Source organism: Lissotriton helveticus, chromosome 8, assembly GCF_964261635.1.
Source record: "Lissotriton helveticus chromosome 8, aLisHel1.1, whole genome shotgun sequence".
NCBI classification, from domain to species: Eukaryota; Metazoa; Chordata; class Amphibia; order Caudata; family Salamandridae; genus Lissotriton; species Lissotriton helveticus.
In genome coordinates, this window is record NC_136069.1 from 496,817,194 (window position 1) to 496,889,282 (window position 72,089).

Sequence of the window (72,089 nt, forward strand, 5' to 3'; positions counted from 1 at the left end):
TTTTGCATATAAATCCACTAACTTAGTCTGATTCTTATAATAAGTGCGTCGACAACACACACAAGTGAAATTAGGCCTCTCACTTGATTTCACCTCAAACGTCGCAATTTCCCTCTGGAAATTATCTGTACTGGAAACCTGTACACTATCTTCCACATGACCCTCTTCTTCTTGCTCAATTTCAACATTCTCCTCTTTACTTCCAAAGTAACAAAACTCAATTTCTTCACATATATTCTTCACATCTATTTCAGAACCATGCAAAAGAGCAGCGCATAATTGTTTAAGCATAATTGCTGGACTCTTAGCATATTACAACATTCTAACTAATTTCCTCACTTTGTTATGATGCACTGCTAGCATCCTGAAATGATGAAAAACACTCTGGCATACTCTCCTGGAAAGACAAGCCAGTGAATGTCCATGCAAACCTGTCACTTCTCTTACTCTGCAAGGATCTAATTCTTGCAACAACATCATTTTCTGCTTCAAACTTTTCTTATTAAATGACCGTACAAAATCACAAAGCAAATTGATGGAATCCTGTCGCACACTGCAAATACTACTACACTTCCAGGTGTACACAGGACCCTTAGCACGTCTTCCTAAAACCTCATTACCTAACACCTCTTCTGCCTCTGTTGTCACAAGTTTTTCTTTTTCAACTGGACAACCATCTTTCACTTCATAAGCACGACCACTGGTGTCAACTGCATGCACCAAATCATTATCCTGGAAATAACTCTCCTCATTAAAAAATGCCTCACAGCTTGAACTATGCATCCATTCTCCAGAAAAAACTTCACAAAAATTACTACGATTAACTATTCTCTTCCATCTACTATTTCTTTTGAAATCAAAAATTGCCTTGTTTAGCTTCCTAATTCTATTGATTATCAAAATAAATAACTTACGTTTAATTTCAAATGCCTGATCAATAACTTTCTCAACTTTTTTTTGTGTTATAAAAAACCAGTTTCTGTTGACCTTTCTTAATATTTTTTAACAAATTGCCAATTATCCTGTTCCGGAACATTCGTTTACGAATTTCCCTAAACTGTTGTTTCCTTCTACTATCATGCACAGAGTTATCTCTTGCTCTAGCAGTAACATTTTTCATTGGCCTTTCCTTTCCATTTGATTTCCTTCTCGTTTTATGGACTGAAACATTTTCTGTAGTAATATTTTTTTTACTACACATATTTCTTATAAATTGTTTTGTGCTCTTACCCGGTGCTTTCTTCGTGACTTGACAAATCTTTTTGTTAGAGGACTGCTGCGTATTTTTTTTCACCTGCTGTCTTTGACGTTTTGCAGCCTTTATCTGTCTTTCTATTGTAGGCATGGTGAAATCTTGAAATGATCTGCAGTTGAATCTGTGGAAAAATATAATAAATAATGTTATTAACCATTATTACCAAACAGTAAATCAGTAACAGTGATCAAAAACTTAACACACTACTTGACATTTTAATTAGAAGATTTTTTAGTCGTTGGCAAATTTACAATACAGAAATACCAGAAAAGAAATGACATTTATATTTATGTTACCTATGCTATTTTATATGTGAATCTGATCTAATTTTATGAGCATATTTTAATATTTTATTGAAGACACTACACATAACCTGCTTTTGAAGGTGTCTTTATTTTTAAATTAAACGGTTTACCTTTTTACTTTTTATTAATTATAAATTTTAAAAATAAATGTTTATATTTCCAAAGGCTCAAGCAGGTCAGCTTCCCATCCTATATCATATAATTCGGACAAATCTGCATCCTCATCACGCTCTTCTTCATCCTCAGGATTTAAATCATCCAAGGGATCAACATCCACTGATGTTTCAATTACAAGTTCAATGATGAGGTCAAAATCAACTGATTGCAGATTGTCGCTCATGTTGAGGTTGTCTTTATCTTTAAAGAAAGATAACAACAATGAGATGTTGCAGAGTAAGAGACAAATCTCACAGATTATAATAGTAAAATTGTTTAACAAGAGTAACATTTTGCAGCTATTATTTAGCCATGTCCAGCGATGCTGAGCAGGTGAAGCCTATGTCTAATTTTTCACTGAACAGGACTCATCTCTTCTTAACCTTGGATAAGCCTCACCGACTCTGTGTCCCCTGCACATACTTAAATGTAAAGGGGCAGATTTATGTTAAATGGCACATCCCCAGGCATGCACCAGTTAACGTGCACCACTGCTCTGCCACCCATGGTGTGCCGCATTTACAATCAGATAGGAGAAACCTGCGTCAAAACCCTGCGCCTGCTTGAAGCAGGCATAGGTCTTGACGCAACATTGTGGAGATGGTGCACCCCTGAGCCTTGCTGGAGCTGCATCGCACTTGCGATACAACTCCAGCAATGCGCCACCTTAACGGCACAGATGCGTCAAGCATCTGTGCCGTTTTTGCCCCATGCTGCGCCGCATTGTAAATGCAGCACACCATGGGTGGCGGAACAGCGGCGTAAGATGACTGGCACATCCCTGGTGATGCGCCAGTCATCATAAATCTATCCCTAAGCTTCTTATCTTGTTAGAGATGAACTGCCATATGTATCATCAAAATATTTTGCATTTCCTAAATAGCGAATTTTAAGGAATAAATAGCGATTCTTTACCATTCCTAATTTGCGATGAGCAAATTGCTAATTGCAAGTTACCCATTCATTTCCATGGGCTAGGAGGCTCATAGGAATGAAGGTTTAATTTGCGATTAGCAATTTGCTCATCACAAATTAGGAATTTTTCCAAGGGTGCAGGGGTGTCTCAAGAACACCCTGCTGCACCCCTGAAAAAGAAATTTGGGGGCATATGGCACACATACATGCCCTAAGGGCATGTGTTGGCGTCATATGGGACCTTTTGTTTTTTTTAAAAAAAGCTTTTTGAAAAGAATTCACAAATTACCACCAATTTACCACAATAGTTTCCAAATCCTTAATGTCATTTTTTACATATTTTTTGTTTGATACATTGCATTTAAGTAGTCACAAAATTTGCAAATCCTTCAGTGCAATTGCAAAATAAGGAATAGCAAATTTTGCTACTCCTTATTTTGCATCAAACTTGTTTGATACATACCATTTGTCTAATTAACATTCGCAAAGGCCAAAATTCGTAGAATTTTGATCTTTGCGAATGCTAATTAGCTTGATACATATGGCCCCAAGTGAGGCCTGTCTTACGACATGGTGCATCTTTTGCATCACTGCTGCATCGGTTTCATGTGGTACGTTTTTTTTACACCATGACATATCTGCCTAAATGCATCAATTTGTAATGTTGTCGCCTCATAGCAAATCTTTTGCACCACCGCTGCATCATAAAAGTGACGCACAGTGGCACAAAAGAAGCATACACCTATCATAAATCTGTCCCTAGCATTTTAAATGATTAATCCAGGATGACGATAAAGTGTGGCCTATCCAGAGGTTTGTTTAAGGTGAGGCCTACTCAGGATTGCAGATTAAAGTTACGCTTGATGAAGAATACAGAGGAGATAATACATGTAAAGGCCTACCAATGAAGTAAGTATTGTGCACTTTATTGCGCCAGTCATCATAAATGTATCCCTAAGCTTCTTATCTTGTTACAGATGAACCACCATATGTACCATCAAACTATTTTGCATTTCCTAAATAGCAAATTTTAAGGAATAAATAGCAATTCTTTACCATTCATAATTTGCAATGAGCAAATTGCTAATTGCAAATTAGCACCGCCGTTGCATCATAAAAGTGACGCACAGTGGCACAAAAGAGGCATACACCTATCATAAATCTGTCCCTACCATTTTAAATGATTAATCCAGGATGACAATAAGGTGTGGCCTATCCAAAGGTTTGTTTAAGTTGAGGCCTACTCAGGATTGCAGATTAAAGTTACGCTTGATGAAGAATACAGAGGAGATAATACATGTAAAGGCCTACCAATGAAGTAAGTAATGTCCACTTTATTGCGCCAGTCATCATAAATGTATCCCTAAGCTTCTTATCTTGTTACAGATGAACCACCATATGTACCATCAAACTATTTTGCATTTCCTAAATAGCAAATTTTAAGGAATAAATAGCAATTCTTTACTATTCCTAATTTGCAATGAGCAAATTGCTAATTGCAAATTACCCATTCATTTCCATGGGCTAGGAGGCTCATAGGAATGAAGGTTGCAATTTGCGATTAGCAATTAGCTCATCACAAAATAGGAATTTTTTCAAGCGTGCAGGGGTATCTCAAGAACACCCTGCTGCACCCCTGAAAAATAAATTTGGGGGCATATGGCACACCTACATGCCCTAAGGGCATGTATGGGCGTCATATGGGACCTTTTGTTTTTTGGAAAAAAATGCTTTTTGAAAAGAATTCGCAAATTACCACAAACTAGAAGTTGGTGGTAGTTTCCAAATCCTTAATATCATTTTTTACATATTTTTTGTTTGATACATTGCATTTAAGGAATCGCAAATTTTGAATTAAGGACATTTTAAGTCATTTCCACATGTGCAGTGTTTTCAAATTATGATTTGAAAATCGTTTTTGGGGAAAAGTAATGGTTTGCAAATTTATGACAAGGACATAATGGTGTATGCTTCTCTATAAGGCATTTCAGTGTCTCTGATGTCATTTTTCCCATATTACATTATAAGACCTTTCCCCATGGAGCACATTCCTTGTAAATATGCTCCCACCTGTGCATGGCGAATTTAGATTTTGACTGTTTGAGTCACATAGCCATGTTAAAAGTGACCCAAAAAAATTGCAAACGTTTTAAAAAAACACATTCATGTGTCTTAAGGACATTTTAAGTCATTTCCCCATGGACAATGTTTTCTAAGTAATTAACAACAAGGGGTGGTGATGGACAGAGTCTCTGAATTAAGCAGAAAACTCTCACCCAGTCAAGAGATCAGGGCTAGATCCAACACCGTTTTTTAGCTCACTGCATCATCCCAGTTTCAGAACCTGGCTGTATGCAAATTAGTCTGTTCCTGTCCCAGTGCATGATGGGAACAGGGCAAACCAAACTACAAAGCCAATTCTTACACTGGAAAGGAAACAAGCTACCGGGGACCGGTTTCTGGCATTTCAGCCTCTTCGGCCCGGCTTGCTTGAATCCTGATGGTGCAGTGAGCAAGGGACTCATGTCTGAGCATACCCTTCCACGCTTAGGGTGGACAAAATAATTAACAACAAGGGGTGGTGATGGACAGAGTCTCTGAATTAAGCAGAAAACTCTCACCCAGTCAAGAGATCAGGGCTAGATCCAACACCGTTTTTTAGCTCATTGCACCATCCCAGTTTCAGAACCTGGCTGTATGCAAATTAGTCTGTCCCTGGCCCAGTGCATCATGGGAACAGGGCAGACCAGACTACAAAAGCCAATTCTTACACTGGGAAGGAAACAAGCTTCCGGGGACCGGTTTCTGGCATTTCAGCCGTCTTCGGCCCGGCTTGCTTGAATGCTGATGGTGCAATGAGCAAGGGACTCACATCTGAGCATACCCTTCCACGCTTAGGGTGGACAAAATTATTTACAACAAGGGGTGGTGATGGACAGAGTCTCTGAATTAAGCAGAGTACTCTCACCCAGTCAAGAGATCAGGGCTAGATCCAACACCGTTTTTTAAGTGGCGCAAAAGAGGCATACACCTATCATAAATCTGTCCCTAGCATTTTAAATGATTAATTCAGGATAACAATAAGATGTGGCCTATCCAGAGGTTTGTTTAAAGTGAGGCCTACTCAGGATTGCAGATTAAAGTTACGCTTGATGAAGAATACAGAGGACATAATACATGTAAAGCTCTACCAATGAAGTAAGTGATTTCTACTTCATTGCGCCAGTCATCATAAATGTATCCCTAAGCTTCTTATCTTGTTAGACATCAACCGCCATATGTATCATATAACTATTTTGCATTTCCAAAAAAGCGAATTTTAAGGAATAAATAGCGATTCTTTACCATTCCAAATTTGCGATGAGAAAATTGCTAATTGCAAATTACCCATTCATTTCCATGGGCTAGGAGGCTCATATAAATGAAGGTGCAATTTGCGATTAACAATTTGCTCATCACAAATTAGGAATTTTTTCAAAGCTGCAGGGGTGTCTCAATAACACCCTGCTGCACCCCTGAAAAAGAAATTTGGGGGCATATGGCGCACATAAATTTTAACAACATTCCTTTACCTCAAAAACGATTTTCAAATCATAATTTCAAAACACTACACATGGGAAAATTACTTAAAATGTCCTTAAGACACATAAAAGCGTTTTTTGATTGCCTTTCCTGCATGGTTGGGTCACTTTTAACATGGCTATGTAACACAAACATTCAAAATCTAAATTTTCCATGCACATGTGGGAGCATATTTACAAGCAATTTGCGCCACATAATTCATAATTTTCTCCTTAAAGCACACTATTCTCTATTTAAATTAAAGAAATATTTTCTCACCTTAGCAAATACTTTGAGTTTGAAAACAGTCTCAGAAACACACCAATTTGTCTTCAGCAGAGCAAAAGGTATGCACTCCAGAGTCTGCAGCTATCAAAAGCACAGAAATGCTGTAATTCTTCACACATATCTCTCATGTCACCCAATCAAAACTCTTCCCTCACTTTTTTTCAAATGAAAACCCTTCCCCCCTCTGCCATTTCATGCCTTTTCTGCATGGCAACCACCTCTTGGAAGGCCTCTGTTGTTTGCAAGTTCACACAACAATGTTGCAATTGAACTCTGAACTCTCAGTGCACCTGCATATCCAGTGCATTCTTTCATTTAATGATTTTTTATTGACCACTCAAAATACATCTTTCAAAGAACACATCCGTGCACCCTAACTTTCTGTTTTCAGCAATCAAAATCCACCAATCACTGTTACTGCTTCATGAACACAGAAACTCCACAGTTTTTTTCATTTTAAACTCTCATTTTTTCAACTGCCATTTCATTGCCACACTTCATCTGACTGCAGGAGAACCTTCTCTCACCATGTTTTCTGTCTGGATTGTTGGACATAGTTATATTCACTGGGCTCAAAGGTACGTTGAAAACAGGAAATTACCTAACCTCAATTTACAAGATGTGGAAATTAAGTGGTTTGGCCACAGAGGATTAAAATGTCACCAATTGATACCATTGGTGAAAACCTTTATGCATTTGCCCAAACCTGACCTGTTAATTGTGCACTGTGGAGGTAATGACTTGGGCACTTTGACTGGTGTAGGTCTGGAAATCCTTTTAAAGGACACCTTTGAGCAATTAATGGCACTTTTTCCTCAGACTGCCTTGGTATATTCAAATATATGCCAAAGACAGAAATGGAGGTGGTCAAACCAATTTTGTCCACAAATTGAGAAGTCGAGGAAGCATGTAAACAAATCTGTTTCAGCTTACATGAGAGACCATGGAATGGGCTCCCTGTACAACAATAACTTGCGTTACTACATGCAAGATATCCACAGAGGAGATGGAGTTCACTTCTCAGATGAGGGCAACAGAATTTTCACTCTGAATTTAAAAATGTGCATTGGTACCTACTTATAAGTACCTAAATGTACCATAAACCCAAAAGCTCTTCTCAGAGCTACCCTACATCTAATCACTCACAATTATTATTTTACTCTAACATTTTTCACTAATTTTCAACAAAGTACGCTCCCTGGGGCGCTACCCGGTACGCGAACCGGGAGCTAACCTCGCGAAATTTAAAAAAAAAAATGTTTTTTTTTCGCACATATAAGCCTCCTCAGCCACCCTCACAAAACCTAGGGGGTCAAGATAACTCTACCGTGCCCCCTTCTACCCATTCTGAACATTATTTGCCCTCCATCTTGTATCTTAATTCGACCGAAACACAAAATGGTGGACTCCCGTAACGCTTAAGGTTCGCGAACCGGGGCGCTCAACAGTTCGCGTACCGGGTCGCTCCCTGGGAAGCGCACCATCAAAAAAGGTGGGAAAGTAGTTCACAGAAAATCTACTGGAGACAATTTCACCAAATATAGATTAGCTCATACTACATACCAATCCCTACCATTTTCACAAATTTGATTGGAATTCCATTTAACCATTTAACCTGTAGACCTCTCTAAATACCCTGAGGTAAATTACTTCTCAAAACACATCTGAAGTGTTGGAATTGACAACCAATGAAAATGTTACTTTCATTTTCTACTTTTTTTACCTGACATTTGATTGGTTATGTACCTGAATATATATAAAGAAAGAGAGAGAAACACAGCCATTTTGACTACTACTTCCTGAATTACATTGCAAGATCATTTTCACTCACAACTTAAACTTCTTTTTAGAAGGTGAGATATTATTTTATAAATTTGAAAACATTTTCAGATAGTTATATACTATCCCTCTGTAAGAGTTAGACATTGAGAAAGGCTTCTTTATTATAATTATGGATTGATTTAGGTTTCTGTGGTATAATTATGAATTTACTTAGGCTTCTTCACAGGCACTTTTTAATAGTACTACTTCACGCCTGAAACCATACAGTGCCCATAGATTACTTCTCTGTTATAAACTCACAAGTACCTGTCTGAACTTAAACCCAACAGTGCCCTATCTCTACTGATATATTTATTTTTTATGCAAATTACAGCAAGAAAATGGAAGGAGAGCAGAATATTTCCTTCGAAATTGTTCTGGAGAACAACACAGAAAAAGATATTGAGGACAATGATGACTCAGATTTCATGGATGAATCACGGGACCATGAATTAGTTCAATGTGTAGAATCTGTGGATCATTTACTTCATTATGATGACGGTCAAATGTGGGAAGTTATGTTCACTCAACAAGAGGACATATCTGACAGTCAAATGTTAGACATTCTATTAAATTTTGAAAAACAATCCGAAAAATAAAATTATATGTAATATTAAAAAATTATTTGAGTCTTTAATCATTTTTATATGTAATTCATAAACTAGTGAAATGTTAGAAATGTTATTAAATGTTGAAACACAATCACAATAATAAATAATTGCTTAAAAAATAAAAAAATTAAAAAATAATCAACAAAACCAACAATCAATTAACATACAGTATTTGAAAAGTCTATCATTCATTTTTCATTATAGTACGCTGCCTAGAACGCTTCCCGGTTCGCGGACCGGGCGCTAACCACGAAAAAAACCAAAAAAAAAATATTTATTTTTTTGCCCCGCGGGGCCCTTTTAAAGCCTCCACATTAAACCTAGGGGATCAGGGAGGATCTACTATGCCCCCTTATGGTTATTTCCACCTTTGTTTTGGCCTCCTCTTGTCTCTCAATCCTCCCGAGAGACAAGATGGCGGCCGCTCCGGACTGTTTAGAATGTTGACAGACACCGGAGAGCCAATCAGCTTCGCTACGCGAAGTTCCGTTACGCGAAAAGTACGCGAACTGGAGCGCTGCCCGGTCCGCTGTTACAGATATATATCTTTTTTTAAACGTTAATTTCTCAAAATCCACTGGAGCACATATATTGAGACCTACAAAAGGCACATCGGGCTACCAGTCCCTACAATTTTGCCAAGTTTCGTGCAAATCCATTCAGCCGTTCGGGCTAAAAGTGAGGCCAACCGCCCTATGGAAAACTCAATGTTAAAAACACGTTTTGGGACCCCCCTTTTTTCTCGGCCCCCCCTGGACGAACCCCCCCCAAATTTTCAGAGGCTGCTCAGAAACAAAATGTTCCATTTTCCAGAAAATTTCTGCCAATTCCGTCCACAAACGCCAAAGTTATTAGACATAGAATTTTCAAAAATCCCATAGGGAAAAAATCCTAACTATATATACCTACTGGCGACCGCCAGTAGGTAATATATATATATATATGTATATATATATATATATATATATATATATATTTCACTATATATATATTTTCTACTGGTAGATAGTTAAAGTTAGGACCTATTATTCATAGGAAAAACACAACATTCTATTGGCAATAACTTTGGTATCGATTGATGAATCTTCTTGAAATATTCCGAACTTTTGACCAACTCAGTTATGCTCTTTCCCGGAAAGTTTGAGGGTGATTGGTTAAGCGGGGGTCACAAAATGTGTTTTCCCCATGCAATTTACCACAGGACCTTTAGACACGGCTACAGACCGAAAGGCTGAACGGAATGACACCAAATTTGGCAGAGAGGTAGTCCTCAGTTCCAATTAGTGACTTTTGCTTATATGGTGTCAATCTGTTCAGTAGTTTTCGAGAAAATTGCGGTTAAATTCATTTATATATCTATGGGAGCGGTGGATCCGCGGATTGTGTGAGGATTGGCCTCATAACATAAGCACATCGTCCCAATCACGCACTCAATTCTAATTGGCTGTCAAGCAGTTGTAAACATTTGAAACCAGGAACTGTTGGTAGCCATTTTGTGCCTTGGTAGAAGGGAGGGTGAAGAAGTCTGTGAAATATGTTGGTAAAACGTGGACAGGGGCAGGGTAGACACACCCTAACCCCCTAGGCCTGCTCAGGGAATCCTATAAGGACCCGTAGGGCAAAAAAAATAAGATAGTATTTTTTTTTAAGTCACGGGATGCAAATCCGCGCATTTCGCCACCGAAAAAAAAGAAACATGGATTTTTGAGAGATACATCAAGCTTATGTGTTCAGATCTTGGGTGGCTCTAAAAAGACCCCTTGTGTTTATTGAGAGATTTTAGAACCTACATTAAAGTACGGATGCACAGTCTAAAGTTCACGAGGAAGACTCTGTTCCCTTCATCTGTAAAATGTACACCATCTGTCCTATATATGCCATGCATATTGAAACGCAGATTGTTGTGGTATATGGGCCCCATTCTATAGTCTCGGAGAAAAGCAGAAACAGATTTATTCACATGTTTCCTAGCTTTCTCAATCTGTGGACAAAATTGATTGGACCAGTTCCAATTTTGCCTTTTGCATATGTTAGAATAGAAAAAGGCAGTTTGGGAGAAAAGTTGTGACATCAGTTCTCCAAAGGTGTCCTTTATAAGCATTTCCAGACCTACCCCAGTCAAAGTACCTAGGTCATTGCCACCATAGTGCACCATTATGAGGTCAGGGTGTTGGAGATGCAAAAAGGATTTAACCAATGGCATCAATTGGTGCCACTTTAACCCTCTCTTTCCAATCCATTTAATGTCTACATTTGGTAAACCTAGGTCTTTCTGAATTCCTTTGTGATCTGCGTACCTTTGGCTCCAGAAAATAAAGGTGTGTCCCACGATCCACACTCTAAGCATGTTGAAGGGAGGTGTGGATGCACTCAGATGGTCTCTGTAAATGAAGTGGCAGTTTGAAAACTAAGATTTTCCTAAAAAGGTGGATAAGATGCAGTGTTGAAAAAAGAAAAGAAATGATTGGTTGTTTGACAACATTCTACTCTGAAAAGTAGGGTGCATGTTTCTGTTTTTTAAAAGCATGATTCCTATTAGTTATCAGAAAGTGATTGAAAATAACATTACGAACGATAAGCTTGTTTATTGGAAAGTCAAGCACACTTGCTGTTTTCATTAGCAACATGATGAACGTTTGACCTGTGTGCTCAGTTAACTGTTTTATGAAGTGTTTCTGTGGTAACAGGCAGAAGGCAGAATGGGGGTAGGGTTCAAATGTATGTCGTATGGAAAGGATTGTAATGTCTAACCAATAGAAATGTGTGTTTGGTTTTGAATTAATGTGGGAAGCAATGTGATTTGATTTGAAGGTGTACATGTGTTGAAAATGAGAGGGAAACTCTGCCATTCTATGGTTCTGGTGAGAGGTGTTGAAAACAGAGATTCTGAATAAGAAAATCCGCTATGTGACTGACATACTTATTCTACAAAACAATTGGAAAGGTGCGTTATTAATTTGTGAGGGAATGTATGTGGTGCATTTTGTTTTTAATCAGAGTAATGTGTTTGTCCTGGTTAAGTGTAGGAAATACTTTTTTTTCTCTAGAATTTTATTGTGAGTGTGTGTGCATTTAGGAAAACATGTTTTTGCGACAAATAAGTACTTGTAGTCTTGCAGTGACACTTCCACCAGTATGATTTCTTACACTACCCAAACACCACTGCACTACTGTAAACCCTAAATCTACCTCCAGCATGACTACTTACACTACCTATTCACCACTTTATTACCCTAAACCTTATTTCTACCCCAACAGAACATCCTACACTTCCCAATCACCAGATATTTCCTAGAACACTACCCTACCACGACCCCCTATACTACACAAACTCCACTGCACTACCTTAAAGCCTAAAACACTATCCCTAGCATGATCTCCTATGGTACATAAACACCACTGCACTATGCTAGAACACTACCCCAGTATGACTCCCTATACTACCTAATCATCATTTCACTACTGTAAAGCTTAAATCTATCACAGCAGGACCCCTTACACTACCCAAACACCACTATAGTATCTTACCACTGTATTTGTAAGAAATATTGTTATTTGTCTAGAATCACACAGTGAGTCTGTGCATTTAGGAATCACTCTGAGAGAAGAATTTTGGTAGTTCATGTGTTTCCCGACATGTACATGGTTAAAAACGTATTGTGTTCTCACATTTTGGTAGAATTAGAAAATAGTCATTGGTTATGTGTTTCCAAAATGAGTTTAGTATTAATACTAAAATGCAGTTCTGAAATATATGGCATGTATGGTTGATGTTTTTGCAGACAAATACGTACATGTAGTCTTGCAGTGACACTTTCACCAGTATGATTTCTTACACTACCCAAACACCATTGTACTACTGTAAACCCTTAATCTACCTCCAGTATGAGTACCCACATTACCTTTTCACCAGTTTACTACCCTAAACCTTAAATCTACCCCAGCAGAACCTCCTACACTACCCAAACACCAGTTTATTTCCTAGAACTCTACCCTACCACGACCCCTATACTACACAAACACCATTGCGCTACTGTAAACCCTTAATCTACCTCCACCATGACTACTTATACTACCTATTCATCGCTTTATTACCCTAAACTTTAAATCTACCCCAGCAGATAATTCCACACTTCCCAAACACCAGTTTATTTCCTAGAACACTACCCTACCACGAACCCCTATACTACACAAACACCACTGCACTACCTTAAAGCCTAAAACACTATCCCTAGCATGATCTCCTATGGTACAGAAACACCACTGCACTATGCTAGAACACTACCCCAGTATGACTCCTTATCCTACCTAATTACCATTTCACTACTCTAAAGCTTAAATCTATCACAGCAGGACCCCTTACACTACCCAAACACCACTATAGTATCTCACTACTGTATTTATAAGAAATATTGTTATTTGTCTAGAATCACACAGTGAGTCTGTGCATTTAGTAATCACTCTTAGAGAAGTATTTTGGTAGTTCATTTGTTTCCAACATGTAATTGGTTAAAAACGTATTGTGTTCTCACATTTTGGTAGAATTAGAAAATAGTCATTGGTTATGTGTTTCGAAAATGAGTTTAGTGTTAATAGTAAAATGCAGTTCTGAAATATATGGAATGCATGCTTGATGTTTTTGCAGACAAATAAGTGCATGTAGACTTGCAGTGACACTACACCCAGTATGATTTCCTACATTACGCAAACACTACTGCACTACTGTAAACCCTTAATCTACCTCCAGCATGACCATCTACAGTACCTAATCACCAATTTACTACCCTAAAACTTAAATCTACCCTAGCAGAAACTCCTATACTACCCAAGCACCATTTTATTTCCTTGTACACTATCCTATCATGACCCCCTACACTACACAAACATCACTGCACTACATTAAACCTTAAAACAATGGGGCATATTACCAACCAATAGAGATAATTTTTGTCTCTAACTTATTTAGAGACAAAAATTATCTCCGCAAATCGGCGATTTTTATCGCAGATAAACCTTGCTATTAGCAAGGTTTATCGCAAATGCGATAAAAAACGGCCGCAATGCATGAATATCGCTGAAAAGTCAGCGATATTCATGCATTATCGAGCAAATGCTCTTAGCCATGTTATCCACCTCCCATTGGATAACATGGCTAAGAACTGCTCCTGGGCAAGTGTTAGCTTTTGGAGATATTCGCGCTAAGTTGGTAATAGGAGATAGCGATGTTAGCGACTGTTTTCAGTCGCTAACATCTTGGCACGCCCACTTTGCATGTCATTAGTGATAAATATCACTGACATGCAAAGCGGGGCCCAAGATGGTCACTATCTCCTATTAGCTGTCGCTAACTGGTGTTAGCGACAGCTTGGTAATAGGGAGATAATTTTATCTCCGCTTTCTTGGCTTTTAAAGCCAAAAAAGCGGAGATAAAGCCCCTTGATAATATGCCCCAATATCCCTATCATGACCCTGTATACTACATTAACACTAACGCACTACCCTACAACACTACCCAAGTACGATCTCCTACACTACCCATTTACCAATGCTCTACCCTAAACTTTAAAACACTATAACAGCACGACCCACTGCAGTACCCAAACACCACTGCACTACCCTAAACCCTAAATCTACCCCCAGTAAAACCACGGACACTACCGAATCACCAGTGTAGTACCCGTAACTCTAAAACACTACCCTAGCACGACCCCCCACACTAATGAAACAGTGTTACACTACCCTAAACCTTAAGTTTACGTCAGCACAACATCCTACACTACTGAAATACCTTTGCACTACCCTATAACAGTACCTCAGCACGACTCCGTACACTAGAGAAACAACGCTGTACTACTGTAAATTCTAAATCTGTACTGTTGCAAAATCATAGTGATTGATTACTTACCATGTAGTAATCTCTTTACTACACAAGGTAATGTCAAATGTAACATTTCTACAAACCATGGCGTCTCCCATTTCTCCTTTGTAACAATGTAACACATCATGCTTAACCTGGAAAAAAACTTCAAAAAGAGAAGGGATGAGCAGAATGTGTCTCATTTTAAAAATAAACATATCAAAATTATTGTGAGGTTTGTAATTATGTAATTTTTTTTGAGAAGGCACTGGTTGTGCAGCCCTAATGCAGAAATCGTTTTTAGATAAAATAATTTGTTCATAAGCCTGGACATGTCTGTGGCACACAAGAACTGACGTCAAGGAGTGCTCAATTATATGTGATAGCTGCTAATACCCAGACGCTTTAACAGAAGCACAGATATCCATTTTGGCAATTACTTATATAATTATTCTGTATTAAATGACAGTCGTGTATAGGTAGGTAAAATGATGAAAACGAATATGATGTTATTTTTTTTAATTTTAAAATATTCCAGATAACATTAAATAACTCTTTTGAAAAATCCATCGGCTCTAGGATTGATTGAATTATTGTTTGCTCACACCCTGGTGGGAACCCTAGCTATCAAAAAACAAGTTTAGATGACAAGTTTACTGTTTGGGATTTTTATAGACTAAGGGGTATATTTATCAAGATTTTGCACCATGTTTGTAACACAAAAATAAAGCAAATATCTGCAAAGGCGTGTCCGTGGCGCACTGCAGCACATTCTGTACCCTTACTAGTGAGAGGGGTGGAGAGTTCCATATTTTTGTATATATGGTGCTTTCCTGCTCGCACCTTCTCATGCAGCCCAGCATTTGTGGCTGTTGCACTGTGCTGTGTGATGATTCCATAATTCTGGGCCAAATTGTTTTAGTAGCAGCTCACAATAGTTAATTTGTAATTGTATTTCTTTTCCTCAGATTGCAAAAAAATAACATTTTCCCAGAGCAGGTTTTCATACTCACTTTCTTCTAAATACTGCATCCAGTTGCTAACACAAACTTAATCACACAATAAGTGATGGAAGGATGCTAGCTAGAAGAATAACCACTAGCAATTGCTTGTGGTAGCATTAAAGCCCATAGTTCTTTTGCCCACCATGCCATCTCAGATCACACCCGCCATATCAATCAATTAATCAATCAATCAATCAAGGCGCTGAGGGGGGCGACTCTGTAGCATGCTGGGGTCATCCGAAGAGCAAGGTCTTGAGGTCCTTTCTCAACTGGGGCAGTGTGGGGTTTTCAGGAGGCAGAGTGGGTTGGCTGTGAGGTAGGAAAAGGACTAATCTGCAGTTCTGGTCTTGTAAATGCGTGGGATGGTGGCCAGAGAGAGATCAGCTGATCGGTGGTGTCTCTTGGGTGCATGGATGGAGAGGCAGTCATTTAGGTATGCTGGGCCACTGTTGTGGACGGTCTTCTTTTGATGGGGAGCCTGTGGAGATAAAGGAGGTGTTGAGTGATGTGGTGGTGGTGGGGTATGTCTAGGACTAATCTGGCTGCGGCGTTCTGGATGGTCTGGTGCTTGTGAAGCAGTTTCTTGTTGATTCCCCCGTAGAGAGAATTGCTGTGGTCCAGTTTGCTGCTGATGGGGGCTTGCGTGACTATTTTTCTGGATTCAGGTGGGATTCATCTGAACACTTTTAGTATGTGGAGGGTGTTGAAGCATACCAAGGACACAATGTTGATCTGGTGGTTCATCATGAGCGCTGAGTCTAGTATGATGCTAAGTTTTCGTGCATGGTCTGTCAGGGTGGGGTGGGTTTCAAGGGTGAAGGGCCACCAGGTTTTGTCCCAGGCAGAAGGAGTAGAGCCGAGAGGACTTTTGTTTTCTTGGAGTTGAGTTTCAGGCAGCTCCTCTTCATCCAGGTGGCAACGGCTTTCATCTATTCTTGGAAGTTGTGCCTGGAGATGGTGGGTCCTTTGGTGAAGGAGAGGATGAGCTGGGTGTCGTCCGCATAGGAGACGATGTTGAACCCGTGGTTTCTGGCGACGGTTGAGAGGGGGGGCATGTAGATGTTGAAGAGGGTGAGGCTGAAGGAGGAGCCCTGGGGCACTGCAAATCTGGTCCCTGTTGGTTCCGAGAGGAAAGGTGGAGTGTGACTCTCTGAGTTCTGCCGTGAGAAAGGAACATATCCAGTCAAGGGCCTTTCCGTGGATGTCTGTGTCATGCAGTCTGGTGGCTGGTGTGCGGTGGGAGATTGTGTCGAAGGCAGCTGACAGGTCCAGGAGGATGAGGGCTGCCGTTTGGCCCTGGTTGAGCGAGAAGGGAGCGGATGTCATCGATGCCAGCGAGTAGGCCGGTCTCTGTGCTAGGGTTGCTGCGGAATCTGGATTGGGAGATGTCCAGGATATTGTTGGCTTCAATTAAGTTTGCTAGCTGGGTGTTGATGGCCTTTACGATGACTTTGGTTGCAAATAGGAGCAGGGAGATGGGCCCATATGCAAATCAGTCTTGACCCTGCTCCAATAGGAACAGCCTAGTCTGAACTGTACTGTCATGTCCTCTCTGACCCGGAACACAAACAACCAAGACTGGTTTTGTCTGGATTGGCATTATTCAGTCCGGTACAGCTTGATTCCGGTGGCAAAGTGAGCCAGATACCCACGTCTGGTCATACTTTTGGCCTTGAACTAATGCAAACATAGCCGGCCTTCACACTAGTGTCAAGTTGGTGAAAGGCTTTCTGAAAATAAATTTGCAGTTAATGATGAAAGTAGCCATTGGATTCAACGTCCTGGATCATCGCCTATCAGGTGAACCCGTTAGAATTAACAGCTGTTTAGATAACCAGCCCAGAGCTCCACCATCACAGCATTTTCGTTGTACATTGTCAGGGCAGTTATCTTGAATTATAGATAAATATTACAATCTTCTTGCTACTTGCAAAAACATGGATACAATATGTTTTCAGGAATTCACTAAACTACTGCTTCTCTGGTGAGATGCTCTAGACTAGAGGAAACATCATAGCTGTTCTAGACTCATGCTGATCGCCAGAAGTATTGGAGACAGGCAAAATCCTTGGTCTTCCCATGAAATGAAGTCTTTCAGAAAAGTGCAAGCCTTTTTTGGTTTTTGTTCTCTGCATGACACAATTCCAAGATCCCTGGTGTGGGTCTCTGGAATTGAAAGGGAGGCCATCAGCCCAATTATCTAGATATAAGACATGGCCCATGTAAAAAAATACTTTTTGCAAATTCCAAGTTACCAGGACAGCTTAATTGCAGTTCTTGTATGTGCACAGAATTGAGCTGCAGATCACTATTCTGGTTCCAATTGAAACTTGTGACAACCACCTGTTGAATTGAGCTGAACAGTCAACATCATAGGCAAGAGACACATTCATGAGGTACAAAGGTGACCGAAGGTTCTCTGTTTTGGCCTCTCACCCTTGCCATGTCCTGTCTTTAGATATGAGACAGAATTCTATTCTCCTTAGATTCCGGAACAGCCACAAGATCCTACTATCAGATTCTGCCTCAGAATTCCTGTTCCTTGTTCCTACTTTACTCAGTGTCAGATGACCTATCATTTCCCATTTCAGGTGACTGGAGAAAAATAAGTTTGTGGTGCACACTATATAAAGTAGCACAATGAATGAAATAAAGGACAACCAGTCCCAAGTGATGCCAGGTTATTTGAGAAGATAAAAGAAACAGGTGTTGCCCATCAAAAGTTGCTTCAAGTTATAAAACGTACATGCAAGGAAAAAAAGAATTGCAAAGGACTTCAAACTATTATTCTGTCAAAAGACAGCGGAACAGCCACAGTGCAGGAATAGAGAGTAACTATCACTAGGAGGGCTAAGTGTGGAATTTGTGCCAAGTGAATCCATTGGAATAATTCCACTGTGAGACACTTCACTTGATCCAGACTAAGGTACTTCGTGAACCCTAACATGAAGGGAGCACTTTCATCAGAAATTAATGCTGAGCGGATGCTTTGAATTCTTTTTACCTGCTTAGCAGTCTTTTTTGTTCCGCCAATTCTAAATTGGAAGTGTAAACAAAACTCAAAAGGCAATGACCACAAGTTCAGGGAATTTTATCTGTGTGTGTAAAGTCATTGTTTATTGTTCCGGCATGAGATCACCATGCCTCACATGTCAGACACAGGTAGGACAGTATGAACCAGGAGGACCATACTAAAAAGGATAGCTATCCCTATAAGTCACAATCCAGTGGCAGATGGGTTCGCTGGGTTTGACGGGCGGACAGTGGAGTAGCAGAGGTGTTACAGTAAGTGTGGTTGCCATTTTTTATTTACAGGCATTATAGTGTATATTATCTTTGGTTATTGTATTTATTGAAGCATGGTTTTGACATTTCATTTTGCACAATCTTGAAATATATCCAAGAGCTTAACAGGGTAAGAATGATCATGCATGTAACATGTTACAACATATTTTGTTGGCTAAAGTGCTTTTTTATATAGGTACTTGGGCAAAACAGTGCTGCATGAAGTTATGGGACTTTGCTCCCATTCACTAACTTAATTTATTGATGTAACTGTACACATTGCTTGCAGTTGTGAAGATGAATAGTAAGTGTCTTCATTATCATTGGAGGTAGGATCTTCAAAAAGAGTTTTGGGACGATAAAAGCATGCAAACTGATATCTTGTGGCATGCTTCTCTAGAAACATTAGAGAACCTATTTAAATGAAGAAACTGGACAGGGAAAAAATTCTCAGGTGCTGCTTTCCACCAACAGCAACACAGCTCCAATACAGTCTTCCTGCAACTCTCTCAGTTGTCCTCTAACAGCCCAACCTTCTACTTGTTACAATTGGCACACCTGATGAATCGCTGGATAGAATTCACAGATCAGTGACGATTTAATGAGCACATCACAACAAATCTCCCTCCCTCAAAAAATGCCGATAAGGATCCTAGAGGAAAACATCAATCCACAGAAGGAAAAAACATATGTAGAATACAGTATTTAGGAAAAGAAACTGAAAAAAGGACAAAAATAATACCCTCAGAGTACAAGGCATGGAATAAGGGAACAAGGTATTACAATATAGCACCTAACTACAGCATCATACCCAGGATGGCTGAAACAGCCCTGTTAATTTACATAAAAGAGGAACTCAACATAGTTGAATTGTAAAACAGATATCCATCAATGTAGATCATAATTCTTAAAGTGACAGGGTGTCTTCTTTGTACAGGTACAATAACGGAACCCATCAGAGTCAGAGCCTTTGTTGGCCAGAGGTAGGCTTGAATTGGCTCTGTCATGTTCTCTACACTCTGCTAACCTGGACATTCTCTATACTCCACCAACACACAACACAACCACATTCATCCTCACAAGAACAATGTGCGTTGGATCCCAAGATTTTGATTTATCTTTGGGAGTCCATCCCAGTTTCTTCACAAAAACAAGATCATTGTTGTGCACAAGCATTGTATTTATCATAAAAATGTTTTTTTTGTACTAATACAGATTCTCCTTCACCACTTAGGAATCCAGCACTTTCATATAGTCACCATTACCAACACACAACTCCTCCCTAACATTCCAAAATCCATTTGCTTCTATAGTAACTTCATTGAGAGCAGGCCAGCCGGACACCACCAGGTCAATGACCATTTACCTTACCTCATTCTTGGCAGCCTCTATTTCCCAATATAATTTAACAATTACCAATTCCTTAACCCATATAACAAGGTCCACCTCAGTTTCTGCCACCACAGGTTTATCAGCAGATAACCTTAATAAACAAACAGTGGGAACATTCTTTGCTCCCAGAAGATCCATGGCCTGAAAATTGTATTCCATTAACCCTTTGTGAAGAAGGAAGGACGCACAGTAAGTAGGATACTCTTTTTATTGTTTAAAGATAGATGCAAAATACAGAGCGGCACAATCCATGACCGATGAATCCTCTGAGGTCGACCAACTGCCATCATTAGAATCCACATACCTCACACCCTCACCTATGTCCACACACTCCACACATTCTGAAGGTTTCCACAGGGAGACCACATGATACCACACATCTTTCCTCACAAGATCACACCCAAAACTAACATCTGTAACGTTTAGGACAAAACAAAAAAAACAACACAGAAATAAATCAATACCACCCAAACAGAAAAGCTTCCCTAATTTGTACCCAGCAAAGTAAGCAGGGAGCTTCCTTGTTCTACCACCACACCGCATAACACAATCATTACCAATACCATCACCCCTTGATAGATCCATTTTTCCCTACTCATCTCCACTACTCCTTCCCTACCCAAAACATATCCACTACACTCACCTTAACATACATCGGTCTTGCTGTGCACGCTCACCTCATTCTGCACATTACACCTACGTATGTGGCACAAATTCCATTGCTTACCATCCTCCAACTCCACAGCACTACCCATCATCTTCCTAACTCTCAAAGGACCTGACCAGCTAGCAGATCCCTTTACCACACCCTTGAGATTCTTCACTTGAAGCAATTGACCTACTTTAACTATGGGCCTTTGCCCCTAAAATTCCACACACGCATAGTGCGTTCTTGAAATTCCTTGACCTCATACCTTCATTACCATCCAACTGCTCCTCCTCACATTCCTTCTACTCAACCACCATGGTACCAATGTCGTGGATGGCTTTCTTTCCCTCAATACCTCAAAATGTGAATCAGTCAACGAATGAGGGATCACACAATAAGCCAATAATCTGTCTATTAACGCTTCCATTCAAGGTACCACTACAGCCAAAGATAACTGGATAGCTTCCTTGACCACCCTATTAAAGTGTTCTACTTAGCCATTACCTTCCGGGTGATACAGTGATGTTTTCATATGCTGGATACCCATACCAATAAAAAAATCTGTGCATTTTGCCAGATGTTAATTGAGTACTGTCATCCGAAACAATCACCTCTGGAATGCCTTCAAATGCAAACACATCTTCAAAAAATTAATAACAATTTCCGTAGTCACTCAACTCACCATTCTTATCTCTGACCACTTTGAGTAATAATTGATGAATACAATAGCATAACTTTCCTTATCCGACAGAGTAAAAGAAGGCCCCATAAAATCAATATGTTGCAGAGGGTACCCAAAAAAACTAGTTAGAGCTGCCCTGAAAAGGGCGTGGTATACCCCTCGAGAGACTCTGTTAACACCAAAAGAGAGATTGGATAATGATAAAATGACATGTGTACTCACTTTCAACCCCAAAGCGAACAAAGTAAAACAAATCATCCTTAAAAATTGGAGATTAATCGAACAATTCAATATCATGAAGCCCTTATTTTCCTTCAGGAAAGGAAAAAATTTAAAACAACACTTGGTACGTGCAAGTAGAGACCCCGCACCGAAGAAAGACACAAGAGGTCTGCTAGGCCTCCCACCTTTGGTGGGACACTATCGGTGTATGAACTGCACGGCATGTCACCACTCGCGGGATCTGAAATCGGTTGTGATCAATGGGAAGACACACACCATGCGCTCATTCACGAATTGCAACACAAAAAATGTGGTGTACGTGGTGTTTTGCCCCTGTGACCGTGCGTACATTGGCCAAACTACACAAGCAGTAAAAATGAGGATTATTCAACACAAGTCCCGTATACGTTGCAAAACTGCAGGTGCACCGCTAGTAGAACACTTTATTGAAGCAGGGCACAGTGAGGAAGACCTGTTTTGGTCAGTGCTAGTGGCAATCCAGGTGCACAATAAAGGAGACCTGGAGAGTAAATTAAACCGCACAGAAGCTAGACCTATTGAAAAATACCATACTGTTGTAAATGGGCTAAATGACCGTGATGAACTGTGGGCCTTGATCTGATTTGATGAGGCCTGTGTATCTCACTGGAAGATAACCTTTTTTCCAGTGAGAAATATACAGGTGAGGTATAGTTCATCTATTTGGGATACAGGTTTAGCTTCATTATTAAGAATATATGCTAGTCCAACTGCTTATATACCTGTCCAGATAGTAACACTATGGGAATGTCCTTAGTGCTCCATGATTGTCCAGATAGAACTGTTGAAATCAGATAGATATTTGGAATGGTCTCTGATTGTTGCAGGTATCTATTCGCTTTTACTGCTCAAAATGTATAACACTAATGATGTTGTTGTTGGTCACAGGTGTTAATTCTCTCCCCCTCTTGAGATTGTAAGCCCTTGGTTCATTTGCAGTGCCAAGATGTGTTTGCCAGATTGAACCTTGGCAGCACCATTATACAAGCGTTCACTTTGGGTGTGTTTTTTTGAAAAATATGGGACTAGGAGCGGTAACATTTCAGTGCTGTTCTTTGTTTCCCTCTCTCTACCCCCCACTTCCCCCCTTTTTTCTCCCCCGTTTCTTTTCTTTGTTTGTGTCTTTCTGCCCCTTCGTTTTTTTCTTCCTGTTTTTTCTCTCTCTCTCGCTTCTCCCTATGGGGACCATGTGAGATTTTATGGGATTTGTTCCCGCATGTATGGCACCCTTAGGGGCTGTAAAAAGGCAGCCCTTTTACTACAAGGTTCCCAGTGTCCCTTCCTCCTTCAAGATGGCGGAATACGTGGTTACAATTCCGACACGTTTCCCGTTTGATGGACACGGCGGTACACGTTAGTCCGCCTTTTATTGCAAGCGATCCACATGCCGCGACATGTGAGGTCAGCACGTTAGTGGAGTAGATCTTTAAGAAAGTTTTCCCAGCGGGCACACGCCATGCCGGTTAACCTTCTTTCCGACGCATTCTGATAGTCTTTAGCCATGTGGACCTTAGATGTAAGGTACGTTCAGTCATCCCCGTGTTTTTGTTTACATGTACAATAGTTAGTTTGGCCCGAACTTCGCTTCGCGGAGCTACGCTGCTAATTTTAGGATACGGGGCTCGTTTATATTTGTGGATAACTCGGTCGGTGGGACCCTATGCATAGTGGGGCGGCATACACTGCAGTGTTTCTTCACTGCACCCCATGTAGATAATCGAGCGTCTACAGTTCCATCCTTTTCCTAGAAGTTGTCCCCATTTAGTGCTTTCATTTTTACGTTTCAGAGAGAGAAGAACCGATCTCTTCCTCCACGGTGTTATTCCCTACCGAGTGGGCACTTGAAGTTGGCACCAACCCATAGGTATGCGTGGATACAGCGGCCCTTAACGCTTCCTTTGACTCGATGCCTCTTCTCCCTTGTCTTTGTTAGTGCTTTTTTCCTAAGCACCTTTTGATATATACCCGGTCATTACTGTTCTAACAACCCCCCCCTTTTTTTCTTTGTTGCATGTGCAGGTACCCCCCTTGTTGTGTACCCCATCCCTGGATTTTCCAGCTACGGTGTACAGGGTCCGTAATTTAATTTTGGATCCCGTGAGTATTTATCAGATTCCCTTGACCTATCGGCCTGGCACTACCCCGACTTGGGATGCATGGTTAATTGGTGATTTTTTCACGGGGCCTTTCACATCACTCTTATTATTTTTTATATAATATTTTTTATTTTTTCAGGTGCAGCGTGTCACCAACTCTTTAGTATTTACACAGGTGGTGGTGTTCATGAATCACATGTTCACTTTGGTTTGTGATTCCTTCTTCTTTTCCTTGTTCCCTCCCCTTTTGCTAAACCTTTTTTCATGCTTTCTTTTCTTCAAGCTTTCCCCCCCTTCCCCCCCCTTTTTTTTCCTCCCCCTTTTAGTATTCTTCCCCTTCTTTCTTCTTTTCTCTCCACTTTTCCCTTTTGCTCTTGTTTTCAAGGCACTGCATCAGTAACCGATGGGACAGTGTGTTCTTGGCAGAACTGTTTGTTGTGTATATATTGTAAATAATGTTTTTTTAATTCTAGTGTAATTTGGCCCTTTTGTCCTGAGGAAGCCCATAGATACGTGTGGCTGAAACGCGACCGCGACTGCTTCGACATTCTGTGGAGGAGTCCGTCTCAACTGTTAATTTGTGCTAGACTGTAGCATAAGCGCCGGTCTAAATAATCATTTTGGGGTAATTAATTTCCCCAGGCGCTGTTACATAGGACTACCTGGTAGTGTAGCATTGTAATTCAATGCGCACATAGATATTTAAATGTTTTTTGTGTCAATTTTGGTTTTTTGTTTGTTTTGTGTAGGGCTGTGTTTCTTTGAAATTCGTGTGTAAATATATATATATATATGTGATGTATATGTTGTATATTGTATTATAAGGAAAGATTGAGTTCAAGTGAAGGAACTCTTGTTGTATATATTTACTTGTTGCTTGTTTTATGTGCTCCACCTAGTTGTTTGATATGGCTATATATGTGACTATAACTTGTGTTTTCATTACTTTATAAAATTCATTTTTTGGATATATCAAGGCTTTTTATTTAACCTTGATTACAAATAAACACTGAATCGATCCCTCTGTGCTCCTTTGTATTTGTATACATCTTTTTGATGTCATGTGCTCATGTCCATGAGGGTTATTTGGGCACAACCCCTTCTTTTTTCTTACCATAAAATCAATAGCCATCTTTTTCCAAGGTCCCTCTGGTAACTCAACCATGGTCAAAGGAACATTCAAAGCTTAGCTATCTCATCGCTGGTATTACACACCCTACAATTCCGGACTTAATGGTCCACCATAGCATCAATTCCAGGCCACCAAAAATTATCCTTAATCCTCCTCTTTGTACTTGACATACCACCATGAACTTTGTGACCCATCTCACAATAAGATTGCACTCTCCCACAGTAGGCACAGTCCTGTCACCTCTCAAAAGTATTCCGTTTGACATGCACAATTCCTCTTTTATCTTCCAGAAAGCACTACACTCACCTCATACTAGCCCTTCTCTTTGCCAACCATTTACAATTAATTCCTCCACAGCTCCCAACACCTGATCCTTGCCCATTTCTAGTAACCTCACAAAGTCTGTTAATAACCGATCACCCACACTCACCAGACACAATGTCTTCAAACGTAAAAGCCAACTCACACTCACTGACTTCCAGATCTGCTACACTATTACTAGGCAGAAGTGACAAACCATCAGGAACCGCATTACTCTCCCTGGGATGTACTCAATCTCATAGCAAAACATTTGTAATTTTGTTGCTAATCTTGTAGGTCTTGGTGTTAACTTCTTCCCTCCTTCAGGTCTCAAAATATTCACTGAAGGCTTATGGTCTGTGCACATTTTAAATTTCCTTCCCTACACATACATCTGGAAACGTTCAGCTGCCAAAGTTGCTGGAGGTAACTCCTTCCCACTTACAGAGTAGTTGCATTCTGATGGTGTCGAGAAGTATAGGCCACTATTCACAGCTCATTCTTCATTCTCTGTGAAAACACAGCCCAATGCCATAAGCACTAGATTCTACAGATAAAACACAATCAACTTGTGTCATAAATGATTTCAAAGATGGGACTTAAGAAATCTGTTTTTTCAAAGCCCTAAAATATGTAATCTGTACTTCTAACCACACAAATGATAATTTTGTTTAAAGTAACACTCTTAAAGGTTTCACTTTAGATGCATAGTTCTCCATGAACTGTGAATAAAATTCTGTGAGGGCTAAGAATGACATCAACTGCTCCTTATTGCGAAGTCCTGATGCAGTCAAAATCGCTTCAACATGGATGATTTTTGGTCAAATTCCTTCCTTGGATAACACGTATTCTACTTCCTGTTCATCAAATACATGTTTCTCATTACTGGCTGTCAATCCGCGCCTTCTAAGAGCCAATAACACTGCATGAAGATTTTAATCATGAATGTTTTTGTCTTGACCAAAGATTAAAATGTCATCCTGGAATACTTTCGCACCATTTATTCCCTGAAGAATTCTTTTCATTTCTCTTTGGAATACCACTGAGGCACTCGCCTATCCAAAAGGCATTCTACAATACTGGAACATGCCTTCAGGAGTGATAAACACTGTACACTGTTTTGAATCATCCTCCAACTCAATTTAGTGACATGCCCTTGCTAAATCTATTTTAGAGAACCAAGCATCAACATCTATGGATGATGTTAATTCCTGTAAATTTGGCAAAGGAAAAGTATCCACCCATATTGCCTCATTTAAACACCTTAAATCCACTCAGTCTTGAGGCGTGGAGGAAACAGAACCATCAATCAACTTCTGGAACTGAACCATCAAAGAGCATCGGGTTGCCCTTCACAGCATCGGAATGTCCTATTCAACCCTCCCGGTGCTGCTCATCCCATCCTCGTTGCCATTGTGAAGAAGGAAGGATGCACGGTAAGTAGGATACTCTTTTTATTGAATTAAGAAAGATGTGGGATACAGAGCGGCACCAGCCACAACCAATTAATCCTCCAACGTCGACCAACTGCTACCACTAGAATCTACATACCTCACACACTCATCTATGTCCACATATTCCACGCATTCTGATACCACACCCCTCCACCCATATTTGTATGCATGAAGAAGAGTTATAAACATTTATGCACCCTAACAACTGCACTAAAGGCCTGTGGTCTGTCCTAAGCAGGAACGACAATCCCTACAATTAAAAATGTAAACAGTGTATTGATCACGTTCAAGTCAAGTGCTTCAAGTTCCATGTCTAAGTATCTCTCCTCGGCTCCTTTGAGAGAGTATGAAGCAAAAGCTAACACTTTCTCTTCTCTGTCATCAACTTGAGACAGCACGGCTCCAAGACCCTTTAAACTTGACATCAGTTGTCAGAATGATGTTCTTGGTGACATCAGAATGACCAAGTGATGGCATCTTAGCAATCACACTTTTAGCCCCTCCCATGATCATGACGAGCTCAGCTCGTCATGAGGCAAGGTGGAGCTGAGCTCATCATAAGTGCAGCGGCCCTCCCAGGCACGGCTAATTCCACGCCTGTGCGGGCGTTCTATTGGAGTGGGCGGACGAGCACAGCTCCACTGTGTATGATGAGCTGGACTAGTCATGAGTACCGCGGCGCCGTGCACGGCCCCTCCCCCCACACCGCGGGGGAATTAGCCTCCCGTGGAAGGGGTTAAAGGATTTGAAAGCCTCTTCTGACTCCTCAGTCCTATCAAATGGCACTCCCAAATTCAACTGTGATCTGATATGCTGAACACACTGTCAAACTTCAAATAGTGAACATGTAGACAGCACAACAATGGATGTTTCAAAAACTGGTTGAGCCCAACCAGTAAAATTATTTAATGCAAAATTCTTCTAGTGAAATCTGTTCAGCGAACAATATTCTTGACAGATGTTTCGTGGTTACAACATTGACGCAGCCACAGCCGACACGTGTGACGTCGCGTTTTGCGACTTCTTCAAGGCTGTTAACAGAATTGTACAAAAAATTGGTTGTAATCGTTTGTTATTACACATGGAGAGATTCCATACATTCAATTAAAAGACATCCAGTGTTTTAATGCACAGACCGTCACTCTCCCTTTCATTAAGAGAGGAAACGAGAAGAAAAAATCAAATTAGAGCAAAAGGCCTGATTAGTAAATCACACAAAGTATATCGTGAAGCCTCGCCCCATTATTTAAGTAAGAGTATTACTCATAAAAGAGTGTTATTTACAAATTGATTAAAGTGCATAAGAAAGGTTCCAAGAAACAAGAAGAAGGGAGACGAGAATAGAATCCAATCACCTCATAAAAAAACACTGTGTTTTCAAATCCATCTGTGGATAAGAAGATAAATACCTTCTAAAGAAAATTGCCGTCTAATGTCAAAATCACGCATCTGGAATGGTAAATCAAGCACGATGTAGCTGGATATATTAGTCCAGAAAAATGCATCAGATATTCTCACGTCCGTGAAAATTACTTCTTAGGCACGTGTGGAGAAACAAGAAAAGCAAAAACATGGTTTTAGCTTTTAAGCGAATTATATTGAATTCATATATATGGTGGCCAAACACCTTTTCCGGAAATAAGTTAAAACTCCCTACATTTCCCATATGACATTTCTATGGTGAGAGGGAGAGAATCTAAAATGCATCACCCAATTGTTACAATGTTGTTTGCAGAGACGGTCACCCAAAACTTGCCCTTCCAAGTAGCTTGAATTAACCAACCTAATATAACCTAGTGAATCATTGTCTCTTTTAGTATACTTACTTCAATTCTAGAAGTTCAATAGTAGAAGTAGCTATTGTTTCCAATTTAAACGAGGACCCCAAATTGAAACTAGTCACCGTGTATTTCCACGTTCGTACTGTAACGAAATCGGGAAACACTTCGGTATGGCGATTTAGAAATAGCGCATCCCCATGTTTTCTAACCACTTTGACTTGACAATTAATATCATTGTCTACTTCTAGTGCATAATTATGTAAATATAAGTGCACTCACCTCTCTTAGGTAGAAGGTGTCGTAATTTAGTTTTTGCAAAAACGCTTACGGGGTCCAACGACGGGAATTTTTTTGTAATGCAAGCCAATCTTTGCGATTCAGTCTTTGGCTATCTAAAGAGTAAACATAACAAACAGCAGCCATAAGTTAAGTTGCTGCTATCTTGTTCTAAGCAATGTGTATATGGCTCAGATTTCCCATATACAATAACGGGTTAGTTAAGTAGTTCTTGACACCGCTCTGTGCGTTTAAAACGCTTACCCCCAATGTCGGTGGTATTTTAGTCCACACCGTCTCTCTTCCTGTGAGTATGATGTTTAAAACCAAATTACTTCCCTGTTTAAATGCTGCCATCTTACCCACGTTGTGGTCATGTGATCTCCTAATATAGTCACATATTATCGCGTGCAGCGTCACCATTTTGGTAGTTTGGGCAACCATAAAATCGTAGTCCAAAATTGTATGTAGAAAACATAATTTCTATGTCTCTATTGTTCAGTATTTGTCGTAAAATTCATATTGGGCGCCTATATAAATAATGGACCCGTCCATGATGTTGATACACATTAAGGCGTGGAGGTAAAAAGTATAACTATCCGTCATTATCTATGCCATTAAAGTGATCTTGTTGAAATATTACCACTAAAGAACGGGGAAAGCGCAAGATGATCGCGCCCATATCGTAGTATTAAATATTAGAGGTCGTCATGAATATTGCATCATATCACGTAAAAAGTCAGCGCCATTTTGGTAGTCTTTGTTGAAGGATTACCATGTTCAAAACTTAAGTGAGAACATGTGTTTCAGTAATGCACGCCGTAAACTATCATTGCATAGTGGAAACATCAGCCAGGAAGAGCCAAGATGTGCATGAGACAAGGATAGTGTAAAAAGGTATAGAGATGAGGATATAGCATACTATAACTATGAAATACTTTTTAACAGCGAACTCCTCTTTCCTAATTTTGAAATGTATCAATCAAAGAGTCATATCACATGGTACATATCAGTATACATTGTGTGATTTTCATGCCTTCTATTTTTTTGGGGTGATTGAAAAAACATGTAATCTAGTACACAATTGGATCATACATATACTTCAACATAATACGATGGACAATAAAGTTTTCGACCCAATGTAAACACTTCATACCCCATACAGGGAACTTATACTGACGTAAACTCAAAACCTTATCTCCCCCCCTGGGATTATCTTGTTTAGTCTATTGCATAATATGTGTGAAAATCTACATAGGTAGTACTATTAGGCCAATAAAGGAACATATAAAGGAGCATATAAGGGCCATTAGGAATGGCAATGCCAGTTATCCCTTGGCTGTCCATTTTAACGAAAATCATGGGACAGCCGATTTGCTACATCTCACATTTCATGGTGTGGAATCTGTACAAGATAATCCCAGGGGGGGAGATAAGGTTTTGAGTTTACTAAACTAGAAGCCCTGTGGATTTGTAAATTGAGGGCGGTTGAACACAGGCTTAATTTTGACAAGGAGATGCATGTATTCCTGAAAGACTGAGATAAATAGCATCCTGTAACATACTACCAGAAAATTGGGGATCCAATTTTTGGCATTGATAAGTTAAAAAAAGTTCTATGAATGTTATAGTAGATAGCTAGTATCTGAGTATGTCCTACAAGGTGCGATATATTTTTAAATGTTCTTTACCATGTAAATAATATGTAGCTAATAGAGGTTGTGAATCTCATGTTGCATATTACTGCGGATAGGGTCATCTGTCTAAAGAGAAAGTTTACTATGTGTTCCTTGTATGGGTACAAAATGTTTACATTGGGTCGAAAACTTTATTTTCCATCGTATTATGTTGAAGCATATGTATGATCCAATTGTGTACTAGATTACATGTTTTTTCAATCACCCCAAAAAAATAGAAGGCACGAAAATCACACAATGTATACTGATATGTACCATGTGATATGACTCTTTGATTGATGAATTTCAAAATTAGGAAAGAGGAGTTCGCAGTTAAAAAGTATTCCATAGTTATAGTATGCTATATCCTCATCTCTATACCTTTTTACACTATGCTTGTCTCATGCACATCTTGGCTGTTCCTTGCTGATGTTTCCACTATGCAATGATAGTTTACGGCATGCATTACTGAAACACATGGTCTCACTTAAGTTTTGAACATGTTAATCCTTCAACAAAGACTACCAAAATGGCGCTGACTTTTTACGTGATACGACGCAATATTCATGACGGCCTCTAATATTTAATACTACGATATGGGCGCGATCATCATGCGCTTTTGCCGTTCTTTAGTGGTAATATTTCAACAAGATCACTTTAATGGCATAGATAATGACGGATAGTTATACTTTTTACCTCCACGCCTTAATGTGTACCAACATCATGGAAGGGTCCATTATTTATATAGGCGCCCGATATGAATTTTACGACAAATACCAAACAATGGAGACATAGAAATTATGTTTTCTACATACAATTTTGGACTACGATTTTATGGTTGCTCAAACTACCAAAATGGTGACGCTGCACGCGATAATAAGTGACTATATTAGGAGATCACATGACCACAACGCAGGTCAGATGGCAGCATTTAAACAGGGGAGTAATTCGGTTTTAAACATCATACTCACAGGAAGAGAGATGGCGTGGACTAAAATACTACCGACATTGGAGGTAAGCGTTTTAAACGCATAGAGCGGTGTCAAGAACTACTTAACTAACCCGTTATTGTATATGGGAAATCCGAGCAATATACGCATTGCTTAGAACAAGATAGCAGCAACTTAACTTATGGCTGCTGTTTGTTATGTTTACTCTTTAGATAGCCAAAGACTGAATCGCAAAGATTGACTTGCATTGACAAGATGTACCGTCGTTGGAGCCCGTAAACGTTTTTGCAAATACTAAATTACGACACCTTCTACCTAAGAGAGGTGAGCACGCTTATATTTACATAATTATGCACTAGAAGTAGACAATGATATTCATTGTCAAGTCAAAGTGGTTAGAAAACATGGGGATGCGCTATTTCTAAATCGACATACTGAAGTGTTTCCCGATTTCTTTAAAGTACGAACCTGGAAATACACGGTGACTGGTTTCAATTTGGGATCCTCGTTTAAATTGGAAACAATAGCTACTTCTTTTCTTTCTTTAAGCTTTATTCGGTTTCTTTTGTTTAAACCATAAAAGCAGCAAGTAAAAAAAATACATACATGTGTAAAAGACTCAGCAGAACATATACAAAATAAGAGGGATCCAACTATTAAAAACAACTAAAATCAATATGACAATGTACGTGCAAAATCAAAAAGGGTAGATGGTTAGTGGTACACAATTCTTAGAAACCACTTTCACTAAGAATTGTGGTTCAATGTCAATTGCATTTTTGGCAGATTGAGTCGGAGGCCATGATAGAAATCATATAGGTCCCAGATGCAAATGGGGCCATCTCCCTCTTTGGGCAAAGAAGATCGCAAATAGGGGACAATGTTCACACTCTTGAATTTAATCAAAATCAAGTCGCCCGGGATGTCTTTGGGCGACGTGCCTAGCCACCCCACCCTCCTGACACTCAGGATTCCACCATCTAAAACAGATGGCAGTGGTCTGTTTTGTTGTAGCCAGGAAATGGTTTTGTGTAACAAGTCTTGGTGAGTTTCAGATTTACTCTGCCTAGGTGCAGGAACACCAGAGAGAATAGCCACATAGGGGGCGGCATCTGGCGGTAAGTTAATCCGGAGTGAGGTCCTGGAAACTCTATGGGGTACAGGTACAGAGTTAAAAGTAATATTCCGGCTTCTTGGAATGGGTATAGACATGAGGGGTTCAAGAGTTTGGGCTTTCGTACTTGTCGTACTTGTCGTAGGCTTAAGCTTTTCATTTTTGCTGGGGAAAATGGGGTGGATGGATGTAGCAGTTTTTTTGGTTGGATTATAGCTCCTTAGTATTGTTTTTTCAATAATGGTCAGCCTGTCTCCCAGGGCGTCGATTTTTGTGACCAGGGGTGATAGAGCAGATACTAACAGTTGCTCTATCTGGGCCAGTAAGGTCAATTGAAGCGGTGATACAGGGTCAGGTATTGTGTTCACGGTCTCAATCGGTAATAATAAAGGTGGATTGGGAGCAGATAATGAGGGGCTAGTGCACATTTTATCGGCATTAGGTGAATTCCCAGTGTCATTGTCTTTTTCCGCATCAGGGTCTCTACCCACTGTAGGGGGGGTAGACACATCCTGGGCGTAGTTCGTACCACACAAGGCATTCAACTCCTCCCAGATGGACATGTTGAGAGGAAAACAAAGAAAGGATGCAATATGAGTTCAAAAACAAGAATTAATAAGAACAACCCGATACCTCCTCCTTCGTTGGAGCCAAATGGGGAGGCCCGTCCCGGCCTCCTCGTGCCTCTGAGGGCCACAGAGGGCCCACCCTTTGCCCGGGCTTTGCCCGGCGTCCGCGCGCGTCTGCGACGCGGAGGGAGCTTCCTCAATTTGAGCGCCTCCGGGCACGCTGATCCTGTGGATGTGTGGGCGGGACCGGAACTTCACCCAAGGCTTGCTGGGAGCTGTAGTTCCCCCCAGCTGCGGCCGTGGGGCTGGAAACTACGGCAGCAGGGGGAACGAGCAGCGTCAGGGCCCCAGCAGCAGGTGAGGGAAAGTACGTGTGGCTGCTCCCCTCCTCAGCCCAATGTTGCCAGAAAACGTCCCCCTACTTCTACTATTGAACTTCTAGAATTGAAGTAAGTATACTAAAAGAGACAATGATTCACTAGGTTATATTAGGTTGGTTAATTCGAGCTACTTGGAAGGGCAAGTTTTGGGGGACCGTTTCTGCAAACAACATAGTAACAATTGGGTGATGCATTTTAGATTCTCTCCCTCTCACCGTAGAAATGTCATATGGAAACTGTAGGGAGTTTTAACTTATTTCCGGCAAAGGTGTTTGGCCACCATATATATAAATTCTATATAATTCGCTTAAAAGCTAAAACCATGTTTTTGCTTTTCTTGTTTCTCCACACGTGCCTAAGAAGTAATTTTCACAGACTTGAGAATACCTGATCCATTTTTCTGGACTAATATATCCAGCTACATTGTGCTTGATTTACCATTCCAGACGTGTGATTTTGACATTAGACGGCAATTTTCTTTAGAAGGTATTTATTTTCTTATCCAAAAAAGGATTTGAAAACACGGTGTTTTTTTATGAGGTGATTGGATTCTATTATCGTCTTCCTTCTTCTTGTTTCTTGAAACCTTTCTTATGCACTTTAATCGATTTGTAAATAACACTCTTTTATGAGTAATACTCTTACTTAAATAATGGGGCAAAGCTTTACGATATACTTTGCGTGATTTACTGACCAGGCCTTTTGCTCTCATTTGATTTTTTCTTCTTGTTTCCTCTCTTAATGATAGGGAGAGTGACGGTGTGTGTATTAAAACACTAGATGTCTTTTAATTGAATGTATGGAATCTCTCCATGTGTAATAACAAACGATTACAATCAATTTTTTGTACAATTCTGTTAACAGCCTTGAAGAAGTCGCAAAACGCGACGAAACACATGTCGGCTGTGGCTGCGTCAATGTTGTAACCCCGAAACATCTGTCAAGAATATTGTTCACTGAACAGATTTCACTAGAAGAATTTTGCATTAAATAATTTTACTGGTTGGGCTCAACCAGTTTTTGAAACATCCATTGTTGTGCTCTGTCTATATGTTCAAGTTGATTAATATATGGGGGGAATCCTGCTATATATTAGGTGTTACTGTGGGTGGCACAGTATAAAGACATTGAGCACCCTTCTAAAGAAAGAGAATTCATTTGACTTCATTGCAAACCTAGCTGAGGTGCTGGCTGTTTCGATTATCCACTGCCACCTTTTGTTCTTTTTTTGTAAACTTCAAATAGTATTCTGCAAACCTTGAGAATTACCTGATCTGATTTTTATCGAGTGGGGATGGTGCTTCTATGATGTGGTTTGCCAGATCAATTTTGGGACTAATACCCACTCCTGAAATAGTGTGACCCATATATGAAACAGACCCAATACAACATGTACATTTTTCATTTTTAGAGTGAGGCCTTTATCTCTAAATCTAGTGAGCACCTGCCTCAAAATATCATCATATTGCTGTTAGTCTCCCCCTTTCACCAGGATGTCATCCTGGAAATACATTACAGAATTAATTCCCTTCAATACCACTTTAATTAGTCTTTGCCACCAAAGTCAGTCCAAATGTTAGCCTTTTAAACCTATATGCCCTCTTGTGGTACTGAAAGAGGTGAGACGTCAGGAATCTTCATATAGTATGATCTGGTGGTAAGCTGCAGACAGGTCCATCATACTAAATACAGACCCTTAAGGCTGGCCAGGGCCTCAGTGATGTTTGGTAGTGGTTGGAGATCATGCCATATGCACTGGTTGAGATCTCTGAGGTCACGACACATCATGAGTTTGGTATTGCTTTCTTTGAGAGACAGGACTATGAGGATTGTATCTCCTCATTGACCCCAAAAAGAAGCAGCTGGTCCAATTCTTCTTGTAGAGTTTTAGCATTAGATGAGACATCTTCCTTATAATATGCACCACTGCTTTGGCATTCTTGTTTAAAATGATCTTATGTTCAAACCCTTGACAAGAGCAGGCTGATCTTTAAACATGTCAGGGAATTCATTAACCAATTCAAGGTCTTCTCCAATAGTGGCTATCAAAACGTGGTTGGAGAGTTGCAATTCAGGGTAATCCCTACATTTTTTTTGTGTCTCCACCTCAACAAATTATCACCATGTTTGGCTGTATAGTTTTTCCGTACTGTTTCTGTTCCCATGAAGTTAAGTTGTATTACTGTGTATCCTATGTGGTCTATCATCATCACTCCATATCCCTCTGGATTGATCTCAGGAAGTAGCAAGATAATCCTTTCTTTTCCATATATTTCCTCTCAAATTTGTCTCATACAAGGGTGAAGGAAAACCCTGATTCTGACAAAACCAACAATTTTTTTTCCTCCTATCGCTATCTTACATTCAGCCATAGCCATATGGCCACCATTCACAACACCATCCACCTGTTTGGTTCCGACAAAGGAGGGTAAAACTTGTAAGATTACATTCTGGATCACTTCAGGCACGTCCAACATTTCATGCACTTTGGCATTCTTACATGCCTAACCAAAGTGCCCTTTTCTCCTGCAGTTGCGACAAACGTAATTAGGGGCATTAAAATTAGGCCTGTTCAAGAGGTGATTCACACTACCACATTTAAAACGAGAATATGGAGTGTCTTCCTAAAATGGAATTCCCTCTCATTGGTCCTTTGTTCAAAGTTGTATTTTGGGCTGTGCTATTTTTATTGTCACAAGTCACCTTATCACCTCATAACGTAGCCACACTGTCCACCAAATGTGGCGTGTTTCCTCGCATTTCTGTAATCCATCCAACACAAGTTCAATACCCTTCACTATGTCAATAGCATATTTAAGTGAGTGATTTTTTGCCTAAAGCTTTTTCCTAAATCCTTGTGTCATTTGTGCATCTTACAAATGTATCCCTAATGAGGGAATCATCTAGGTCCCCAAACTCACAGGTCAGAGTAGGAGTCTTAAAAGAAGCTTCATAATTTGCTACAGTTTCTTCATTGGTTTGGGCACTAGTGAAACGCTTGTGCCTCTCCATTACTACATCTATAGATGGGCAAAAGTTACTCTCAGAATAGTAATGAACATTTCATAAACATCCATTGATTCACCTAGCCATTGCCAATTACAATCTTATCAAGGCTTTCATAAATATTGCACCTCTATATTCCCAGATTGTGTAAAAGAAAGCCTTGTTTCATGGCCGCTGAGAACTTTTCCCCTACAATCGCTATCGAGTAAGAGTCAAAAAGTCATTTCCACCTCTTCCACAGTAATAGGGGCTCTCCAGATTCAGACAAGAATGGTGGAGGTTGAGATATATTCTTCACTATTACTTGGCTACCCCTGCGTGGGGGAAGACTCCTCTGCGCACTGCTTTAGTAGACTGAGCAGTCTTGTTCACTACTGCTGTACAATAAAGTTTGTTGAATTCAAAAAATGTTTTGATTCTAGTGTCTTTTATTTTCAACTCATTAACTTCATGGTTGTTTTCAAAAGTTCATTTCAAAGTTAACATCACAATGTTGTTATCGCCAATGAATAATCCTCCCTGTTACTTATTCCCAATGCATTTCGGGCTTTGTGGGAGCCCTTCGTCAGGTGATCACTCTACAAGTAAAGAAACATATGTCTGTAAGTAAGTACGTCCACGTAACGCTAAGGGTCTTGTGAGCATTAATCATACGGTGAATACATGCTACAATGTCATGCGCTGTGTAAACATTATTAAAAAATGGGTGTACTGGATTGGATCAATCCGCTAGTGCACATGGTGAAAAAACTATGGGGCATATTACCAACCAATAGAGATCATTTTTGTCTCTAACTTGTTTAATGACAAAAATTATCGCCGCAAATCGGCGATTTTTATCGCAGATAAACCTTGCTATTAGCAAGGTTTATCGCAAATGCGATAAAAACGGCCGCAATGCATGAATATCGCTGAAAAGTCCGCGATATTCATGCATTATCGAGCAAATGCTCTTAGCCATGTTATCCACCTCCCATTGGATAACATGGCTAAGAACTGCTCCTGGGCAAGTGTTAGCTTTTGGAGATATTCGCGCTTAGCGCGAATATCTCCAAAAGTTGGTAATAGGAGATAGCGATGTTAGCGACTGTTTCCAGTCGCTAACATCTTGGCACGCCCACTTTGCATGTCATTAGTGATAAATATCACTGACATGCAAAGCGGGGCCCAAGATGGTCACTATCTCCTATTAGCTGTCGCTAACTGGTGTTAGCGACAGCTTGGTAATAGGGAGATAATTTTATCTCCGCTTTCTTGGCTTTTAAAGCCAAAAAAGCAGAGATAAAGCCCCTTGATAATATGCCCCTATATACCTCTGAAATGAATCGGTAAAATCATGCGTATGCTCATTAGTCGGTCAAGTGAATCATAACGTGAGTGTGTTGAAGCAATAAGGCTCCCATGCGTGTCTGAATTAGTGCTCAAATTAAACTCGGCGGGTGCCGAGTTGTTATTGTACAGCAGTAGTGAACAAGACTGCTCAGTCTACTAAAGCAGTGCACAGAGGAGTCTTTCCCCACGCAGGGGTAGCCAAGTAATAGTTCATGTTATTCTCCACGCTGTGCGGACCAGACAGCGATTCCACTGCAGCACGCAACAGACCATAACATTTCTGACTACATTCACATTTACCAGGCAGTGCGAGTCCGATCCACCTTTTTGTTAATATATTCTTCACTGCCATGTTGTAAGACCTGGAAAATGTAATCTACACAACAAGCTAAAGAAATTAACTGAAACCTCTATGTTTATTATCTGTGGGGTTGCTAAGTTCTTGGCTAGCGCCTGGATTATTCGCTCAAAATTGTTGTCCCACCCATGTACAGATCACCTTTTAGTATGAATTTTAATTACAATATTTTCCCCCCAGCTCTTAAATGTTTGTATTGATGTCATGTCATGATGTCATGTTTTTAGGAGGAATTGTAATACTTTTTATGTACCATTTATGTTTGTACTTTTATGATACATGTATCGAATAAAGTATTACAACAACAATTAACTGAAATAATAAATACAAATAATTTCCTAATTAATAAACTAAAACAACAAACTAAAATAATGAAAATCAAGCTTGATCCTGAGCTGTGTCTTGAATTTCAACCTCATATGAGGTTAACAAGCTGCCAAGCACTTATTCTCTGTACTTGTCGCCTGAGGTACATTTTCTTTTTATTTTTGTATTTATTTCCATGTATGTCACGTGATGCAGCTGAGACCATTACCAAGTTCATGTGCGATGAGCTCCTTCCCTTGAGCACACATAGCGCGTGGCCAACAAACTGCTAGTTGCCCTCATGATCTGTGTATCCCACCTGATACAGTGCTACTGCAATAAAATAAATGTATTGATAAGCCGTGCCAGCATAGCCTGCATAACACACCTACAGTTGTCCATGAAAGGTTGAAGCATGTGTAGTTTAAGGTTTGTGGTCTGAATCTTCATGCCGGGTCTATGTGGTCACTAGAATTCAAAGGTGTATAGGTGGCTAGCAATCCCTGCCCCTTGCAGGTACTCGTCGCCAATGTTAAGATGAAGAAACTGGACAGGTATTGATTCCCAAACCCTTTATTCCACCAAAAGCAACAGAGCTCCAGTACAATTTTAATGTTCTTCTCTCAGTTGTCCTCTAGCTTCATTCTACTCATTACCATGGCACACCCTGTAGTGTCACTGGATAGAATGCCAGATCAGTGAACATTCAGTGAGCAAATCACAACTGAACCATTGCTCAAATGGTAAGTAGAAAAGAGCAGAAATTCACAAGTGGAATTAATATTTTCAGCTGATGAATCTTGCCCAATTCTACTGGTGAACACTGCTGGATGAAAGCCCTCAAAAATCATACATTAACAAATTCTGGGCCATGTGTCATTAAATTTGAGTGTGTTGTATTAGTGTAGGGGTCTTGAAGTGTATCACATGGCTCCAGATATACCCAATTTGGTGACACACAGTGGCAGATGGGCCAAATTAGCATACTGCACTACCCATAATACTGAAACTGAAGCACAGCTGGATGGAATTCACTCATGTATACATTTCTATCGATTTCCTCCTTCCACATTGTTATTTTTTATTCTGACTTCCTTTTCCATGTTGTCTTACAGATAAAGTGGTTAGGTGCCACCAGATGGCAGACATGGGGATCTACGGATCATAGCTAAGAGGAAGAATAGGCTCAAGAGAATGTTACATTTTTGAAGTCCAAATAGACTTGCCTAGAGGACCAGGAAAGTTAGAGTGGTGGCATAAATCTAGACACACCATGCCAGACAGAAATTCCAGATGTTTAAGAGGTCAAGAGTACAATGGTGAATATGAATAAAGGTTAAGAAATCAGTATATGCCACTTGGAGCCTGGAAGAGGGGTAAAATTGCAAAAACTCTAATTGCAACACAGGTAGTCCACATTGAAAACTCATTCCTAGCTACTATAATTGATATAGCTGTATCTAACCAAGTAATAGAAATAATGTTTGTAGTATTGCTTACTTTTGTGATAAAAAATAAGAAAAGGTTTTAGTATAGTTGGGGATAGGCAGGTACTTTATTCTATGAGGAAGAGTGTGACATATGTTCTTATCAGTGTTGAACAATTTCTTGGATAGATTATATACAAAAATAGTAATGGCATACACAATCACATCTCCTGAAGACAAATATGTGGGTAACTACAATGTGAAGACTGAGTTATGGTGCTATAAATGTATCCAACCCCACTACTACCATAGAAGTTAAGAGGATTAGATTAGACGACCAAGGGCACAAAATCAAGTACATATAGATACCACCGCACTCAAAAGAAGTCCAAAGAGACAAGTATCATATCCAAAAATATGAGGATGGCAGTAGCTTCAATTCCAAATTGTTTCATTCACTAAACATGTAGTATTAAGCACTGAGTGCATGTTGATGTATTACATAGAAACAGCCGACACATGTTTGTTCATGCAAGTGTCTCCTTCAAAAAGACACCCAAAAGGGATACGGTGAGAGCAAAGTAAACTATGTCTCTCTCCTAGAGCAGAGCAGTACCCGGTAGCAACACAGTGGCAGTTGTACCATTACCAAAGTGTGGTAAGCTAAATATAATTGTATCTTGAACCAACATATTTGTTTAAGACAAAGTTATGAAAAACGTAGCCAGTGACCCATGTAATAAGGCCTGTACACAAAGTCTGGAGTTTGTAAGGTTGTAGAAAAATTGGTTAGGAGTAAACGGTGAAAATGAAAGGAGAATAAGGTGGTCCAAAAATAGGTGGGAGACTCAAACATCCTGTGATTCTGGGCAAATTACTTAATCTGCCTGTGCCTAAAAAAATTATATATATGAAAGTGTTTCTCTGTAATGCAACTGATGCACATGTAAAGTGCTCTGATTCCTTTGGGTCCTGATGGCGCCCTCTGTCTATAGAGGATCAGTGGGTGAAAAAAATGATTTTGAAAGCTACTCTGAGGGATTACCAGTGGTTAGACTATTTGCAACATTCATCCCATCATCTTTTGGGGGTTTGATTGCCAGTAGTCTGTCTGGAATCCTGAGACTAGTGTAACTTTCCAAGCCTACTACTCACAATGTGTGTGAATTCTAAAAAGTGATATATTTGTATTCATTCAAACAGTATTTCTACGGGTGCAGATTTGAGAGTTTTTTGGTAAACTGGTCACTATGGAGCATACTTACAGAGAAGAGATGAAATGCAGCACAGCAAGCAAAGTTCTTGTGCTTCGCTGTGTCATCTGAGGAGAACAAAACTGTGGCATATCTTTAATGAAATGGCACAGTTCTGATCTCTACATGCACTGACTCGCTTTGGACTGCCTAGTGCTAATGCAGGCACCCTTATACCACAATGCAAGGGTGTCTGTGTTATGGTTAGTAAAGCTTTTATGCAGGAAGGGGTATCTTATTGCACAGAAACTATCCATGCAGGCTTTTTCCTCTTTGTATGTGTGCTGCAGAATGCTGCACACATGCAATGAGGAAATTACGAGGAGAAATAAAAATATTTTTGGGGGAAGATGGCGGCTGCGTGATCTGTGGGGGTGTCACTTCCCGACTACTATGCTGACTGACTGATTGTACATGAAGCTATCGCCCTGCTGAGTCCTGAGCCTTGTGGTTTTTTGCGGAGAACTGGTTCTCAAAACCCCAGGATGATCTTTCTTCAGGGATTGAATGATTTCTGGTGACGCATGGCGGAACTCCGTTTTGTTCCGCGAAGTCGGAAGTACCTGGGCTCCTGGCGGGCGTGGATTTCAGGCAAGCTGTTGGGAGAGAATGCGAGCCTGAATAGGATGCCGCCACGGAGGGCGGCCCCAAAGGAGGGAGCTACTGGCGCAAACACGGCTGTGCTGCCCAAGAAACTGCCTGCCACGAAAGAATCCAAAGTTGTCCTCACTCCCACTCAAGGAGGCTGGGGGAAGGCAGTGGAGCCGGCGGGGAGCAAGATCGGGCCTCCCGACAGGAAAAAGAACATACCAGATGGGGGTGCCAGAAAAAAGACCCCAACGGTTCCGGGGATGTTTTCTGGCAAACTGGCAAGCGGGAAACTGAGTAAACTATTCAAGCCACCGCTGGAGGGAACCCTAAGCCATAGGTCAGACACAGGCACATGCTCCGGTATGGTTTCTACCTCTACAACAGGTACTGTTTCTAATAACATATGTAAGATTGTATCTGACTTGAATGGGCTGTTACACAGGACTCCCTTGGTATCAGAGAAACTGGCTGTGTATATGATATCCCTAAAACAACAGATATTTAAGCAGGAGAGCTAGAAGGATCACCTGTTAGGGGGGAACAGGAGAGGGGGCCAGGCATGATTGCTACTCTCAGAGAGGGGATTGGGGAGCTACCGGAACTGGGAGATATAGTACCTGGCACTCCGGATGGAGAAAATTTCTTCTCAATGGCAGAAGAGTTGAATTTAAACATGGCCAGTGAACCGGACTACACGGATATAAATGCTACAGGGGATGACAGTGATAGTGACAGTCACCCTACGACTGCAGATACCTTTAAGAGGGCCACAAATAGACCTGGAAAGAAGAGCCCTGTTGGTTCTCGGCATGAAAGCTCTCGCTCTGGCAGCAACGAACATCTTCAATGGGACTACTCCACCACTAACCTGGAAGTTGGGGGGAGGGCAGATCCTGGATTTCAGGAAGAAAATCTCAGTGCTTCTGATAGAACGACGGAACCTGTGCCCTCAATCAGCCTAATCTATGCAACTCTTAAGGCAATGCAGGTAGAGGCTCGCCAAGAGCATAAAAGAGCGCAACTAGTGACTTAAAAAATCCAAGGCGATATCCGTAAAACAACTAAAACTTGCACGGAGGTAGTAGCAAGAACCACTGACCTGGAGGAACGTGTTATGGGACGGGAGGCAGGCTTAGAGAACACCGAGCATAAAGTATCTGCTAATGACACTTTTTCAAGCTTTCGAGGACGTTCGAAGATCAGCAGCGTGTTGGTGCAGTGACCCCTGACGAAGGGCTATTTAAGCCTGAAATGCATTGGGTTGCAATGCGAATAAAAGCTGCTTTTTATGAACAAACGCTTCAGTCGTGTTCCTGTTTGAGGTCTGGATGGGCACTTTGGGGACACTAGAAACTTGGTAAAAAGTGCGTATTTCCACGTGTGGACTAAAACTGTAGAAATAAGCAAAAGCAACAAGTAAACGTAAATCCAAAGCTACTGATAAGACAAAGAATGAGTAAAGAGGAATACGCTTACAACGGCAAATCTTCGCTGTGCACTGGTTTGGGGAGAAAGGTCTTCCTGTATTGGGGTTAATGATGCTAGAGTGGCATATATTCTGTGGAAATTAGAAGAATCCGAAAACAGGCCCCGAAGGAACAATCTGTGTCTGCTGGGTATCGAAGAAAAAGCCGAGGGGAACGATGTACGAGGCTTGTGCTTAAGCTCTTTAAATCAGCATTCCCAGAATTATCACATTGGAATTGGGATGTAGAGATCCAGCGTGCTCACAGATTTCCTCTAATGGCAAAAAGCAATCCTGGCCCTAACCCCAAGCCCCGAGCAATTTTATTAGTCTTTGGGAACTTCTTACTGCGACAGGCGATATTTGAAAAGACCAGACCGGATGCTAAGAAAACTGCGAAGGGGCAGATTTTTTTTGTGCGGCCGGACTTTTGCCACACAACTGTGGAGAGAAGATGGCCGCTCCGGCAGCTGATTAGCCCCTTCCAAAAGCATTGGCTGAGAAGTGTACTTGATGAAACCTGCTCGGTTGAAAGTTATATTTCAGGGGCGGGTCAGGGTATTTACCTCTGAGATTCAGGCCGAGAATTATCTTAAAGAGATAACTGGTGGCTGATTGAGTCAGAGTTTTGTGGGGATGGGGTTTCTGTGTCTCTTCAGTTGCGCTGTGGTTCATTAGTTGAAAATGTGTATTTTGTATTCTCTGGGCTGCTTGACTTTGCAAATATGCTGGCCAGGGCAGGGCAAGGCAGGGCTTGATTTGCTTTTGGTGTTTAGCTTACTTTGAAAGTGGGGGATTTTGTTAATATTGGGGATGACAGGGGGCGCACTTAACGCAGGAGGCATCACAAGGGTCTGAGGACCTTTCTTGCCTTAGTGAAGGGCGTGGGGTGGGATGGGGAAGGGAGGTGGATTCTATTTAGAGCAGAGGGGAATTCATGGGGTATAGGTTTGGGGTGTTTGGATGTGTTTTTTCTTATGATGCCTTTGGTAATAATTTACTCAGAATTGTTTATTATTTATAATGGGGTGTATTAGGATAGCCACTGTTAATATTTGTGGTCTAAATTACCCTGTCAAATGACGTAGGATTAAGGAAGATGTTTGAATCTTGAAGGCAGATATTATCTGCCTCCAAGAAACCTATATCAAAGCCAGTAGAAATACAATTATGGAGCTAGATGAGTTTCAATTAATTGTGTGGACTAAGCAGGAGGTCAAGACAAAGGGTGTCGCTATATTTGCACGTCGGGGTATGGCAAGTTTTACCCGTTCTATTTCTGATAAATATGGCAGAAGGATAATTACACAACATATAATTGATAGGAATATGTTTACATTATGTTCTGTTTATGGACCGGTTTTAGACGATCCTGAATTGTATAATTGGTTGTGCTTAGAACTGGTGGGTTGGCCATCTCCGTTTATACTGTGTGGTGATTTTATTATCAACCTGGGTTGAGCGATATCTATTCATCCGGAAATAGCTTAACAGGGGCGGAAAACAAAAGTTTCTAGGTCTCTTAGGCAAATGAAAGAAATGCATGGGCTCGTAGATATGTGGGCATCGACAGAGGGCAATGATCCAGGATTTACTTATTTCTCTGCCCCGCACAAAACACACGCTAGATTGGATTATTTATTTATCTCTCAATGTTTGGTTCAGGACAGCAAAATCATGAAGTTTCCTAGGGTAATGTCCAACCACAATCCTCTGGTTATGAAAGTGAATATTAAATGTCAGAAACAACTAACTAGGTGGACTTTTAACAGGGCATTGTTGAGTGATTATTTATATACAGAACCTATCGCCTTGTGGATCACTAGATTCTAAAATGAGAATTTGGGAAGTACGTGTATCCAGAATGTTTGGGACACCCTAAAAGCTGGTATCAGGGGAGAGACTACGCAGTTTGGTTGGGAGGTTCAGAAAAAAGAAAGAAATAAGTTAAAGGAATTGTATGAAGTACTGACGAAAGCAGAGATTAACTTGTTTAAGGTAACATCAGAGGGGGGATGTGGGATTGGCTCAAACTGTGATCTTAACCGCTAAATCTGCCATAACGGAGATCTCTTTTGCTAAATCCGTGGGCAGATATTTAGCCCTGCGGTCTAAGCTATATGAGAGTAACAAAAGGGTGGGACACATTTAAGAAGGGGGTCAGAGAAAAAGAAGCACAAATTCGGATTACAGGTATTCTTGATCCAGATATTGGCTTAGTAACCAACTCAGGAGCAGTTCTATCTGCTTTTCAAAAATTTTACCAGAAGCTATATTCCGAGGAGTTAGGAGACAACTGTGGGTTACAGGGTGAAGTCAAGAGATACCTCGAAGAGGTTAAATTGGATCAACTGTCTTCTGCGGATCGGGATATTTTGGATGCCCCAATTAGCTTGGGAGAAATTCTCGGCGCGCTAGATTCCCTGCCACTAGGTAAAGGTGCTGGGCCTCATCTCTTGCCAGGTGAAATCTATAAGATCTTCCGAACACAATTGGTATCAACAATGCTAGAGATGTTCCATATAATACAAAGAGGCGGTTCACCTCCAGAGTCATGGAGGAATGCAAGGATTGTTATATTTTTAAAGACAGGGAAAGTGGCAAAAGACCTTGGGGCATATCGGCCTATCACTCTGATAAATAGTGATATCAAGATTTATTCCAAAGTCTTTGCAAACAGATTGCGGTCAGTCATTAAAAAATGGTTGCTCCCCAACAACATGGTTTTGTCCCTGGCCGGGAAACCATCGATCATATACGACGGACAATAACATTGTTTGATTACACCATGGTTACAGGAAAAGGCATTCAGTAGGGTCTCCTGGCCTTTTTTATGGGCATGTGTAAAGACCCAACTGCAAAAATTGCTTTCATGGGTGCACAGTCGGGGGAAGTTAAGATAATGCGAGGAACTAGACAAGGCTGCCCGTGTTCCCCCTTGTTATTTGCTATTTATATTGATCCTCTCATCAGGAAGATCCAGGAAAGTCACAAAATTCAACCTATTCACGCTAAAGGGGGAGATTTTTTACATTTTAGGATGTGCAGATGACTTAGCTATTATAACAGCCGCGCCTCGTCAGGATTTAGAGGAAATAACAATCTTAACATCGCAATTTGGTAAAATTTCTGGTTACCACCTGAATGATAGCAAGACACAAATAGTTGTAAATGACAAGATTACATTAGCTGATCAGCGGATAGTATCTAATGCCAGATATTTAGGCATGGAGATAAGCTCCAAAGCTGAAGATGTCGTTGAGATTAATTTAAAACCGTTATTGCAAAACATCAAATCAGACTCCCGTAGAATGAATAATCTACAATTGACATTAAATGGGAGAAGTAATGTTGTTAAAATGATCTTCCTCCCAAAAATCTTATGCTGTTTCAGAGCAAAACCTTTAGATATAAGTAAAATATGGTTTCAGAAGTTAGATCAGTTAATTTCATGGTTTTTATGGGCTGGACAACGTCCAAGAAGGGCGCTTAGATATATGACTCTATCTAGAGATAGAGGAGGCTGGTCCGTCCCCAATTTTAAAATGTATTTTTGGGTAACTATGCTGAATCAGATGGGGGATCCTGTGAGGCTCTGAGATTTCAATCTATTGTTTAATCTATGGGGTTGAAGCCGGAGACTTGTTTGCACCATATTGATTTTGCATATTTCTAGCGGGTGAATTTTAAGGTTCTGCTAGGTACCTAAAAGGTTTGGACTGCTGTCAGGAAAAAGTTCGGGATTGGGCGGCTACATATATATTCCCCGTTAGTAAATAATTCCCTACTCCCAGCAGTTTTTCAAGATGCATATTTCAACAGCTGGGTAGAGTAAGGATGTCGAAATGCTTACTTTTGAAGCTATCAAAAAGAGATTCAGAATTTAAAACAAATAATTCTTTGAATATTTAAAGATCAGGGATTTCATCGCTAAAAGATGTACTAATCGGGTCCGAATCCCCTTGCTAGATTTGGTCAATGGTGGGCAATCCACAATATCTACCAACAAAAAAGAGAGTAAGGGATTTAATCACCAAACGTGACATGGAGATTACTCCTATTCCCCTGGGTAGGTATATAATTAACAAAAGAAGGAGTATCACCATGGAGAATCATAGATTCCTAATGGGATGTATGTTTGGAAAAAGGAAAGAATTCTTCCTTTTATAAAAAAAACCCTCACTCACCAGCCTAGTGGTAACATGCTTCATCATCGGGGTCCACCCTAATGACCGAGTGCCATCAGGGTGTGCTACAACACCTGGATTACAGTGGAGCTGGTTTGTGAGTGGAAAAGTGCAAAAAAAAATTTCAATGTTAAAAATTGTCCTGGTTTGACTCAAAAAATAAATATTATTCATAAGTAACTGGACAATGTTAAAAGAAATGTGGAGATACTTTGAGGGTAATTATTACCAAGAGTATCTCTGTAGGTGGTCTGGTCTACATGTTTCAACCTTTATGTGGAAAGTGCCAGGTTTTCATGAGGACCAAAAGTGCAAGAAAATGGACGGTCTACTCCCCCTAAAAGGAGTATCCAATCCTAACTTCTTGTAGCCAAATAAGCATAAAAGTTTGCTTGAGGCGTGAGCTCGAGCCAAAATGGGCGAGCTAAAAAAAGACCTGTGGGGAAAAAGGAACACAAATACAGTCGTAAATAATTTGTTACGTGCCTGTAACGTTGTGAAGATTCTTTTGTGTCCACATGCAACATGCCGATCCCATTATTGTATAGCCGGCTGGAAATTCCAGGGGCTAGATTTAAATGTATATCCATACGTAGTGCAGTTAACTTGATACTAGAATAGCGGGGTCCAACATACACACTGAACAGTGTGGTGGCCAGTATATTTTGTTTTATTTTAATCACACGCGCATCCAAAATATAGTAGCGTGGAAATCCATCCTTTCAATACTATGAGTGAGGACGGGGTTAAAAACGTGCAAATGTACCAGTATTCGAAAGGGACATACACGGACCAACACACGAAGAAAAACAAACAAACATACGATTAACATAAAAGCAGTTATTTGACCATTCTTACTCCTATTTAGGTGTCTTAAGGCATTGGAGGGCTGGGGGAGGAATGTCCTCGGCTAAAACATATTCTGTGGAGGGTGGAAAATATAGATTATTGCCTCTGGGGGGCTACCGCGTGGGGAAGCAGCTGGAAAATGTAAAATGTAAAGTCCGAGCTCCGTAATGGCGGAGCGAGTCGGCGCTGTGGGGAAAAAAAGGGGGTCACTTACAGTTCCGTTTTGCCTCAGATGGCTATTTACCTATCTGCCATGCCCGCTGCTCTGCTACAGTGATTTGTGCTCAACCGGTCTGTTAAGAAGGGAGCTGGTTTCAGGGATGGGCGTGGCTGGCTAGCAGTCACATGGCAGTTGCCATGGTGATCGCTGTCTCAATGAGCTACGGAGTCCCGAAGAGCTCGAAAAGTGGAACTGTGTTAGGAATTATCGTGCAGCCAATAAATAAAGTTATTTACTCTGGTTGAGGCGACTCCCATTCACCAGGCGACAAATTTTACACTACGTTTAGGAGACTTACATAAGGGGAGATACTAAAGAAATAAATAAAGTTATTTACTCTGGTTGAGGTGAACCCCATTCAACCGGTGACACATATTACACTATGTTTAAGAGACTTAAATAAGGGGTTGCATGATACTAGACAAAAGGACGAGTGTTTATTTTAAATTGCTAAAATAAAGGTCGCATCAATGAGATGAATGTTAAGGACGAAACAGAGAGAATCTTTCCATTTACCTGGGGGCGTACAATGCAAGGTTGGTGCAGGTAGATTCAATATTATCAAATAGGGGTAGAGGAGCTCAGCGGTAGTTGTTCAAAAAAGGGGAGAGCCTGGCAGAAATGACTACCAAGTTTGACTAGGAATAGCTATGCCGAGTAGTTCTTAACTCAGTGGGGGTCACTGAGAGGATGTCAATATGGATATCCTATTGGGAATGATCGATGCAGGTCATTGGAAATACAGGCTAATGAGATAAGAATGTTCATTTTAAGAGTGAGGCCCAAGGAATGTTATCATTCAATCCGATTTTGTGCGTAGATAATCTGTATATCCACAGTTGTTCCTTTTCATAAAGACGATTTTGCAGGTTGGGTCCCACTTTGACCTGCTCAATTATTGTCCACCTCATGTCGTTCGGAATGTGGTTTGCTGCTAGGAAATGTTCTGTTAGCCTTGTTGAACTTTTCTTGCAGCGTATGGTACTGCGGTGCTCGCTGATGCACTGTTTAACTTTCCGTGTCGTCATACCAACATACGGTTTCCCACATATGCACTTGATGAGGTATATCACATTATTGCTATTGCAGTTTGTGTGTGATCGTTGTTGCCAGATTTTTCCATCTTCTAAATTTAGCGTTTTTGTGTTATCAGTTAAATGACAGATGCTGCAGTCACCCCATCGGAAGTGTCCTGTTATGTTAGGAAGGCCCCATGCCTGTGTGATACTTTGGACTGTAGTTGGTACTAAGTCTTTTGGTCTTGTATTCACCAAAGTGTCTTTAAGGCTTTTTGATCTCTTGTAAGAGAACAATGGTTTTTCCCATTGGAGGTTACCAGTGTTCAGTATAGACCACCGCTTGTTGATACTTTTGGTCATTTGATTGGAGATTGCATTGTACGTGGTGACACAAGTAAGTGGGATAGTTTAGCTGGTGATTGTTTTGTTTTCGAGTAAAGCTTCCTTTGGTTGATTGCTAGCCCTTTTGTGGCATTTTTCAACAATTTTTAGGGGGTACCCCTGTTGTCTTAGCCTGGTGGTAAGGTCTTTAGCTTGCTCTTTAAAGACAGAGAGTTGGGTACAATTTCGGCGAAGCCTCAAGTACTGGCCATACGGGAGGCTTTCTCTTAGTGGGTTAGGGTGGAAACTCTCATATCTCAAGAGGTTGTTCCTCTACCGGTGGGTTTAAAATGGGTTTTTGTCATTAGTCGCTCATTTTCTTTACTGATCTTGATGTCTAAAAGTATCAACAAGCGGTGGTCTAACACAAAAACGCTCAATTTAGAAAATGGAGAAATCTGGCAACAACGATCACACACAAACTGCAATAGCAATAATGTGATATACCTCATCAAGTGCATATGTGGGAAACCGTATGTTGGTATGACGACACGGAAAGTTAAACAGCCCATCAGCGAGCACCGCAGTACCATACGCTGCAAGAAAAGTTCAACAAGGCTGACAGAACATTTCCTAGCAGCAAACCACACTCCGAACGACATGAGGTGGACAATAATTGAGCAGGTCAAAGTGGGACCCAACCTGCAAAATGGTCTTTATGAAAAGGAACATGCTGGATATACAGATTATCTACGCACAAAATCGGATTGAATGATAACATTCCTTGGTCCTCAGTCTTAAAATGAACATTCTTATCTCATTAGCCTGTATTTCCAGTATTCCCAATAGGATATCCATGGTGACATCCTCTCAGTGACCCCCACTGAGTTAAGAACTACTCGGCATAGCTATTCCTAGTCGAACTTGGTAGTCATTTCTGCCAGGCTCTCCCCTTTTTTGAACAACTACCGCTGAGCTCCTCTACCCCTATTTGATAATATTGAATCTACCTGCACCAACCTTGCATTGTACGCCCCCTGGTAAACGGAGAGATTCTCTCTGTTTCGTCCTTAACATTCATCTCATTGATGCGACCTTTATTTTAGTAATTTAAAATAAACACTCGTCCTTTTGTTTAGTATCATGCAACCCCTTATTTAAGTCTCTTAAACATAGTGTAATATGTGTCACCGGTTGAATGGGGTTCGCCTCAACCGGAGTAAATGACTTTATTTATTTGTTTAGTATCTCCCCTTATGTAAGTCTCCTAAACGTAGTGTAAAATTTGTCGCCTGGTAAATGGGATTCGCCTCAACCAGAGTAAATAACTTTATTTATTGGCTGCACGATAATTCCTAACACAGTTCCACTTTTCGAGCCCTTCGGGACTCCGTAGCTCATTGAGACAGCAATCACCATGGCAACTGCTATGTGACCTCTAGCCAGCCACGCCCATCCCGGAAACCAGCTCCCGTCTTAACAGACCGGTTGAGCACAGATCACTGTAGCGGGGCAGCGGGCATGGCAGATAGGTAAATAGCCGTCCGAGGCACAACGGAACTGTAAGTGACCCCCTTTTTTTCCCCACAGCGCCGACTCGCTCCGCCATTACGGAGCTCGGACTTTACATTTTACATTTTCCAGCCGCTTCTCCACGCGGTAGCCCCCCCAGAGGCATTAATCTATATTTTCCACCCTCCACAGAATATGTTTTAGCCGAGGACATTCCTCCCCCAGCCCTCCGATGCCTTAAGACACCTAAATAGGAGTAAGAATGGCCAAATAACTGTTTTTATGTTAATCGTATGTTTGTTTGTTTTTCTTCATGTGTTGGTCCGTGTATGTCCCTTTCGAATACTGGTACATTTGCACGTTTTTAACCCCGTCCTCACTCATAGTATTGAAAGGATGGATTTCCACGCTACTATATTTTGGATGCGCGTGTGATTAAAATAAAACAAAATATACTGACCACCACACACGTACATATTGATCAGTGTGTATGTTGGACCCCGCTATTCTAGTATCAAGTTAACTGCACTACGTATGGATATACACTTAAATCTAGCCCCCGGAATTTCCAGCCGGCTATACAATAATGGGATCGGTATGTTGCATGTGGACACAAAAGAATCTTCACAACGTTACAGGCACGTAACAAATTATTTACGACTGTATTTGTGTTTCTTTTTCCCCACAGGTCTTTTTTTAGCTCGCCCATTTTGGCTCGAGCTCACGCCTCAGGCAAACTTTTATGCTTATTTGGCTACAAGAATTTAGGATTGGATACTCCTTCTAGGGGGAGTAGACCGTCCATTTTCTTGCACTTTTGGTCCTGATGAAAACCTGGCACTTTCCACATAAAGGTTGAAACAGGTAGACCAGACCACCTACAGAGATTCTCTTGGTCATATTTACCCTCAAAGTATCTCCACATTTCTTTTAACATTGTCCAGTTACTTTTGAATAAAATCTATTTCTTGAGTCAAACCAGGACAATTTTTAACATTTAAAAATTGTTTTTGCACTTTTACACTCACAAACCAGCTCCACTGTAATCCAGGTGTTGTAGCACACCCTGATGGCACTCGGTCATCAGGGTGGACCCCGATGAAGAAGCATGTCACCACTAGGCTGGTGAGTGAGGGTTTTTTTTATAAAAGAAAGAATTCTTTCCTTTTTCCAAACATACATCCCATTAGGAATCTATGATTCTCTATGGTGATACTCCTTCTTTTGTTAATTACAATCCACAATATCTTCTTTATATAAACTTGTCAATGAAAGAATGGGTGACGATTTGGCCAAACATTTTGATAGATGGCAAACGAGTTTACAAGCTGGGCAAGGGGAATGTGAAGACTCCCTGTTGTTTAGCCAAACGACATGCATCTCTGCTAACCTGCAGGTTCAATGCTATAAGACCTGGTGCAATCTCTCTGTCACCCTGGCTCGTATCCATCAATGGGGGGCACTACGGGGATACACTGTCTTCGGTGTGGGTGGCTGGCCGCAGATAGTATTCATATGTTTGCCACCTGTTCTGGCCTTTCTCAAGTCTTGGGAAAAATTGAACTGCGGTTGGAATCCATACTGGGTAACTCAGTTTCATTGACCCCTCAGGTTATTATGTTAGGGATTTCTAACCAAGTAATGAAGGAAGCGGACAGGAAAATGGTGTTTATTGCAATGGCGGTATATAGACTGTGTTTGGCCACGGTCTGGCTTAATCCGGAACCCCCTTCGGTTCATGTTTGGTTCAGCAAATTATTATTTACATATAACTGGGAGATCTCAGTGTTCAAAAGAAGGGGTAGTAGGGCAAGGGTACAAGGAGAAAAGCTTTGGAGTTCTTTAACTAAATGGCTAAATAGGGATTAGTTGTTAATATGATTGGAAATACCCATATGTCGGTCTTAATTTGATTGTAACAATTATGATTTGTTTTGATGTCAGGATCCACCCGGGGGGGGGCAATATACCTTGCAAAATTGGGGCATCAGATATGAGTTTTTCTTCTTTGGTTTGTGAATACATGTCACCTTGTCCTTTTTTTTCTCTCTTGTATTTGATGTCCTAATAAAAATGTAATAAAAAAAAGCGAAATAAAGATATTTCCCATTGTTATGCCATGCTCAGGAAGGAGTACCATTTTGACTTGGTAAATGTTGGTTCTCGCCAAAATCCATGGGTGGAGGCACAGGAATGCCCATGCACCACCTGACTAATGGCACTCTGATGCAAACAACGCATGCACTGCTTTTTGTTACAAGGCCACACAAATCCACTTTTGTATTGCTTTGTAAATACCGTAAAGGATTTTGTGTCGGGCTGTGTCAAAAAGTGATGCAACCCAAATGCAAAATCTTTGTAAATCTGGTCCTATATAAATATGGGTTTATATCAAAATTGATGGGTCTATGTGCATCAGCCATTGAATGCCTATCCGGTTTACGTAAAAAAAAAGCAGCACAATGTGCTGAATTATGGTACTTTTTCCTACATATATCAACATTTGAATGGCTTTGCAAATACCAAAAAGGTTTTTGTGGTGTTCTTGCAGCAAAACAGTGACACAACCCCAATGCAAAATCTTTCTAATGTGGAGCTAAATATATTTTAGTTCCCGATCCAAAAAATGCATTGAGACCGGGAGGGGTGAGAGAACGGCCACAAGAGTCCAATGCCCAGCTTCTGGGAAGATAAAGCCTACTTTGTGCATAACATTGATGCAGTTGTGATTGTTGGTTCTTTACAGAGGACTGACGAAAGACCTTGCCATTTCCTAATTTCCTTTGTCTTTTCACCTTTTCGAATTTCTCCTCCTTCCACTCTATTTTCTTTCTCTATTTTCCTTATCCACTAGGTGCCTGCCTTACTTGGCTTTGTAAACCTGTCCCTGATGCTGAAACCTTGTCATTGTTATGCATACTTTAGAATATGGATCTCTGCAGTCGGGCTGAGGATCTCCACATAATAAGGTTTAATGGAAAATGTTAAAAGATCATTAAATTGCAAACATTTTTATGATAAATATTAATGTAAATCAAATGTATAAATATTTTAAAAACAGTAATAGGTACACTAATGCTACAGCACTATTAACTTAATTTTGAATTAAATATCGAATAATATAAATATTAAAAATGAAATGTAAATAATTTTTCTGAAGGATACATTAAAAAAAAAAATCCAACCAAGTAACAAAAATATTTTTATTGTGCACTTATAATTATTACACATGTTGTATGGAGTTAATTACAAATATGTTAGCAATATTTTAATAAGATTAATAATTGCATTGCAAAATGGTTATTAAAATGTAATCATTAAATCAAAAATATATACGTGTTTTATAGATTATTTTTAACGTGTATTCATAATTATTTATCTTCTTATCTATCTGAAATATTTAAATTGAATTTGACATTATTTCTTATGACTTTATTTTGAGGTCACCCTGTCTCCCTTATTTTCTATGAGGTGATGCTGCACTACTAGGGGTTGGAAATTTTTAGTGTAAACATCTATTGTTTAGTTTAAATATATTACTGTATGTTAGCTGTTATTTAGACTTGTAAGTTAGGCCCCATCCTCATTTTTAGGGGTGCAGACAAGATATGTGGACATCTACACTTTTGTTGAACTTTACACTCAGATTTTGTGAATAGTCAAAAGTAGTAAACTTCCTCAAAAGTGTAAGAGTATATTTAAATGTGTAAATTACTCAAAAGTGTAGATTATATTTGGGAATTGCCCTGCCACGTAACTGAGCTGTGCCATAAGAGGGCCCCCTCTCAGCCACACCGAGTTGGGCCAAATCATTGGGCCAAATCATTGCCACCAAAGTAAAGAGTGTGGGACTATTGCCAGTCCCATGCTCTTTGCAGATAATTAACTTGATGAGGCTGCCTTCTAGAAGGTCTTTTAGAATACTCACAAAGGTTGAGTTCTAATTGCTTATAGCAAGGAACAAGTGCAGATGATTAATTTGATGAGACTATCTTCTAGAAGGTGTTTTAGAATGTTCACAAAGGCAACATTTCAATTGCTTATAGCAAGGAACAGGTGCAGGGGATACATTTGATGAGGGCTGTCTTTCGGAAGGTTCACGTTGACATCATCTATGCTGGTTGCTTGATGCTTATTCTGGTGGATTTTATGAATGTTTCCATGGCGCCTGAAACTTGACCTGGTATATGCATTGTGAAACATTTGTAAAAGCTATCAAGCCTTTTCAAACAAACATGGGAACACCAGCGGCAGCTAGCTGTCATCAACAACATGTAATATGGTCAAAAGTCAGGTTACAAGATGATTGTTCATTCATAAGTGTTGGGAGGAATGATGTGAGTCATGCCGGTATATTGTGATATTCAAGAGAGGTGAGCTGTGGCAGGAATCCTGATACACTTATGCTCAGAAACTTAGGATGCTCCTTCCCTGGGTTCTTGCATGTTTAAGCACCTAATTGTTTCCTGGTTATATTATGCTGAAAAGTCCACACCAATTTATATTTGTGTAGGTGCATCCCATGATTTGCTCAAGTGAGAAGAGACATCAAAGCAACTATGGTAGTGTTCACCCTCTTCTGGCAAGGTTTCTCCCCCTTAATAATGAATGACATGCAATTATGAAGATGCCTTTATGGCATGTGTTCTTGGCAATGATTTACACTGTGCTGTGTTTTTTTTTCCTACAAGAGAAGATGTTTGTTTAGATATAAGTTTAAAGGAGCCAAAATAACTGCACCAATCTTAAATCCTGCACATTGTGGCGTGTTCTGAACGTAGGTTTTATTAATTATTTTTATATTTGTACCTTCACGTTAAGAGCGCAGTCTAAACAGCAAAAATTAGGTCCTTATTAGCACTTGTGCAAGCCTGAAAATATGTTCCAGATTCTTCAATGTGAGCAATTACGGACCTGATTGTCGGCAGTTGCTCTATGATCTGATTGGACTTTCTGGCTGTAGAAGGAAAGAGTGGAGGAGGGTCAAAGGACTGAATGAGTGCTTTAGTGTGACACCACAGTTAACAGTCAGACTTGGGACTGTATAAGTGTGGCTCTACCTTTCACATCAGCCAATTGTCAAAGGTAGGGCCACACTTATGTGGACACCAGGGTGGACGGCTCACCTGGGTTGTAGGAAACATAGGCCCACCAAGCTGCGGAAATTCAATGCAGTATTACCTACCAATTTCTTTATTATTGCCCCCCTGGTACCTCTGGAGGATGAGAGCTGCTTAGCGAGGGTGGAGTATGGCACGAGAGATAAGAAGGAAGGGAAGAGAGAGATGCTATTAGGGATGGGAATGGAGCTTGAGGGAGAAACAAAAACAATGGTGTAGAGGAACTAAGTAAAAACCAAGAGTGAGATAATTTGACAAGGTGTTTCAGTTTTGCTGGGACTATCCAGGTCTTTGGACCTCTGGGGAGGCGTCTGAATGAATCTAATATAATACATAACCTTTTTTTCAGTATGGGTTAAGTAATTTAGGGCCATGTGTACAGAATTTAGGGATCACAATTCCTAATGTAAGGAAACCCATTAAGTTTCATTTAGTGATTCCTAATGGGGTCACAATCGACCTACTTTATGAATGTTAATGAGGTGGGTCACAATTCTACTGGGGTCAGCATACCACCATGCCTGTGATTGCTTTTTAATAAAGCAAACATATATTTTTTTAATGCGCACCTTTTTCTTTAAAGGAAAACGAGATGTGTATGAAAAGAGAAAATGAAACTTTCAAGCCATGTCCCTTGCACCACTGCCTGCTCTTATATATTTGTTTTTAGCATTCGCAAAGAGGTCCCCTGAAGCTGTTTTGACTAATTTAACTTCCCAGTTAAATTTTAAATGAACTATTCTCCCCAACCAACCATAATAAAATGCTTTTAACTTGCTCACTCATCCAGCCTCTTGTAAAATAGTTTTTATACCCTATTCAATTTTTATTTTATTTTACTGGAACGCTATACTTCTAAATTAATAATTTGCAGTAATTGATATCAAATTATTTTAAGGAGAAGCCCTAAAACTTTATCAAGATGTGAACTAGTAAGATGGGCAAGTGTACATAAAAAAATCAAAATTGCCACAATTTTGCCTTAAAATGTTCTGCAGGAGAACCTTCAAAACTCCATGGTTTTATTCTCCATAAGTCTGTTGGCCATACATTTTCCAAATTGATGATCTTCAGGTACTATATGCGAGTGTTCCATGAAAAAGTGTAAGCTCCTATGCTCACACGTGTTTCGCTTTCTTTTTTGGTGATGGGGGTCTATTTTTGTCCAAGCCTATACTCACAAAGATCTAATTACGAACTAAGGTAAGCTGCAATGCCTCCCTTAAGACTCATCTGTTGTTATAAGTGGCTTAGAAGAATGCCACAGACCTTGATGCAAGCAAGTAATTTGCTCTCTGCAATCAGCAGGGTGCTAATAGACCACCACCGTTTGGATGCATAGGGCCCTAGCATCCCTGCCCCCCTACTACAATATTCCTCTGCTGATAAATACACCCCCTTTTTTTAATTAACTTTCTTTTATGTTCTTTGGCATTGTTTTTAAGCATATACATGCTTTGTTTGTTTGTTTGGTGGGTTTGGCAAGTATACCATGACTTTCATACTGTCTGTAACATACTGTCCAGTTTCGCACCCGTGCAGGATTCATGATGGATGCGAGCAGGGCACTAGTCCTATAAAAAGAAGTGGGGGGACTGACCAACTTAGGCAGTATGCGAGTGACATCATGACGGGTGCCATCACAGCACATGACTTCACAATGCGTGATTTTCCACAAGGCAACACAGTAAGTGACCTCACTTGAAGTGACAGCACAAGAAGTGACATCAGATACTAAGATATCACACATATGATTATCAGGTGTATCATGAGCAAATTTAGGCGCATTATGATATTGAACAAATGAGATTTGGGGTCAGGGTTGGTCAAGAAGGTGGCGCAACCCTGATGCGAAATCTGGGCCTCAACTAATACAAAAAAATGTAAACCCTGCCACAAAGAAATTGGCAAAAAGGAAAAGCCTGGTGGTAGATCGGTTCTGCTTAATTGGTTGCAATGTCTGAATTCTAAAATATTTTAGTTGGTTAACTCATCTACTGCAGAGGTGCCCAGTAAATCTCAGGTAATAATAATAATGGTGAGATAACTCTGGAGGCGAATGCATCTGTTGGAGAGATCTGTGTTTTGTGCATAGCCAGAAATGACAGGAATGCTCCACATTTCATTAATACAGAGTAGTCCCACCCTTTCCTTTTGATGCAGGGCAGCGCAGGAAGACATCTTGCAGCGCTGCCCTGTGTCAAAAACTAGTATATGAGGTCCTCTGAATTGCTTGCAAATGGCACGAACGATCATGTGTTGACCGAAGATGCTTCATTATCAGACATTATGACATTACTGTGCGCAGTAAAGACAATTATATTACGTTTCTTTTCTATACATCACTTGCCTGGTTAGGTTTTTTTGTGGGGGGGTTGTTGTTTGTGACCTCCAGTGTCCTCCTTTTCGATACTTCTGTTTATATTCTCTCTGAAGTGGAAGGCATTTCGCAATTCATCAGGAAAGACACTGGGCCCGATTCACAAAGGTAAACGAAGGCGCCTGGTTTAAGTTTAGACCAATCTTCTAATGGTACCTTTGTGAATCGGGCCCACTGTGTCCTACTATAGAGTCAGTGTAACGCTGAGAAAGCCTCATTCAGCTGCACGTGCCCCGTTGAAAGCAGGGGTCTGCAGACGACGACCCTCGAATACTGTTCCCAGCCTAAATGGCTCACCATTCCGACAACCTAACATAAATTAAGAACCATTAAATTGAGCATTCTTAGCACGTGTATAATGTCGTGCTTAAAATTACAGAACTGTGATAAGCGCTTTAAATACGTGTTGCTATTATTAACAGCAATATACGACCCATGTTAAAATAAATAATATCGGAAGGTAGCAGGGTTTGAATGTGAAACAAAGTTGTCCATCCATAGCTCCATCACGACCCCAGAGGATTGAGAGGCGCTCTGAGACTAAGTGGGTCATCGGTATCTTGTTATGCAGCGACCCCTGCTGGTGAGAACTAGTACTGAAAGATCACGCGGGAGTTATGTGTTCAGACCTCATCCCCTGGGGCCCGATACCACACATATTGCATTGTGAATGCCAGGGTCACAGATGTGCACATTTTTCGAGCGGCTCATTAATGAGGGGGTTGGACAAAAGAGAAAGCCAGAGAAGTAAGAAAGACATGACCTGCACCATCGAAGCTATACTGAATAAATGAATGTATGACACATTTAATTAGCATATTGAGTGTTTGTGAAAACCAGTGTAAGATAGTTAAGTGGGAGAGTCACCCCGGATTCTGCGTGTCACAGATGCGAATCTTAACAGGGGCAAGTCCTCCCATCCCCATGTCGTCGTCTGATAATAATATATCATCTGTTGAGTTTGTTTTAACACCGCAAAGCAGATCAGATCTCAATTAAAAGATTGCAAGTGTTCTGTTCATGCCACCATCTGGATTACTGGGCCTAATGTAACTATCAACTTTTGGTGTAAATTAATATGAGCAAGTGATAAATCCGAACACTTGCCACCTACCAGTAACGCATTCCACAATGCTCATGACAACAAATCCATTACAAGTCTATAAACGCAACTGTCTACGTTAGGTGCAACAACACCCGTTTTTCACTTAACTACCGCAGTAGCAAAGATAAGGGATCTCTCTCATGCCTGCAAACTGTGTATTGCTGCAGAAGGGCCAGGCCACGTACTGTGGGCTGACAAACAGCAAAGAAAATTCCCCTCTAGTCGGAAACCGAATGTAGCAAAGACCATTCACCCCTACTCGGAAAACCACTGACCCAGCTCCCAAATGCGACATCTAACATTCAAGAATTGATCAGACCCAGGCCTATCGAACACATAGTTCATTGGGTACATATAAATAAATATATCGATATGTAGAATATATGACGTTACATCGCGGTGTTTACACCGCAATACCTTTACAGCGCAGGCATTACAACGCAAGTCATTACAACAACAAGAGCTGAAGGGCGCTGGACTTAGGAATAGTATGATTTACTATTCCAACTCCAGTCTCCGTACAGTAGGGAAAGTTTTGGAATAGTAAATCACGCTATTCCTTAGGTTAGAGCGCCATCCAGCGCAAGTCATTGTAATGACTTGTGTTGTAATACCCGCATTGTTAACCCCTTCGATGCTCATGACGGAACGGTTCCGTCATGAGCGTCGGTTGGCCTGTGCTCATGACGGAACCATTCCGTCATGAGCCCGTTGGCTCATTAGAGCGTTCAGCACAGCGCAGGAATCTGCGCCGCGCTGATGTGGTTAAGGTATTGCGGTGTAAACACAGTGATGTAACCGAAGTTTCCCGAAAAAAACACACACACATATATATATATATATTGGGAAAACGCCATTCTTTTCTCCACAGTTTAGTCCAAAGAATAACGAGAGTGAGCCCAGATTTTGTGCCAATTTCTCGGTGATTTATTTATTAATCACACCAGCCATCCGCCATAACGCGTTTCACCTCCCAAACGAGGCTTGATCACATATATATAGATATAGATATATATATATATTACCTACTGGCGGTCGCCAGTAGGTAGTTATAGTTAGGATTGTTTTTCATAGGAAATCCGCAACATTCCATTGGGAATAACTTTGGCGCCAAATGAGGGATCTGCCTGTAATTTTCCTTAACTTTGCCTCGCTGCGCTCCGCTCCTTCCCTGAAAGTTTCGGGGGGATCCGTCAAGCGGGGGCCGAGATAAAAGGGGGTCCCAAAACGTGTTTTCCCCATGTTAATTTCCATAGGGCGGTTGGACTCACTTTTAGCCCGAACGGCTGAATGGATTTCCACCAAACTTGGCAAAATTGTAGGGACTGGTACCCCGATGTGCCTTTGCTATATCTCAAGATATATGCTCCAGTGGTTTTTACGAAAATTAACTTTGAAAAAATATACATTGGGCTATATATATGTTAGAGCCCAAATGTAGCCCAATGTAGCCCAATGTAGCCCAATGTAGCCCAAAGATGCCCACCAGAGACAAAAAAAACAAATGTAGCCCAAATATCAGCCAGATGTAGCCCAACTATAGCCCAATGACAGAATGTCCCAGAGTGTTCTAAAGAACAACTAGAGCGCTAACAGTCTTACTTATGACAAAAGTATGGCACACCTGAAGTCATCTTGATTGGAATAAAGTGTTAACACTTAAAACATTTAATTTGCAAAGGAACAAAATGAGGGGGTTCATTTTGCCATAGAAATTATGATTAGTGCTGAAGAAAGAAAAATTAGGGCACATTTTGAGTGACTTCTCAAATCCTCTTATATTTCATTAAAACAATTCTGATATGCAGTCTCCCAAGATGGCCACCAGAGACAAAAGAGCCCAAATGTAGCCCAAATATCACCCAGATGTAGCCCAACTATAGCCCAATGACAGAATGTCCCAGAGTGTTCTAAAGAACAACTAGAATGCTAACAGTCTTACTTATGACAAAAGTATGGCACACCTGAAGTCATCTTGATTGGAATAAAGAGGTAACACTTAATACATTTAATTTGAAAAGGAACAAAATGAGGGGTTTCATTTTGCCATAGAAATTTTATATATATATATATTCACTGAAAAAACCATAGGTTACACACCAGTTATAGTTAGGAATTAGCATTTAAAAAACCTTTGAAATTCACTGAAAAAACCATAGGTTTCACACCAGTTATAGTTAGCTGGAAATTTTACTCGCATAAAACCATTGAAATTCCCACGTTATAGTTAGTTGGACTCACTATAACTTGCACGTCTGCAATGCACTGCTGATGACGTCACATATTACATCACTCATGCATATATTTAAATATTTAAACATTACTCGCTAATATATGTATTCACTAAGATACACTTAATAAGCCAGGTAACCAATCCATTTTTTTTTAAAAAACACTGTCATGAGTGATGTAATATGTGACGTCATCAGCGGTGCATTGCAGACGTGCAAGTTATAGTGAGTCCAACTAACTATAATGTGGGAATTTCAATGGTTTTATGCGAGTAAAATTTCCAGCTAACTATAACTGGTGTGAAACCTATGGTTTTTTCAGTGAATATATATATATATATATATATATATATATATATATATATATATATATATATATATATTCACTGAAAAAACCAAAGGTTTCAGACATGTTATAGGTTAGGAATTAGCATTTAAAAAACCAGTGATGTCATCAGTGATGTCACTGACCATGTCATGAATGACGTAATATGTGACATCATCAGCAGTGGATTGCGGGCGCGCAAGTTATAGTGAGAGCAACTAACTATAACGGGGGAATTTCAATGGTTTTGTACGAGTAAAATGTACAGCTAACTATAACTGGTGTAAAACTTATGGTTTTTTCCTGTGAATTTCTAAGGTTTTTTAAATGCTAATTCCTAACTATAACGTGTGTCAAACCTATGGTTTTTTCTGTGAATTTCTAAGGTTTTTTAAATGCTAATTCCTAACTATAACTTGTGTGAAACCTATGTTTTTTTCTGTGAATTTCAAGGTTTTTCAAATGCTAATTCCTAACTATAACGTGTGTCAAATCTATGTTTTTTTCAGTGAATATATATATATATATGTATAAATTCACTGAAAAAACCATAGGTTATAGATTATATATAGTTAGGAATTAGCATTTACAAAACCTTGAAAATTCACTGAAAAAACCATAGGTTATAGACCATATATAGTTAGGAATTAGCATTTAAAAAACCTTATTTTACTCACACAAAACCATTGAAATTCCATATATAGTTAGTTGCACTAACTATATATCGCGCACCCGCAATCCACTGCTGATGATGTCACATATTACATCATTCATGACATGGTCAGTGACATCACTGATGACATCACTGATGACATCTCAAATGACATCACTGATGACATCACTGATGACATCTCAAATGACATCACTGATAACATCTCAAATGACATCACTGATGACATCACTGATGACATCTCAAATGACATCACTGATGACATCACTGATGACATCATCCAGTGACTGTGTGTTTCTGTAAAGTTTAAATATGTCTTAAATATTGAAGAATGAGTGGATGTATAAGTGTCTGGACGAAGGATTTAGTAGGTGCATGACTGACTGTATGAATGAGTGATTAAATGTGTCTCACTGAGTGCACGGGTTAGTGACTAAACTGTCTTAATTTGTGCATCATTATGTTTGTTGTTCTGTAAACTGCTGCATGTGTTGATCAGTAACTATATGAGTAAGTATATGGGTTATTGATTGGTTGCTCAAGTATTTGTATGGGAGACTGAGTGTGTGTGTGGGTGCCTGGGAGGTGTATGACTCTGTGCATAGATGTGTGAGCAGTTGATTCACTAGATGTATAGGTTCAAAAGTGCATGTGGAAACAGCTGTATGGGTGGTTGACTGTGTGCATGAGTGCATTGGTGAGTGAATGGATATCTCAGTGCTACATGTCAAAGTAAGTACATATGTAAAACACAGTACATGTGAGAGTTGGCATATATAAATAACTGTGCATGAGAGCCACTGAATGTGTGAGTACCTGTATGGATCATTGTGAACTTGTATCAGGGATTGTATAAGAGAGTAAATATGTGTTAGTATATGCTTGAATAAGTAAGGTGTGTATAACTGTATAGTTGAGGAAATGGAGGTGAGATTGTTTCTTTGCATGACTGACTAGGTGTGTGAGTAACTCCATGGATGAGTGACAGTGTGTGAGTTTCTGTATACACTGAGTGTATCTAAGGTTATATTAGAGTCTGAAGAGGTTTATCGTATTAGCACAAGAATAATGTCAAATGAGATGTCATCAGTGATGTCATCAGTGATGTCATTTGAGATGTCATCAGTGATGTCATCAGTGATGTCACTGACCATGTCATGAATGATGTAATATGTGACATCATCAGCAGTGGATTGCGGGTGCGCGATATATAGTTAGTGCAACTAACTATATATGGAATTTCAATGGTTTTGTGTGAGTAAAATAAGGTTTTTTAAATGCTAATTCCTAACTATATATGGTCTATAACCTATGGTTTTTTCAGTGAATTTTCAAGGTTTTGTAAATGCTAATTCCTAACTATATATAATCTATAACCTATGGTTTTTTCAGTGAATTTCAATGGTTTTTTAATAGCAAATATCTGTAGCTGTAAAATGTATTCTTCTTTAAATCCCAAAATATATTTTATATGTTTATGAATAACTTTTTTTTTTAAATATTTTTTTTTCTTCGTTCCCGCTTCGCGAATCGGGAAGCTTCCCGTTAGCTGACCGTGATGCCGCGAAATAGACCGCGAGCCGGTAAACGTTTCTTTACCGCAACTGCCGCGTTAGAAAACAACATCGTGACGCCTCCCGTCCGCATGACGTTTCGCGTTGTCGCGTGATACGTCATATGACGTGCTACGTTAGCGAACTGGTACGCGAAGCGAGTCGCAAAGCGCAGGTTTCTGGAAGCAAACCGGGAGGCCCTGCAAAGCGCTTAACGTAAACACAGCAGGTCATGTGACTTGGTAATAACACTTTTCATTGGTTCATTTCACTTTTGGTTTCCTAATGATGTAAGACTAGGTCATATAATCTAAAATGAACACTTTTGATTGGTTGAGAACTCTTGTTTTTCCCAAATGATGAAAATCCCTCCTTCTTTCCTCACTCTGACTTTCATCATTGTGAGAGAAAGACCCTTTGTGATCACTGAGCAATGGCTTCTTTAGTAGCTTCAGCTGGTGCTTCCCCACCACCTCCACCACATCCAAGGAAGAGTGGACCACCTGCTCAAGTTATAATTCAACAAGAAGAGGAAGAAGAGGAACAGGACGACGAGCACGAAGAGAGGCAGTTTTTGCCTGAGCAGCCCAGGACGTCTCACCGGAAAGAAAACTTCATTTGGCAATTTTTTAAAATTCCCAAAGGTCAGAAAAAAGTAAATGCAAGATACGTAACTTGCCTTATATGTCAAGATAGACTGTCCAGAGGAACCGAGAAAAAATACAGTTTCGGAAACTACACAATGCATCGCCATATGACTAGGTGGCATCCTAACAACTACAGTGCTGCACAGTTTCGGAACGACCTAGATAATCTCCCTATTATGGCCAGAAGATCTGTTGTACCGGAAGTAACGGGACCAGAGGGCAGGGAGATGGTGCCAAATATACAAATGAAATTTGGTGAAGTAAAACACATCTGCGTATTTTGCGATGGATTCATTTCCTACGGAGAAAGAAGCATCACTCTGATCAACAGAGCTATTGACTATCATATACAAGTTTGTACGAAACGCCCAAAATAATAAATACTTCTTTTTTTGTTTTGTTGCTCCTGTTGAGCCCTTTACAATGAATCGTTTTCATTGCCCCCTCCAAGAAAAACCCAAAAAAATATAAAACTGTTCAGAAAAATTCAAAAAAAGTAAAAAAATGTTCCGAAAAATAATAAAAAAAATATAAAACAACAAAAACAATAAAAAAAAAGTTATTTTCAGAACTACCTCCCCGTTATTAAAAAATTGGTACAATATTTGGAACTGTGCCAACCTCTATTTCTCTTAGTTCGCTTCCCAGTTCGCTCGCCGGTACGCGAACCGGAAGCGAACCAAAAACAGTAAGTATAAGGGAAGGAAACAGACACTTATGTTAAAAGAAAGACAGCTATAGGGGAGTAAACTAGAGATACTATTACCCGTAATCCACTGTGAATGATGTCACATATTACATCATTCATGACATGCTCAGTGACATCATCAGCAGAGGATTGCGGGTTTTTTGGCAACGTGCCTTATCCACGGTTTAATAACGCTGCCTTTTGCTTTATATAAGTTTTCAAATTGTATGAAATATATACCAATAGGTCGTTATGAACCTTTAGGTAGTGCTTTTCTTCATGAGGTCTGGTCGCTTCCATACACATACAGATGTTTCAAAGATGATCAAGAAGTTTATCTGAATGGAGAGGAATGCACTGAGACGCCAGATCATTCACTAATGTGTAGGCACATACAGTTACACGGTTCATGCAACAAACACCGACCAAATATGGCTTGCGTGTTGCAAGGCACGCCAGTTCCTGCTATCATCCCCACGTTCAAGTTGTTGGAAAATGGTAGTTATTTGATGCTCAATAATGAAGATTGTTCTGGGTTAATTAAAAGTATTCCTTTTATCGTAACAGTAAGTGAACGGGTTATTTGCTGCAGAAATGTTCTATTTCCTCCCACACATGAACATAGGGAGTTTTCAATCTCGCCACAAATACCAACCTTGGGAGCAGATTTCAACGGCATGGCAAGAATAAGAGCTCTTTTGTCTCAGAGAGAGGTGGCTTTGAGTTCGGCCCGTGAAACTTTCGTGCTTCACATAGCGAACACCCGTACAGAGGTGCAGACCCTTTTCAATTCAGATTTGCCTTTCCATTTCAGCAAGATGGTTCGGACTATCTCTAACGCATCCTCCACAAAGGCCCTGGCGCACTTTTTTAAAGTTGTTACCAGTGGTCTCGTGACTTCATTTGAGAAAATCTTTGGAGTCATCCCTGCTTTCTTTCATTGTATTTTTTCCACTCTGCTTCGTGGATTGCCATTTTTACTTGCATTACCAGCGGACGCTCTTGTGCTTTTTTACATTTTTAAATATGGATGTCCCTCCTATGCAACCTCCCGCCCTGCAGCTGCTGACACTGTTCCGCAATCGCATGCTAGAATATTATGGCACAATGCCGTTGGCGATATTAAGCACGGCATATGGATTATCTTTTCGATTCTCCTACTTCACCTGTGTCCAGCCTGTATTTCACTGCCTGACCTGTGATTTCGATTGGGTCATTGATTTGTGTCTCTGCGGACCGGTTTCTCCTGACGTCGACTTTAATCAGCTGATGACTCCTATCATTACTCACGAGTTGGTTTGTCCTGGCGAAAGGATTATGGCTGTGGCATTGATGCATGGACTAATTGGTCCCTGGAATTTACTGGCGGCAACACAGTCTTTCTTGGAACAGAGCTTTCTTGAAAACCCACCGAGCTGTCCTCTGATGGTGATAGAGGATCCGGTGCTGGGAGAGCACGTATGTTCTTTTCCGCTTTTAAATTGGATGGCTGAACTGTTTTCGGATGAAGACGGTGACTTCCTATTGGAGGCTGTTGCAGCTTATTTTGCATACACAGTTATGTCATAGACCTTTTTCATGTTTGATATGCTGAGTACTAGCATTTCATTGACAATTCATTGACTTATTTGTCAAGTTTTTATTATTTACCTTGCCTATTGGCTTAAGACTCGATAAAGTACTTGGCTGTTTTATTTTTCTTTAGCATTAAATTTTCCTAGTTTTTAATGCTTTACCTTGCGGACCGTCCACATATAAACTTGCAATCTGCTCTCATGAGATGGCACTTCTATTATCTTATTCAGTTCGTTTCCGGATCATGGGGAGGTGTCATCTACGTCCTGGATATCTTTACACCGTGTTAAGTTAGCATGGGCTCATTACCGGTTTAAACGCCATTTTTCCTTTTTTGCAACTTCTGCACACGACACTTAGTTGTTGCTTTAGCTTTCAACCTAGTAGTTCATCGTGGTTTACATGAGAATAATATGTTATTGCTCTACTATCTGCTTTGCTTGTTAAACTATATCTGTACAGCGAGTGCTAAAGTTTCAAGAACAACACGATACAGAATTGTTATGAGGTCTGATCTCCACGACTTCATACTCATAACATAAGTGCAACTTCTGCCAATTCTGGGCATGAGGCGGGTTTTATATTGCTTTGCCGAACACACATACACAACACTTGATGCGGTTCACATGAAGAGAGAGCTGGTGTATGCTGATGTGATTCCTTCAAATCTAAGACACTAAAGTATGGGCACGCCCTAAACCAACACAAAGAGACCTTCTTAGCAAATAATATAATATGTGTATTAGGGAGGGTGAGATATAAGCAGCCGCGGGCCGTGGAGGGAGTTACGGTGAGGCAGGGAGGCGGGGAGGGGGAGAAGCAGGGTGGAGCCCTCTCCACCCTGCCCCTCCCCCTCCCCGCCTCCCTGCCCCACCGTAACTCCCTCCACGGCCCGCTGCTGCTTATAAGTGTTGCTAACTCTTATTCATTTACAGCATGTTAACATACTGTCACCATTCGCTTTTTATGTACTAGTAACTATGCTGGTAATTTTGCTACTGATAATATGTGTACTTGTATTATCTAAGATACTACGCCTGAGAAGACGGCATTAGTAAATAAACATTTCAAATACACATGTGTTCTTCTTAACTCCATGTTCTGGTTTCTAAGAAATATATAACGACCGACTGTTCATGAGTTCCACGTATCCTGAGGTACTATAAGTTCATATTCTGGATTGTCTAAACATTGAGAGTTTGTTATATCCAATGTGACACTGTACCTGGCTTGCTAAGGGGTTTTTGATTACTAAGGTGAGTTTTGGGACACCCTAATTCGCCGAGGTTCCAATCCTCTGTCCACAGTTCTGTGTGAGAACAGAAACCCTGCGACAGGGGCACCCCCGACCCTTGCTGGAGCTTCATCACACTTGCGATACAACTCCAGCAATGCGCCACCTTTACGGCACAGATACATCACGCATCTGTGCTGTTTTTGCCCCATGATGCGCCGCATTGTAAATGCAGCACACCATAGGTGACGGAACAGCGGCACAGAATGACTAACACATCCCTGGTGATGCGCCAGTCATCATAAATCTATCCCTATGCTTCTTATCTTGTTAGAGATGAACCGCCATATGTATCATCAAAGTTTTTTGCATTTCCTAAATAGCGAACTTTAAGGAATAAATAGCGATTCTTTACCATTCCTAGTTTGCGATGAGCTATTTGCTAATTACAAATTACCCATTCATTTCCTTCATTTCCATAGGGCGGTTGGACTCACTTTTAGCTCGAACGGCTGAATGGATTTGCACGAAACTTGGCAAAATTGTAGGGACTGGTAGCCCGATGTGCCTTTGCTATGTCTCAAGATATATGCTCCAGTGGTTTTTACGAAAATTAACTTTGAAAAATATATATTGGGCTACATTGGCCTATATATATGTTGGAACCCAAATGTAGCCCAATGTAGCCCAATGAAGCCCAATGAAGCCCAATGTAGCCCAATGTAGCCCAAAGATGGCCGCCAGAGACGAAAAAATCAAATGTAGCCCAAATATCAGCCAGATGTAGCCCAACTATAGCCCAGTGACAGAATGACCAATCAGCGTCGCAAACCTCCGTTACGCGAAGCGGAGCGCTGTTACAGATATATATCTTTTTTTGAACGTTAATTTCTCAAAATCCACTGGAGCACATATATTGAGACCTAGCAAAGGCACATCGGGCTACCAGTCCCTAATATTTTACCAAGTTTCGTGCAAATCCATTCAGCCGTTCGATTATTATTATTTTTATTTTTTTTTGCCCCGCGGGGCCCTTTTAAAACCTCCACATCAAACCTAGGGGGTCACTGAGGATCTACTATTCCCCCTTATGGTCATTTGCCCCTTCGCTTTCGCCTCCTCTTGTCTCTCGATCCTACCGAGAGACAAGATGGCGGCCGCTACGGACTGTTTGGAATGTTGACAGACGCCGGAGAACCAATCAGCTTCGCTTCACAAAGCTCCGTTGCGCGAAAAGTACGCGTCCTGGAGCGCTGCCCGGTCCGCTGTTACAGATATATATCTTTTTTTAAACGTTAATTTCTCAAAATCCACTGTAGCACATATATTGAGACCTACAAAAGGCACATCGGGCTACCAGTCCCTACAATTTTGCCAAGTTTCGTGCAAATCCATTCAGCCGTTCGGGCTAAAAGTGAGGCCAACCGCCCTATGGAAAACTCAATGTTAAAAACACGTTTTGGGACCCCCCTTTTTTCTCGACCCCCCCTGGACGAACCCCCCCCCAATTTTCAGGGGCTGCTCAGAAACAAGATGTGCCATTTTCCTGAAAATTGCAGCCAATTCCGTCCACAAACGCCAAAGTTATTAGACATAGAAATTTCAAAAAACCCATAGAGAAAAAATCCTAACTATATATACCTACTGGCGACCGCCAGTAGGTAATATATATATGTATATATATATATATTCACTGAAAAAACCATAGGTTATAGACCATATATAGTTAGGAATTAGCATTTAAAAAACCTTATTTTACTCACACAAAACCATTGAAATTCCATATATAGTTAGTTGCACTAACTATATATCGCGCACCCGAATAAATAGCGATTCTTTACCATTCCTAGTTTGCGATGAGCTATTTGCTAATTACAAATTACCCATTCATTTCCTTCATTTCCATAGGGCGGTTGGACTCACTTTTAGCTCGAACGGCTGAATGGATTTGCACGAAACTTGGCAAAATTGTAGGGACTGGTAGCCCGATGTGCCTTTGCTATGTCTAAAGATATATGCTCCAGTGGTTTTTACGAAAATTAACTTTGAAAAATATATATTGGGCTACATTGGCCTATATATATGTTGGAACCCAAATGTAGCCCAATGTAGCCCAATGAAGCCCAATGAAGCCCAATGTAGCCCAATGTAGCCCAAAGATGGCCGCCAGAGACGAAAAAATCAAATGTAGCCCAAATATCAGCCAGATGTAGCCCAACTATAGCCCAGTGACAGAATGACCAATCACTGTAGCACATATATTGAGACCTACAAAAGGCACATCGGGCTACCAGTCCCTACAATTTTGCCAAGTTTCGTGCAAATCCATTCAGCCGTTCGGGCTAAAAGTGAGGCCAACCGCCCTATGGAAAACTCAATGTTAAAAACACGTTTTGGGACCCCCCTTTTTTCTCGACCCCCCCCTGGACGAACCCCCCCCCAATTTTCAGGGGCTGCTCAGAAACAAGATGTGCCATTTTCCTGAAAATTGCAGCCAATTCCGTCCACAAACGCCAAAGTTATTAGACATAGAATTTTCAAAAAACCCATAGAGAAAAAATCCTAACTATATATACCTACTGGCGACCGCCAGTAGGTAATATATATATGTATATATATATATATTCACTGAAAAAACCATAGGTTATAGACCATATATAGTTAGGAATTAGCATTTAAAAAACCTTATTTTACTCACACAAAACCATTGAAATTCCATATATAGTTAGTTGCACTAACTATATATCGCGCACCCGCAATCCACTGCTGATGATGTCACATATTACATCATTCATGACATGGTCAGTGACATCACGATATATAGTTAGTGCAACTAACTATATATGGAATTTCAATGGTTTTGTGTGAGTAAAATAAGGTTTTTTAAATGCTAATTCCTAACTATATATGGTCTATAACCTATGGTTTTTTCAGTGAATTTTCAA